The sequence below is a fragment of the Amblyomma maculatum genome, chromosome 11 (genome assembly GCF_055883805.1).
Source record: "Amblyomma maculatum isolate TAMU_Amacu chromosome 11, ASM5588380v1, whole genome shotgun sequence".
In the NCBI taxonomy this organism is placed as follows: domain Eukaryota; kingdom Metazoa; phylum Arthropoda; class Arachnida; order Ixodida; family Ixodidae; genus Amblyomma; species Amblyomma maculatum.
Genome location: NC_139354.1, coordinates 2,817,619 through 2,889,707, shown reverse-complemented (window position 1 = coordinate 2,889,707; position 72,089 = coordinate 2,817,619). Strand labels below are relative to the sequence as shown.

General features: G+C 46.5%; 2 protein-coding genes across 4 annotated transcripts; one reads left to right on the top strand and one right to left on the bottom strand.

Annotated features, from left to right (window-relative positions):
* Window positions 1-29,271: 29,271 nt before the first annotated feature.
* On the top strand, window positions 29,272-29,595 carry LOC146172662 (speckle-type POZ protein homolog). The gene has a single exon (XM_084584334.1). The coding sequence runs from the start codon at window positions 29,272-29,274 to the stop codon at window positions 29,593-29,595; it is 324 nt and encodes a 107-aa protein (XP_084440460.1).
* Window positions 29,596-43,611: 14,016 nt separating this feature from the next.
* Window positions 43,612-64,680, bottom strand: LOC146172661 (BPTI/Kunitz domain-containing protein-like). Of its 3 annotated transcripts, none has more exons than XM_084583725.1 (5): window positions 64,589-64,680; window positions 50,137-50,301; window positions 45,747-45,920; window positions 44,858-45,025; window positions 43,612-43,729 (listed from the first exon to the last, which is right to left on the bottom strand). In XM_084583725.1, the coding sequence occupies exons 1-5, from the start codon at window positions 64,617-64,619 to the stop codon at window positions 43,701-43,703; spliced, it is 567 nt and encodes a 188-aa protein (XP_084439851.1). In that variant the 5' UTR covers window positions 64,620-64,680; the 3' UTR covers window positions 43,612-43,700. The 3 variants fall into 3 exon arrangements, with proteins under 3 accessions (XP_084439851.1, XP_084439850.1, XP_084439852.1); XM_084583724.1 differs by having other exon boundaries at window positions 64,520-64,646; XM_084583726.1 differs by lacking the exon at window positions 50,137-50,301 and having other exon boundaries at window positions 64,520-64,608.
* Between the last annotated feature and the right edge of the window lie 7,409 nt (window positions 64,681-72,089).

Below are 72,089 nucleotides of genomic sequence, written 5' to 3'. Positions count from 1 at the left end.
GCGTGTTGCTCGCAACACAACCTCTTCCCAAGTACGGGAAGAAACTCCACTTGTTTCGAACAATATCCCCAACACACGGACTGCGGCCACAAAGTTCACCGCCACAGGCAGTGGATCTCTGAAAGACCCAAAGCGCAGCGCCTGGCTTTTACTAGGGTTGAGCTGTGCACCTGACAGAAGAGCGTATTGGTCAAAAGTGGATAGGAAGACTCGGAAGCTCTCGCTGTCCCGAACAAAAACACAGATATCATCCGCATACGCGGAAACCACTAGCGTTTCCTGTCCTACCATTGGGAAGCCCCGAATTCGTTTGTCGGCGACTACTTTACGCAGAAAAGGATCCAGAGCAAGCACAAAAAGGGCCGGTGAGAGCGGGCACCCTTGTCTTACCCCTCGTGTTACCGCAAAACTGCCTGCGATGGTGCCATTGAGGACGAGTTGGCTGGTTAAACCATTATTATAGTGATCTTATGAGTCGTACATATTCAGTCGGTAAGCCAAAGCAACTAAGCACATTAAAGAGATAGCTGTGATCTACGTTATCAAAAGCCTTCGCCTGGTCTAAAGCAACGAATATACCACTGACATTTTTGGCATTTGCGTAAGCGAATACATCTCTCGTTAACGTAAGGGAGGCAAACACCGACCTACCAGGTACCGCGCAGGACTGGTAAGGGCTTACCAGGTCCTCTAAGTAGGCTCGCAGCCTTCTGACAAGTAGAGTGGCAATCAGTTTATAATCAGTGTTCAGGAGGGTAACTGGTCGCCAAGACGCTGGGCTTGATGGTGTCAAGCCGTCCTTTAGAAGCAAGATGATGCGCCCAGCGCTAAACGAGGGTGGTTTCGTGCCATTTGAAAGAAAACCGTTTACAAGCTTAAGAAGCAAACCTCCGATGATGTCGAAAAAGGTGGTGTAAAAACCTGCCACTATCCCATCTGGACCAGGCGCAGTTGACTGATTCATGGCCCCTAAAGCGTCGCGCACCTCCTCCATAGTAGCTGGAGATGTAAGTGCCACGCGTGCCTCTTCAGGAACCTGAGGGAGGGGCCCACAGAAGGAGCTGACAGCTTCTTCATAGCCTTCGCGTTGGTCGACGCCCTGGGAAGAAAACAGGGCAGCAAAATGGCCGCAAAAGATGCGCTGGATATCGGCTTCATCTGAAGAGGGAGTACCACCTTCCAAGATTACTTCATCCACTTGCGGTGGCCGAACTTTAGACTGACCTTGCGAGCGCGCGTAACCAATGTCAGCTGTGTCAACAAGGGGAATGCGTGAACCTGCTGCCATACGTGATGAGCGGGAGCTGTTCTCAAGGATGCGATGATACCGAGTTCGCAGTGTGTCAAGATACTCTCTCATTGCGAAAGTTAACTCGCCGCCATCGCGTACAATCCGCATACGTCTGAGGACGTCATTAAGCGCCGTAGTAACACGGACGCGCCGCGCTTTCCCCGTGAGCACGAGAACGTCTCGCCATCGTGACTTGAGGGTATCCCAGCCTGTGGGAGTCAAGTCAGTCACATCCGCTACCAATGCCCGCAGTTCCGCGCGAATCGTAGTAATGCACTCATCATCATGCAGTATGGATGCGTCCATTCGCCACATTAGCGGGCTGTTGGAGCGTCCAGGCGCCCCCTGTAGAGTGACCATTACTGGGAGATGGTCGCTAATATTTCCGACCGCTGCAGGAAAGGGCAGCACCTCACATTCAAGCAAATTGGCCAGCAGGGTAGAGGGGACGTAAACTCGGTCTAGCCGGCTAGCACTCCGACCCCTAGTGCGCGTTGCCACAAAATTGTCCCCATGTAGTGCGACCCATGTGTCCTGGAGGCACAGGGAGCGGACAAGCTTCCCCAGTTCTTTTGCATGACAATGTGACGCGCCCTGTCCGGGCCCCCTGATGCCGCGCCATGAGTCCAAAACACAGTTAAAGTCTCCAAGCAGGACGTGTGGAACATCATCCAAAAAATGTGGCGCAATGGATTTGAAGAACTCGTTCGTCAAACTACGCGTGACCGGCGCGTAGACGTTGACGAAACGAGTTCTCTGGCCGTCCAAAAAAACGTCCACCGCAATCAAGCGACCGTCGAGACCGAATGTGCAGTGAGCACTCGATCTGAATGCAGGGTTAAGAAAAACGACACCCACGCCGCAAAACCGCGAGTCCGTCAGAGAAAAAAAGGCATCAACATTAAAATAAGAACGAAAGGAAATGACATCTGCAGGTGTACGAAAATTGCATTCCTGCAAGAACAAAGCATCAACTTGATACAAACGTGCAAGGTGTAGCACTTGCCGCTGCTTATCGGGATTACGGAACCCTTGCACGTTAAAAGTTAAGCGAAACTTAGCCATCATAACAAATGAGTGAATGAAACCAAAACAGCAAAGAAACGCAGCTGGAGAACAAACAAAACGGCGAAGGACTCACGATATAGTTCTGCGGACCAAGTTTGCGAGTGCACACTGCGTCGGCGCCATGGAAAGGCATGACGGTGTCCCACAGGTCTCCGCTGAGGTTCCGGCTGTTAGCTCGACGACGACGCGGAAGCGGCGATACACGGACTATAGGCGGCGAAAACGTCCCGTCAGAGCGAGTGGCCATGGAAAAAAGCACACAGTCACACTCGAACCAACACACACTGCACCGCACGCACCGCCCATCGTTCACCACCGGCGCCGGCGAAACCGTAGCCTCGATAAGATAGCAGTGGCTGGGGTGGAGCGCCAAGGTAGCGGCGCTTCGGCCACCGCAAAGCGGGAAAGGATGAGGGTGGCCGTCACGGCCTGTCACCTTGAAGAGTGGCGCCATAGCACTCACGTCTCGGAAAACGAGACGTCCATCGATGCGTCGTTCTCAGTGGTCTTCGGCTTCTTTTTTGGAGCCGAGGGCATCGTCACGCTTGCTCAACCATCCGATGCCGAGTGCTGGCGCTTTGTTTCGTCAGCGCCATCCAAGAGTAATGTTTTCCGCACGCTTGTGCGTTGGGTCTTGGGAGCACTTGCGCCCAGCTCGCGCAACGACCCGGGCAGGAGACCAGGTGTTCTGGGAAGCTGAGATTCATGGCTGTAGTCTTCCGACTGGGCATGCACGGTAGCTCCAGGGGAGGGGAAAGCCGCCGACTCCGAATAGGCCTCGGGCAGAGCGCTCTCCTTCGTAATGGGTGCGTTCAGAGCCGCACCCTCGTATGTCGGTGTGGCGGGAAGGTACGACGCGTCCGAGTCAGTCACTGACGAGAAGGACACACGCGACGACTCGTCGTCGGACGTAACTTCCGAGCTTCTGACGTCGGATTCCGGCGACTGGGCGGTGGTGGACGCCCTGTCCAGTTCGCCCTCAGAATGTGTAGCGGGGGTTTTACTTGACACTACCGAGGGCTCATTGAGGACTGTCACGGCGGCGTTTCCACCTTGGTGCGACATGGTATCAGGCGTAGCAGCGGCCGCATACGAGCGCGGCATCACGCAGTCCTTGGTCACGTGGTTACCGCCGCACCGTTTACACGCTGCTTGGCACGCCTCTGTCTCGTGGCCGTACGTGGAGCAGCGGCCACAATGTGCCGCGGTGCAGGAAGCACCAAAATGGCCCTCTGCGCCGCACTTGGAGCACACTCGCTTCATCCCACGATACTCCAGCATCGCACGGTGCCCAGTGACAGTGATGAAGTTGGGTGGTGCCCGGAGCATGTCTAGCTTTACCAGCCTCGCTCCGTTACGCACATGGCTCTTTCCCTTGAAAACCGGCTCGGTCACAGCGCAGACATTGCCGTACGGACTTAGAGCGGCGGCGAGGGAGTCGTCGCTCACTGACGGGGGTAGACGGAACACCGTCACGTAAACCACTGGAGCAGCCATTTGCGCCAGTGGTACTTGCTTTCCAGCGACGAGGATTGTGCCCGCCGCTACCATCTTAGTTGCTTGAGCCATCGACGAGACGGCAGCTAGGAACTTTGTTCCGCCGAGGTGCTGCAGGTACTGCAGACCCCCGACACCGACGACCGCCTCAAGTGCATCAATTATGTCGTCCGCTGGAGCAGGCTCCGGTAGGGTGAACTGAAAGCATTGCGCTTTCGTAGGTCGCTGGACTGGAGGCGGCAGGTCCATGGCTGCCCTAGCCCCGGACACCAGAGCTGGAAGCGTGGCGCCTGGGCCCTGTACCTGGCAGCGGGGACTCCGAGGACGAGTTGGATCCGGGGGTCGCCGGAGTAGGCGTCACTGAAGGCAGTTCGACGACGGCGATAGCAACAAACGTGCTCGTCGATCGTCGAACAAAGAATGCCCGTCACACTCGGCAACGCTCAATTTAAAGGCTGCACAGAACAATCTAGATAACGTCGCAAACAGCTACCAGCACGGGCTGGAACATTGTGGAAAGACACCCGAGTGGCCGGAACCTTCGAGACAGATCTCGGTGCATCTTGCGCTACAATAAAACTGATAAAGGTGTGACTCGCGACATCGAGCATTAACAGACAAAGATTACGGAACTGATACGCGGTCCAGAATCAGAGTGATAAGCCTGTATGCCGGCGGCTGTTAAAAAAACAACAAATACTGTTTTGAAGGTTTCGCGGCAGTATCGTTCTTTTTTTCTGGCTGACAGCTGTTTTAAGAAACTCCCTCCTTCAATCTTTTGTTAATCTGTTCCTTAATACCTGCCCTTGCGAGGCCTCAGAAAAATGTCTGTGTAGAGAACGCAGGCATGGAGCGCTCCTACCCGTTTCAATACATCATTGATCACGGGCCTTGCTTGACTCAACGACCCTTCCACTGAATTTTTGTGCTGAATATGGATACGGACTTCCACAAACATCACTGAGGCTTATCGGTGTAAAGGGCACCAGCGGACACAGTTTTAAAGGGGTTTTGCAAAACTGTTTCAAAGCCGTAAAGCTTGCCAAATCTATAAACGTCAATTGTGTAGAAACAAAACGCGCTAGAGGCGGCAATGGTGGCGAATCCTTGGGAGCATTGTAAAGCCCCTTGATGCTTTGAAAGTTACGCCAACGATTGAACTTTGCCGCCGCCGCGCTACCTCCTCGCCCCTTGCGCGCCCCTTCGCTGAAGGCCGGCTCTCCGCCCGATTTCCTGAGCGACGATTGGTCTCCCTGCCGTTGCCATTGGAAACCGACGCGCGTCCGGCGTTTTCCTTGTGTTTTCTTTTTCCTTCGCGCCATTTTTCCCCCAGTCTCGGCGAGCGAATATTGAGCGCTGTGCTTTTATTGCAGCGTGCAAGCTCTATGCCGTGCTGTTGCGCGTACAACTGCAGCAAGCGACCTGAAGATGGTTATGCGGTATTCATGATATCTCAAGGCAAGCGTGACGGCTCGCGCACGAGTCAATGGATTCACAAGGTTAGTCGAAAGACGTTTATTCCTAGAAACAAGAGTTGTTTGCGACGTCGAGTGCCTTTCTCACTCCCCGTAATAACGCGTCACCTGACGCTGCGTTTTTTATTCCTGCTTGCTGCTCAATATTTTTGCGGCGGCAGCATGTTCATTGTATAAAAATAAGGTTGTCCTCTGCAGCATGCTGAATATTCTGCGAGGCTCCAAGGCTCCATCATTTAACACGCTTCGACTTCTGTACAGTGAGAAACAGGGCGCTATAATCTGCTTTTTGCTGTCAGAAATAACTGGAAAATTACAGTCTCTCGATTGCATTTGTCGCGATTATGCTAGGATCCCTGGCCTCCTTCACTAAAAATCAAAATTCGGGCTTGTAGAGGAGCTAGCCTTTCCAGCTTTTACTTGTAGTGTGCGTCGGTTACTCGGGAGCATTGAATGCTGGCCCTGAAAAACTGTTTGGCAAGTAAACCCGAGGTATTGCGGGTAATCTGCACTAGTTAGGTCGTATGGCATTTTTTTTTTCTTCAATTCTTGAATGTGTCTTGCCATGCTTTGTGGGCGATTCCTCTGCCCGAGGGATGCGCACGACAAACACACAGTGGGCCGTATAACAAACATATTTAATCTCACAGGGATCTTGTCGTCCGGGTGGCTGCGGGTCGTTTCCGTGGAGAGCCGGGAGGGAAGCGGGAGCGACGAGCCAGGAACCAAGAAGCCAGAAACCAAGAGAGGGCGAGGCGGCGGCGCGTGCCTTCTTTTATAGCCCCCTCGCGCGGGACCGGTTATCCCCGCGCGAGCGGGGAGAGGGAAACAGGCACGCGCGCAGGGAGCATTGGGAAGTGGCGCGGCCTTCGAATGCGCGGCGCGCCACGAGCCCTACATCTTCCCCCCCCCCCCCCCCTCAGCGTCCGACCCGGGCTCCGCCAACAGCCGGGCCATGTCCATGTCCGAGCCCGGGTCAGCGTAAAATATGAAAGCTTGTCGCCTGGCTCTGGCGGGATGCCATCTCAGCTGGTCCGTGGGACGGGAGAAGCAGCAGGCATGGCGGGGCTGTTCCGGCTGGTCCCTCTCCAGCAGCGGCCACATCCTCGGGGTCACAGCGCAGCTGGGCTTGGCCCTGGATACGCCTGGCAGCGGCCCTGAGCTGCTGCTCTACATCGTTGACCCCTTTCCACGTGGCGCCGTGCTGGATGTACATTGCAGCAGGCGTTTTCGCCCCGGGCACACCTGGCTTCCTGAGGCCCGTACTCCAGGCCTGGGCAGCGGGCTCCACTCCAGACGCGTTGAAGACGGCCAGCATGGCCGCGCTGGTCACAATAATGGGCCACAAACTAGGGGGGTACCCCCTGTTTAAGTGGCCCCTCCTTGAACCAAGCGCTGGGTGCGGTTTCCCGCCCCAGCGACGGTGGTTCATCTGGCTGCTGCAAAATCTTATCAGAATGCATTCTGAAAGAAGCAAAGACGTTAGACAAAGTAGTGCACTACCTTGGCCTTAGGTTATAGCGTCGGTTGCGAACCGGGTTGCTACCTGCATCGTTTTGAGCTTCCCCCGCTTCGCAGTTATCGTCCTTGCGAAGGTGGTAAGCTTTCAAGTCTGCGACGTGCACCGGACCAGCGGTTTCACCGCTCGCCAACAACCGCAGCTGGTAGGTGAGTGGCGTAGTCCGTGCCGTAACTTCGAACGGTCCAACCCACTTGTGCGCTAGCGACGCGGCGAAACCACGCGCTGCGTTACTAAGCGGGTGCGTTCTTTTCAGTACCAAGTCGCCCGTGTTGAAAACGACGTGACGACGACCTTTGTTGTACTGATCCGCTTGCTCCATGCGCGCGACATCGAGGTTTTCACGAGCCGCGCGCTGCGCTGCCTCAAGGCGCTCGCGGAGCTTTGCCGCGTACTGTGTAAGCGGAGGGGGCGCGGGCCCCGCCGCGTCAAGTAGGGCGTTCTCTAGCGGAAAAGCGATCTCTTTCCCAAAATTCAAGTAAGCAGGTGTCATACCTACCGACCTGTTCACGGTTGTTCTAGTGGCGAAAGCCAGTTCGGACAGCCGTGCGTCCCAATCTCTGTGCTGCTCGGTCGTCGCGACCAGCATACTCTTAACATTCCGATTCACTCTCTCGGTTATGTTGCTCTGAGCGTGGTAGGGACTCGTTTTCCTGTGGCGGATTTGAAGCGCCCGACAGGAATCAGCAAAGACTTTGCTTGTGAAATACGAAGCATTGTCTGTAATGAGGTCGGAAGGGAAACCGAAACGAGTGAATGTCTCCAACAGTTTCTCCCAAATCCGTTCTGACACAAGCTTCCTAAGGGGGAAAACCTCAACCCACTTGGAATAGTGGTCCGTTATTACCAGGATATATTGGTGTCCGCGCGCGGAGCGAGGGAGGGGTCCCATGATATCGCACGCGACCACTTGCCACGGATAGTTGCTAACTACCGGCTTCATCATGCCAGCGGGTTTCCCCGCCCGAGGCTTGGCTACCTGGCAAACCGGACATGTACGGGCGTAACCCAGCACATCCTTTCTCATACCTGGCCAGGTCGCGACACGGCATAACTTATCGTAAGTCTTACTGCCGCTGCCATGGCCTGCCAGCGCTGAGTCATGGAAGTACTGGAGGAATCGTTTCCGCAACTTCCTCGGGACCACGACTCGGAAGGGGGATGCAATCGCCTCTTCCTCGTCAAGTTGGGGGATGTAGCGGAGCAGTAAGCCATCCTCGCCCAGCAGATACGCGTCGTACTTGCCCTCAGCGTTCCCGGTGCAAGCTGCACTACTCGCAAGCTCTGTCAGCACCCGCTGGCATAGACCATCTGCTTTCTGGGCCCCAATTAGCTCTTCCCTACTGACCGCTACTCCCCATGACAGATTTCTCTCTGCCTCGCTTCTTGGCAGGCGAGTAGTCGCCGCCACCAGCTGCTGCGCCTTCTCTCTCTCGCAGCACAGCGCGGCAACTCTGTCCACCTCCTTTCTCTCTTTAACTACGCAGGGCGCGACACTCGCGTCCGCCCTCTCCTCCTCTCCACTAGCGGCGACGCCGCTTCCAGTAATGCTGGTCTGCGCCTCTTCTGCGCTTCTGCCAGCCTTCAACGGTGCGCGCGATAACGCATCGGCCACCTTATTCATGCTGCCCCGGCGGTACTCAATGGCGTACGCGTAACGTTGCAACGTCAGCGCCCATCTCGCGAGTCTGCCTGCGGGGTTTTTCAGCCTCTTTAACCACGAAAGTGCCTGGTGATCTGTCTGCACGGTGAAAACCGCTCCGTCTAGGTACATGTCGAACTTTGACAATGCGAACATTATCGCCAGGCATTCCTTTTCGGTCACGGAGTAATTCCGCTCCGCCGATGTGAGCGTGCGGCTAGCGAACGCGACAGGGCGCAGTTTGCCCTCGTGTTCCTGCAACAAAACAGCTCCTACACCGGCATCACTAGCATCTGTCTGCAAGACAAACGGCTTGTTCAGGTCGGGGAGGCGCAAGCAGACACAGGACGGAGGCTAGAGACAACACAGGGCGGTCCTGTGTCTGCTGCGGTTTTATTTTCCTTATGTCTCACCAACTGGCCTATACACTTCTACCCTGCTAAAGAAATCAGAGTTCTTGGGCTCTTTATACACAACCAGAGACGATGCGACACAATACTCGCAAAGCTCCGGCAGGTGGCGGACCAGGTGGGCCGCATGGTCAGCCGGGTTTCCAACAAGCGCGGTGGGTTACGATGCAAGGACGCCTTGCGGCTGGCGAACGCATTCGTGACCAGTCGAATCTTGTATTCGACTCCCTACCTCCACCTGCGGAAACAGGAGGAAGATACTCTCGAAGTTATCCTCCGTAAAATCATGAAACGAGCACTGGACCTCCCGGTCTCCACCTCTACCAGCCGTCTCATGGCGCTGGGTGTGGTGAATACTTTCAAGGAGCTTCGGGAGGCCCACCTCACCAATCAGTACACGCGTCTAACAAAGACAGAGTCGGGTCGCCGTCTTCTTGCCCGACTTCACATCCAACACACCCAACTCACAGAGGAGAGATGTCGCATTCCCGAAAAATGGAGACGCGCCCTCCATGTGCGTCCTCTCCCCGCCAACATGTCCAAAGAGGACCATAATGGTCGGCGCCTGGCGCGGGCGGAAGCCTTGGACCGCCATTATGGAAGCAAACCAGGAGTTTTCTATGTGGATGTCTCCGGCCCCAACCCTAGGGGTTGGTACACAGCCGCGGTCATCCACAAGGGCAAAACTATAGATGGCCTTACGTTCAAGGCCCAGTCACCAACACACGCAGAAGAGGTTGCCATCGCCCTCGCAGCCTCTGACTCCTCCTCCAAATACATCATAACAGACTCGCGAGGGGCTTGTCGGAACGTCCAGCAAGGGTGGACTGCTCCTCTAGCTTACCGCATATACAAAAATTGCAGTCGAGATTCGGATCCCGCGTACCGATCTCTCGTATGGGCTCCAGGTCACCAAGGTCTCCAAGGGAATGAGGCAGCCGACGCCGCCGCCCGCGCGCTTTCTCTCCGGGCATTTCCCACGGGACCCGACGCGGACCGGGATTTTGATTTCAGCCCAGTGTACAAATTTAAAGAAATATGTGAATATTACAGATCTACGCACCAAACTCTTCCCACCCCGTGCAAAGGGCTGGGGAAGGCTAACGAGCGGGTGCTCCTGCGCCTGCTCACCAATACAATGTTGTGCCCGGCTATTCTAAAACATTTTGATCCGCAATTCGACGGGCTGTGCTCGCACTGTGGGGAGGTGTCTGACATCTACCACATGGTGTGGGCCTGCCAGAAAACCCCATCTTTGCCCCCTATCCCCAACCCCACCCGAGAGAACTGGGAGGCGACCCTGTCCGGCTGCTGCACCCTAGAGGACCAAAAGGTCTTAACGCAGCGCGCCCGGGCTGCGGCAAACGCCAATGGAGTGCCTGTCTAGGCATCCCACCTAGTGTACATACCTATATGTATTATAATAATAAATGTTTTCACCACCACCACCACCGCAAGCCCCCAATTTCTCTTTCGATTGTGCCGATTTGCAGGTGACCATCTATACATGAGACATTTGAAATTGGCCAATTGAACTAATTTCCTTAAGGTCCACAACATTCCGAAGGAAGTCTCTGAAGTCTTGTGCCTGGTACGGGCGTCCGGCAAGGTCCGCATGCAAGAAAACGAAATCAGCGACCAGCTTACTAGTTGGGAGATGGGGCAAAACAATCCGGTATTCATTACGGCTGGCATTAGCCTGAGCAGTACCTTGGCCAGAGGCCGATTGAAGCCTTTGAGTGGAGAACATCGAGAAACGCAACCGCTTGAAACAGCGTCTTCGGCGCCACTTGGTAAAGCACACGGCTAGGGATCCAAGGGATCGAGGTTCGATTCCCGGTGTCGACGTTTTTTTTTTTTTTTTTCATGAGACCGGCGCAGCGGCGCCAGCAGTTGCTAGGTAACAGCTCAAAGTCAGTGCGACCGCGTCAAGGTGCTACGCGACGAAAGTGCGAATACCGCGAAGAGGCGAAGTGGCTGGCGTAGAGGTAGCTCTCGCTACAAAACTGATCCCCGCAATGCCGTATGACATCGCAAGTACCGAGAACGCTAACAGTATTTTAGTTCATAAGAAAGGAAACGCTAAGGACTTGAAAAATTACATACCAATCAACTTACTATACGTTACTTGTAAGGTATTTAATAAGCTAAACTCTAATAGGATCAGGACAACTTTAGGCTTTAGTCAACCAAAGGATCAACCAGGATTTGGAGGGGGTACTCTACCATTGATCATATCCACACTATAAAGCAGGTTATAAAAAAAGTGTTCGCAATATAACCATCCCCTATGCATATTGTTCATTGACTACGAGAGAGCATTTGTCTCAATCGAAACCTCAGCAGTCATGCAGGTGTTGCGGGATAATTAAGGGTGTAGGTTCGCCATATATAAAAGTACTGGAAGACATGTATAGTGGCAGCAGCGCAACCATAGTTCTGCAAGAGGAAAGTGATAAAATTACAATTAACAAAGATGTTAGGTAAAGAGACACAATCTCCCCTTTGCTTTTACAGCTTGCTTAAAGAGTCTATTCAAAGACATCGAATGGGAGCAGTTAGGCACCAAGCTAGGGGGATGGAGAATATCGCAGTAATCTGCGATTAGCTGATGACATTGCCCTGTTAAGTAACTGAGGGTCCAACTGCAACTAATGATTAATGACCTAGACAGAAAGACAGGGCTAAAGCGTAATATGCAGACGACTAAGATTATGTTTAACAGCCTGGGAAATAAACAGGAGTTCAAACAGGTAGTGAAGCGCAGGAATTGGTAGACGAATGTCTACTTACGACAGGTGTTAACCGCAGATCGGGACCACGAAAGGGAAATAACTAGGAAAACAAAATTGAGATGGAGTGCATTTGGAAGGTGCTCACACATTATGACTAGCAGCGCACCGGTTTAACTGATGAGCAAAGTGTATATGAGTTGTATCCTACCGGTGCTTACCTATGGGGCTGAAACATGGAGGTTAAAGAAAAGGGTTCTACTTAATCTGAGGACAATGCATAGGGCTATTGAACGCAAAATGGTAGGTGTAACGTTAATAGATAGGAAGCGTGCAAAGTGGGTCAATGAATTAACTCGTTACTCACATTCTAATCAAAAGTAAGAAGAAGAAATGTGCATGTGCAAGACATGTAATACGAAGAAAGGATAACAGAGTATAAACACTCCTGCCATTCGAGTTAAAGCAAGAGAGCAAACTTCACAAACGTTATTGCCCTATCGCCAATATACATTACCATAGTGCACATCATAACACATACCTCCACAGCACTAAGTTAAGTGGGTTGAAGGCATTGTAGGGCTGACACCTTCTTGCCGCTACCTCAGAGATTCGTCAGGAACACAGCAAAACAAAAATTGCGAAAGTGTTCCATAATCAAACACCTTCCAAAGCATCTAAATCTGTTACATTATTTTACGTATCCCTACCTGTCACCTCAAGAGACAGGTCTGCCCTGATTAATACAGCGAATGTATACCTCGTACTTTTCCTGCTTTTTGTCGTTCGCACATGAACAGGCAAGTACTCTTCGTGAACGGGATATGCCGAGATGCAAGACGGATGGCAGCACGTGAATCAGACCTAAATGCATTCGAGCTGGCATATTAACAATCCTTTTTCGCCTCGGTGATAAGAGTAATTGAATAGTATTTTGGACTCAGCTCGTGCAAATAATAAATGCGTTCTTCTGCATCATCGTTTTAATGACATTACAGCCTTCCAATGTCAATACTCTGTATGCTTCGATCAATTTTAGGCAAAGAAACGACTTCTAAATATGATCAGACTTGCAGAACGAAGCTGCAGGGGAAAGTGGGCCGCCAGAGCGGCGCTCAAGGTAAAATGAAAATAGTACGACCATCAGACGTTTTCTCAGGTTTAACATCCTAGGTTTCAAACTCTGAAACATCAACAAGAACCACACTTCACTCAATATTCTATGGCAGTGTGAATAACAAGTGGAAGTGCTTTGCTATCCGCACAGGTTTTCACCTTGAAAGCGCAGTAACGAAAACGAACCCGCACACGCGATTCTATCGCGAACGCTTCAGAAAAGCAAACTTGAGAATACAAAACTATTAGCCTTCAGGAAAGCAATCAAGGAGTTATGAATCGTGACATCATACACACATTTTCACAGGCTCAGGGCAATTGTTTTTCGTTTCATTCAGCTAAAAGACGCCACATAAAAATGTCTCCTCCAGTATTAACTCCCACCCCTTCCAGTACGACTAATAAATATTTACGATGCGCTGATACAGTGCATAGTACATGAGAATTATGAAACCTGCGTGCTGCTTCTTAAGATAAAAGGGAGCTGTAGCTGACTTTAAATGGACATATTATTAATGCAATGGCACACGAAGGCACGCAAGCTATTATGTAAAGGTATGGTTCTAGGAGTGTCGGACAGGTGATACGCTGCTGGCATTGCGGCCATGGTACTAGCGGTAAGGAAAGACTCAGTGTCCAGTGGAGCTCCGACGGCAAATTAGCTCTCGTTTTCTGTGTGTTGAAGGTCGCTAAATTTACTTCAGGTGGTTGAACACGGGAACACATTGTCAACGGCTATTCGTATTCACATGGGCATATATAAGGGGTCCAATAATGTTATAAGTCCTACATTAGGTTAAATGCTCTGCGCCTAAGTAAAAAACGTGACTGCATTGAAGGCTTCATTTTCTCCGTTTCGGGCAGTTTTCGGTCACTGCTTGTTTACTCATCGTGTTGCCTGTTTCGAGGTTGGCTCGAAGTAAACAGCATGAGTTTCTTGGAGCAGGAGTTCGCTATAACTACGAGAGCCAGTAGAATAACAGGTCTTTCTTTAGTTTCTAGAAACCAGGACGGCGAAGGCTCGCGTTTTATTGTTGGTTTGTGGACATGGCGTTTTTTGTTCGGCCTGATCGTCAACGGCGTTGCTGTCTCTTTCGAAGCAATCGTGTTGCTTTACAAGTTTTACATTGACCTCTCTGCGGAGGCATTTTCTGATATCGTCTTCAACATTTTGCTCATGGCGATGTTCATTAAAGGTACGGCAGGTATTGCGACGCACGTGCTTTTCGGCTGGAAGTTCGTGTCCGTTCTCAACGACATGGTCGCGTATGAACAACATATCCATTACATCCATAACAACGGTTCCCCCTCTTCCTTTCCTACGCGTACGCTATGGGCCGTTTCTCGATCGCTGGCGATCACTGCGTACGTTACGAGCCGCTACTTGATATATCAGGAGTTCTCGCCTGACCAGCCGACGACATTGGCCTTAGCGGTATCTTCTGTCTGGTCTCTAGCCTCGGTGCTGGTGGTGTATGTGGTATCTAATGAGGCTCACACATTGGCAAAGATGATGTACCGCGTCTTGACCGAGTATCTTCGACATCTTTCGGGTATCATGCACTCAAAGAGCAAGTCTGAAGTCTTTCTGTGTTTTGCCAACGATGGACTTGTCCTCCAGAAACTCCGACTTAAGTATCTGAAGCTCAGGATGATCGTTGGAAGACTCAACGAGATAGTACAGTACTCTGCACTCGTATCGGTCACATGCACCCTTGTTTTATTGTGTACGAGTGCGTATGTTGTTACGCACCTTGACAGTTCGTGGAGGAAGCTCATGTTTTCGGCCTGTTACGGCATTTACTTGATCCTGGAACTCGTCCAACTGGTGCAAGCGTCCAACAACCTTAAGAAAGAGGTAAGGCTCAGTCTCACTTAATAATTTGTAATTTAGGGACTTGTGGTCAATGGTTTAACTATGTGATCCGGCCTTAGTAATACAAAATATAGGCTGTCGTACCTAAAGTGGCTAATAATGAGGCACAGTGTTTTTAAAAACTAAAGCTGCAACATGCAGCATTGTGTAGCAGGCAGCTATCTACTAATGTCGGCACACAGATACAATGACATCAATTAAAAGCAACTGACATTATGAAGCTTAAACACCTGTTCCATTTTATTAATTCCCGCCTGAAGAAAAATTATAGCCTCGGTTTTTCTTTATTTTCATCGAACGTCTGAGGGCAGTATCATATACCTATATGAGTTAAAATATTTCATTCAGGTTCAAGAATGATAACTAAATGTACGAATGCGGAGCGGAGAGCCCTTAGTTGCAATATTGTTTTAATTTTTCAGGCACTTAAGATGCAAAGAATGCTGGACTTGATCCCAACATGTCACCTCTCGTCAAACGTAATTGCCCAGGTGAGCTTCAACCTAGCGAAAGTTGCCGTCTACTATAAAATCAAAATAATGTCTTATTTTCCACACTCTTCTTCCGTCTTGAAGATTCATCTCTTCAGAGTTTCCCTTGACTGGAGCCAGCTTTGCCCAAACACATTCGGCTTCTTCGGCCTGGACAAGAGGCTGCTTGTGTCCGCAAGTATTCCTTCGTACTGGGAAACGATGCCTTGCTTTGGTTGCTTATTCCTACCAATGATAAGGGTGGCACCCAGCCGATGCCAGAAGCGTATGAATAAAATTCTAACGTTAAGCTCTCCATGCGTTTGGATTCTAAAATCCACATTGTTACGTCACGCAACCTATCAATTATTCAGATTTGCTTCTGCTTGCCGTGTACTTTAATTTAATACCTCAATCGGCACTATCGGTTACAATTGAGCTCTTCCTCTTAGAAAAGCCACACACAAAAATCTTTAATTCAGTGATGTTTCCAAGGTTAATGCACTCTACGAGCACTAAAGAGTGACGAGGACCTGTGATCAGGAGGGCACGTATATAAAAAACGTGGCCTAAGACGTCACGAGTCCGAAGATTTGCATGCATCCAGTTTTACTTGTGTGACGTAAAATTAAGACGTTAAAGAGTTTAGATCGGACAAAACTGTGCACCCAGACTAAGTATAATGAGGAAAGAAACATTTCTGTTTTTTTTTTTTTTGCATTTTTGATGTTCGCTACAGCTTAGCTACTAGGTACTAGTGAGGGCACATAATGAAATCAAGCCACTCTCCTACAGTTCTTCATACTCCTGCTCTGATTGTCGGGATGTAATGTGTGGATTGAAAGTAAAAAATCTCTAAATTACGCTATTTATTTACTTGAATCAAAGTGCCAAGATATTATTGTGCAGGACTTATTCTTTGCAACGACTGACGCTGTAATCATGGTGCCCTTCGTTGAATGATTGTAATATAAGATAGAGCCTGGTAAGCAAGGCACCATTTACGAATTAAAGCTTTTTTTTTTTTTTTTACTGCAATTCCAGAACAAGTTCTGGTAAGCAGGGCACCATTTACGAATTAAAGCTATTTTCTTTTTTTTTGCTATTCCAGAACAAGTTTTCTATTAGCCTTTTTTATAGAGTCTTAGCGAAGCTGAGAGTAAACGTGATACGCTTGGAATCATTTTAGCTATGTATACTCATCAGTGGCAAAAAAAAATCCGCCTTTTCTCCTTTCGGCTCCTTCCCCGTTCACAACAAGAAATGCTGCCAAAAAAGGCGCTGATATCTTGCACTTGTAGCCATGTAAGTGCATTGCAGCGGTCCTTATACGCACTCCTCGTGAACCCACCCTTTGTGAGCATTGTGCTTGCACACTATGCACGCTCAGTCACATTTCCCGTTTGTTTTGAAGAACGTCCTCATGGTTCAACAATACACTGCCAATGAAGAGCATCTCTGGCCACAAATAGAATTCCCTTTCCAGTTCTTCCAACGTCGGTAATTGCACAGCACGCATTGCTTCAGCTATCTTTGTCCTGCAAGTCCACAAATGGTCTTTACGTAGTCTATAAAAAAAAAAACGCTCAACAACTTGTTCTTCTGTCCAAAAACAGCTCACCTTTTTGATCAAAACTTTTTTATAAAGCACGTCTATCACATTCCTTGTCATTGAAGGGAATACTGGTAGGTGGAGAAGGAATTTTATACCCAAGGAAATAAAATGCTCTCGTTAGCACACGCTTCCAAGCAGTGCGATATTTTTTTTTATTTAGCACGGTCTACACAATCTATAATACGACACGATAAGACAAAACTCAGGAAACAAGCATAAGCAAGCGAAATATATGACTGCTCGTTTTGAAAGAATAGTTGCCGCGTGTTTTGTTTACCTGCTCAATCATCCCTATGGTTGTGCGTATAGCCAATGTCCCGACGCGGTGGCGCACACCTTACAGTGCTCGACTGCTGTGGCCAAGGATACGGAGTCTAATCCTGGCCGTGGCGGCCACATTTCTATGGAAGTGAAAAGCAAAGCGCACATGGGCTGTGCGATCTCAGTGCCCGTTAAAGAGCCCCCAGGTTGTCGAAATTTCCAGAGCTAGTAATATTGCGGCGCCTTTTATGGCCTGGTCTGCTTTTGAACGTTAAACACCAGTAACCAACGCAATTGCGGACTCGGGCACTGACATTTGGTCGACAGTTAGCTAACAACCATTTACGAAATAAGTGTAAAAAACTGCTGCTTCCCTTCACTACTAAATGCCTCGAAAACTGCAGAGTTTTGTTCCTTTTTAATGGAAAAACCGCTCAACAAATGTCAGAGTTTAATTTTGTTTTTGTTTTTTTGTGCGTAAGGCTGGCACGAATCAGCCAGCTCTCTCTAGAGCATAAATCAGTACACAGAGCGACAAATCACAGTTGCTTAAAATCGTGATAACCTTATCATATGAAGATAATAAGCGACGCATGTCTGATTTATCTATATCTCTAATTGACCCCGCGAACTTTAAAGATGCCCCCCCCCCCCCCCCCCCGAATGTAGCCTACTATCCTTTTTTAAATACGGCGTCCCCTATAGGCAAGCAAGAGCAACGTGGTCTAATTCTTATCTCTCAACAGTCTAAATTCGTGATCTATCTCCACTATTGTTTCTGGTTTTGAGATATTATATTTCGTTTCATTTCAAGAAAACGATATGCTTTTAATAATATCTGTCGACAAATGTGATTGCTCCAGTAGTGGATCTTCCTTAAAAAAGTTGCCAAAAATGCAACAAAACCGCGTATAAATTTGAATTAAACAAAAAACTTTTTGGAAGGTACGTTGACGCAGACTCTGCAGTGTTTTACAGCAAAATGGTCCCCATGCACATGGTGAAGCTTCGGAATTCAACAAAAACCTAATTGAAATTTGATACAAATCTTTATTTTCTCTTCAAGCCCGAATACTATATTGTGAATTTAAGGATCGTCAGCGTCAAGTTCTAATCCTGATTTTTAAATATTCTTAATCGGCAGTAGTGTCATTGAAAATATGTGATGCAATATATTTGCACATTGAACCATTTTGAGATGAATTTTTTGCGCGGCGTATTTCTAAAATGGCTGTATCTATGCGTTTCTATATCACGGAAATCGCATGAACTATAACTGCATATTCAATGTCACAAAACCACGTGTCTATTTGATGAATAATGCATGCAATGTGCGCCATTCTCTTAATGTGCGGTGCCGGAAAGCCAACTCAGCTGGCTCTGTAGAGTGCATTTGCAACATTCGGTACAGGGAAGCATGCTCCCTATAGAAAAGATTTCAAAACTGGGCTCTTCTTCCACGTCGATGACCTCTAATTATGCCCTTATTATTGATGCTTAAAATTAAACAAGATCTTAATCTGTAATTGTACTTAATTTCTCGTTTGATCATCAAGCTATATCGCGAACATGACGTCCGCATTGCTCTAAACTCCATTTGTAGAGACAGCACGCACATGTCTCCTCTAGCTTTTTAATTCAAAATTTGCATATTTACGGTTACTTTGGCCTCTGGGGTTTAACGTCCTATACGACTTAGCCTATAAGAGACGCCGTAGTAAAGAGCATCGGAAATTTCGACTACCCGGAGGGCTTAAATGAGCACCGATATCGCACTTGGGCGCTTTGCTTTCCTTCTCCATTGAAAAACGGCCGTCGAGACCGCGATTAGATCCCGCATTCTTGGGCACAGAAATGAAGCGCCTCTACCGCTGCACCATCTGGCAGGGAAAGCCTGTAAAGGGTAGAAATTGCGTGTGCGTGTGTGTGTGTGTGTGTGTGTGTGTGTGTGTGTGTGTGTGCGTGCGTGCGTGCGTGCGTGCGTGCGTGCGTGCGTGTGCGTGCGTGCGTGCGTGCGTGCGTGTGTGTGTGTGTGTGTGTGTGTGTGTGTGTGTGTGTGTGTGTGTGTGTGTGTGTGTGTGTGTGTGTGTGTGTGTGTGTGTGTGTGTGTGTGTGTGTGTGTGTGTGTGTGTGTGTGTGTGTGTGTGTGTGTGTGTGTGCGTGCGTGCGTGTGTGTGTGCGTGCGTGCGTGCGTGCGTGTGTGTGTGTGTGTGTGTGTGTGTGTGTGTGTGTGTGTGTGTGTGTGTGTGTGTGTGTGTGTGTGTGTGTGTGTGTGTGTGTGTGTGTGTGTGTGTGTGTGTGTGTGTGTGTGTGTGTGTGTGTGTGTGTGTGTGTGTGTGTGTGTGTGTGTGTGTGTGTGTGTGTGTGTGTGTGTGTGTGTGTGTGTGTGTGTGTGTGTGTGTGTGTGTGTGTGTGTGTGTGTGTCGCTCGCGAGTGTCTGTACTTCGAAACATTTTGATAGCTATTTCAGAAGCTTCGCGGGAGTCTAGCCGATCTGTCTTGAAAAATTGCGTACACTCTAACTACTGTCTACGGAGAACCACGGAAACTACTTTTGTAATAAATGTTTTTTATGTCTATATTTTCAGATGGCTGCAAGTGTTTTCACCTTCACTATTCTTTTGGTTCAAACTGGTCAAGAGTATACAACGGATTGACTGCAGCAAGTTCAGTTCCTACTCCAACTTTTCTCTGTATACGTAAATATCTCAAGAACTGTAATCTTACATCCGAAAAACTAGTCTGAAAGAAAGGAATCAGAATACAGGCAGGCGGGACACAAGCCTTTTTAAAACTTAACCCTCCAATCCAGTGCTTGCGACGACATCTAACGTTTTGTCCCATCTTTCTGAAATCTCAGCAAGACCTCCTGTTTATCATGCATCCCATCAGCTTTCAGATTCATGCATCAGAACTTATATCGCTACAACGCCTTGTGTTCTGGCATATTTTACCTTTCTCATTCATGAAAATATGTCTAAATAATAAACGCAACCTACAAAGAAACAAATATTTGCGTACAAAAAGAATGCAGACGATTACTAAATTACTGCGCTATATAGGCCTATGCGTATGCTGTTTTACTAGAGCATACTGCATGATTATTTTATTGACTGTGAAATGGGATGAGAGAAAGATTAAAGTTGGTTTCTGAATCATTTGTTGTGATTTGGCGCAATCACTACGCCGCTGCATCAAGAGAGCCAAAGCACCCTGGATCATACTCACCCGATATTGAGGGACCCATCGAACCCAGCTGTAGGAACGTTAGCACGTCCTTTAGAACGACGTGCCTTCTACGGTTCCAACGATACCGGTGGTTTAGATTCTATCCCATTTTTAATATGATGGGTGCTGTCGGAGTCGGAAGCTCTTTCATGTCGACAAAGCTATGTGGTTGACGTTAGAGAATCCACCGACCAATCAGTGCATCAAGAGCGAACTATCACCTTTTCGAGTCAAGCTGGTGGTTTTTCGCGACTGTAACGTCTTCAGTAGTTCACGCCGCCGACACGGGCAATTTTTTTTTTTTTTTTCAGAATTGGGCATAGTAAAGCTCAGGCAATAAAACTGACCAGCAAATATTTTCAGAAAATGCATATAGCCCGAACCTGAGGCTTCGTTAAGAATTGCGATCTTGGAGATTGCTTTATTGTATGTGGTGTTTCATTGGGGCCTCGTACAGCACAGTTATCTGAACGTCTAAATTAAACCTTATTGACAGGCTGTAGCGGAACGTCCTATAGCTTAAATCTAGTTCCTCCAAATCGTTTAGTCCGCACCACCGTTGTCCGCACCCACTATTTCATTCGCCTTAACTGTTTCAGTTTCTTATAGCGAAACCTAAAGCAATAATCACCCACATAGGAAAGCCATGCTAGAAAACCCAATTTTTCCAGCCATAAGTTCTAACTTCGAGTTTTTATTAATCGTGCAAACATTAAAGACAAGCCTAATGCAAGAACCGATTCCGATTTTATCAGTCTGTACATGCGCTTTTGCATGAAGTTTGAGATACAGAAATTTTATGTATATGATGCCTGGCTGCCAAATGTACAGAATTTAGCCAATGAAATTAATAGACAAGCACGTCACTTCAAATATTTCTTCAAACAATGATGAATTCATCCGACGTTCGGACGAAATGCGGGTCTTCAGCATGCTGTTTTAAATCTTGGAACTGTGCGCTCTTTGCAGTAGGCCGTTGTCATACGATTTTGTCCTCGGATACTGGCTTTAAAAAGTACTGTGTGCCGAATCGAGCCGATCAGAGGAAATGAAGAGCGATTAATACATGCCATTTATATAACTGAATAAGGCTCTGCCCTCCGTGATTGTTTTCGTTGAGCGCACAGTGCTTTTTGAAGGGTAAGCACTGAAGAGCTGGTCAGAATATTTTACTTCAGTGACCGACTGACAAGGGTTACTCACTTTGTGCTTTTTCCCGAATAAAGGGACCTCATGGTAAGTGGAGTGGCTTCTTTGTATGCCTTTGGAAGCCTTCTAATCCCAAGCGGGTCATATCTTCTTGCTTAATATTCGCGCGCCACTTGTTTCACAATGTTTTTCTTGGGATAAAGAAATGATAGAGGATAAATATGTCGCAGCACTTACCGCAGAACCTCAAATGCTTCTCACTACGGGCACAAAGGTAAGAGAAAATAAATAGATGAAAGGAAGCTTGAATTGTTCATCACCCGAAAGCGAAGTGTGCATACTATTATACAAGCGATGCTTAAAAATTCTTCTCAACTGGCTCTATTAACACAACAAGGCACCCGACACTAACACAGGCAGACGTTACGCTCGCGTTTCCAACCATGTTCACCCAACAGATTCCACGATCGTCTACACAGATGCATCACGAACTAACGTCGGAGCGGCTGCTTACTCAATTCAGAGCTGTAGCGATGTAGTGACGCATACCCTCGGTCCTTACATAGATCCTCCTCCTACAGCCCCCTACCAATAGTTACCAGTATTCAAGACCTCGCACAAGCACCCCCTAACCCTTCAGGACATACCACATACACTGATTCAATACAAGCTATACGCGCCATTCACACGGGTCGCATTCCTGAAGAACTACACGATGATCTACACAGAGCTCTTACCAAACTACGTCCCCACACTGTAACACTGAGGTGGATTCCTGGTCACGCTGGAATCCCAGGCAATGAGGTAGTGCATCGCCTCGCCCGCGAACTTCAACACCGGGTGCCTGGGATTCCCTGGCCTTATCCATCAACGTGGGACACTACTCTTCACTACAAAAAAGAAATCAACGTTCACTACGACAACATTAGAGAAACTCTCCGTACACTTCCTCTTCCTGATAAATCTCTCACTACGACGCAAATCCGCATTCTTAGACGCATACAACTAAATACACTGCTTACTCCTGCCCGATCTTTTCTATACAGAATCATACATTCCCCTGCATGCCCAAATTGCCCAGAACACTATGCAAACTTGGAGCATTGCATCTTTTCGTGCCCTGTCGCCCTCCAATCTCCTCACTTTCCACACCCTCCTCCCCCAACGTGGCGGGCTTGGTTAGCCTCTGACCAGCTGCGAGATCAGTTGGCCTTGGTGACCCTGGCCCAGGACATTCTAAACGCTTAATGTAATGCGTTAAATAAAGTTGCTTCCTCCTCCTCCCCAACACAAAAGAATTTATTCTACAAAGCTTTGAAAACAAAGGGTTAGTCGCTTGCATTTACATTGACTACTCCAAAGCATTCGATCGCATTAATCATAGGACTTTGCTGAAGGAATTAGGAGCATATGGAGTCCAAGGTGTGCCCCTAGACTTAATGCGTTCGTACCTGGAGCATTGTGCACAAAGGGTTGAAATAGGCAACAATCGTTCTTCCTCAAAACGCGTTACTACGGGCGTGCCTCAAGGGAGCATCCTGGGGCCCCGATTATTTAATATTTATGTCAATGATTTTGTAAATATTAGTGCAAGGCCAGAATATATAATATACGCGGATGACACAACACTCTTATTTTGAAGCAATGGCCATAGCCAGCTTGTAAATTACATAAATCCATCGTTGAATCATTTTAGCACATGGAGCAGATTTAATTCTTTAGAAATAAATACTATAACCAAAGCAGAAACAATGCTTTTTTCCGCAAGAGAATCATCGTTGTCAATCATGTCCTTAAATATTAGTATAACTTTTGCCATGCTCATATTGCTTATATTAAAATCGTTGATGAAGTAAAAGCATTACATGTTTACTTTCACAAAAACATGTCCTGGGATAGGCATATAAATGAAACAAATTCAAGCTTGTCAAAAACAGTACGTATATTAGCAAAATTTCAATTCTTTCTACCGGCCAATATTAAGCTTCGTATATACAATTCGTTGTTCTTGTCTCTACCAAGCTATTGTTTCCATGCATGTGGTAAAACAACACAAAGTTAAATCGATTACATGCACTTCAGAACAAGGCTGCTCGCCGTAGAGCAGGAGCAGACTACTACGCTCATACCATGCCGCTTTTAAATAATTTTAGAAATATGCCAGGCCCTATCTCCATTCGTACCACCTAGCAGTTCGCTATAAACAGCAGATAGCTACCTCTGAGTCCACAATACTTCCGATCGCCAATTTAAGAGCACTTACACGAACATACCCTTCACGTTCTACGGATATGTTAATTATGCCTTTCGTGAGAACGACATTTGACCAGCAAATGCTTGCGTATGTTCTGCCCTCTCTATTAAACTATCTTCGCCGAAATAAAGTTTATATCGAAAAGGTTCAAAAAGAAAACAATATATTTATGTTTATGCCACAAATATCAAGATGCTGAGCTCTTTTATTTTATTCTTTTATATTTTATTGATTTCATGCTGCACTCATTTTGATGAATTTCACTGATCCTGTTGCGTTTCCATATTGGGCAGTTATATTGAGCTATTCCGCAGGCTGAATTGTGTAGGTTAAGAGATGCGATGTTTGCAACATGTGTAAAATCACTGTCTGAATTTTAGATGCACCTAGATTGTTATCCCTAACACCTCGCTGTTCCTTTTACAATGTAATGGGGTCCGGGCGCCGTCCAGTGAATAAGCGTTCATTTTTTGTCTCGGGTCCCTCATTTTTCCTTGAAATGAAAGTAAAACTCGAACGCTTAGAAAACCAGAGGTGGTAAGAAGAGCAATTTCAGGTAGACATACTTTAAACGATTATCGGCTGGAAGTGCTAGTTTGTGATGCAGAATTAACAGACAGAGCTGTGATATTTTTACCATAGTCAGAAACCGTAACAAAATTTGCCGACACTTAAGACTGCTTAAGTGTGGCAATAAGAAAGAATTAGATCGGTAGAAAAGCCCCAGGAGCCTCTTCACATCGCATTCTACAAAGGAGGCATTTCCGTCACTCCCATGGTTATGCAATCACGCATGCGCTGGAATATCTCAGAACGCATATTTCTTCGATACACTGCATGGTCAACACGGCGTTGCGACTGTGGGCGACGAGCCGCAGCGCGCGGAAGAACATGCGCGGCCCAAAACATATCGAAGAGGCGATGAATCGGCATCTGTCTGTCAACGGCTGGGAGACTCGAGTTATTCGAATCTTCTGATCTCAATGCCGCTCGCTCTCGGTCCAAGCATGTAAATGAAGCTCGGGTTTCATTGATGTAGGTGTGCGCCCGTTGGCTTCGTACTGCTGCTGACGAAAACATAGCCTTTGTTACCATAAAATGGCAACATCGACGATGGCTTTATCGATCAGTGGGACTTTTAAAGTATTTGCATCAAAAGTCCGCAACTCAACTGAGCAGATTTAACAATTTTTTTCTGTAATAAAGGCTATTTCAACAAGCTTTAAGCTGAAGCTAAAAACCTCTGGATTAACATTTGCGCGGCACATCAGCCTAATGGCGACTTTCACGAACTATAGGTTGCTGCTTAGTACAGCCAAAATGACGACTGTAAGAAGAGCGCCATCAATGATCATCCGGATACAATGACAAGCTTGCAGAATATTGTGATGAAATTGCACTTTTTTCCAAGTAGGCGAGCGCCTTGTCTTATTTATAGACTTCTTAGGCTCAGAAAAATCAAAGCGCTGATTACAAATTGAATACCATCGTCTTGGGTTTGCACAACCGCGCTGTGCAAAAGATACCGCAGATCATCGTCGCGAGCCTATATACTTGCGCTTCAGACTATACTCAAATGCTGAGTGTTCGTTCACGTTGGAAATATTACGAAAATTCTAGCATGCTTAAGGGTAGATACTACTTATACAGATTAAGAAGACTCCTGCACAGCTCGAAAAAATTGTTAGTGTGCACTTAAGTCTGCTAATTAGTAATGCAAAAGCATCGCAAGTTCTGTAACGTCACCGGGCGGATTCGCCCGAAACTATACGCTAGCGGACCTCGGCCGCACTCGACCAGAAGGCGCATTTATCTAGGTTACATTAAGGACTATGCAGATAGTACATCATGAAGAAGACAATGTTTGCTACACTGCGTGATAGCGATCTGCTGTTTTACACGAGGCGTGATCGGCTGCGTCGACAGTATATTGCCCTCATGTCTAGGCCAGGAAACCCATCAGGTCATTCGGTCATTCTGGCGCGGCAATATTATTGTTGATGTCAACAGTTCCTTCGTATACGCTCTTTTCACACTTCCGTTCCACATTAAAGCATTACTCTGCCAGCACACTTAAGAGCTCCTTGCAAACACACCTGATTTTTAGACGCTTAGCACGCCAGCGATGACTACTTGAGGTGACAACTTCCTTTCGATTGCACCAAGGCGAGCATCCGAATCCATTAGGAGTCCTGGAATACTGCAGCGCTAGACATTTTCAGATGTCACAATCGTGACACTGCGATGCCTAAAAAGCCGCTTCAAGCCCAAACTACGTAAGAAAGTGCACATTCCTGCAAAATGTGATTGTTAGATCCCAGTAGCATGAACTTATGACACTGATCTGACCGTGCAGGGGCCCATCGTTGCAAACTGTTTGATATAGACAATCTGTATCCCTTCCATGTGCTGCAAGAAAGCCACATATTGCCCGGAAAGAAGATGCCTTTAGTGAGCATTATAAAGCAGACACAGCCCTCTGTCTGAGTTCGGGGAGTCTCAGGCACCGCCATTAGTATGTAACTATAATTTCACATCCTCTATTAAGCCCACTAAATTAGATGTTCCCGAGAGGAGTATATTAGGTCGATATCTGTTTAACATCTATATAAATGATATAGTGACTATTGACCCTTCTGCCAAGTTCATTATTTTTCCAGACTACTCATTATTTGTGAGCGACGAATAATTGATAAACCAATTAATCGAGCCAATGAGATTTTGATGAAGATTCAAGACTGGTGCACTTGCAAATGACTGCTCCTTAACCATGACAAGACCAAAACTGTTATTTTCCGAGCAGAAGGCCGACATCTCACACAGAATATCTCTCTCTACCTAAATTGCAATTCCATTGAAGTAGTTCATAAATTCAAACCTTTAAGCATAATATTTATTGAACATATGCTCTGGTATGCTCACATAGATCTAGTACTATTTATATTAGCACGAAAAATTGGTATGCTGTACCGACATAGGGATGTTCTTCTTATCCGTTCAATGCTTTTAATTTATCATTAAATCTTTTTATCGCATATTTCATACGGTTTTCTGATATGGTACACCACCACTTCTACAAATATTGAAAAGCTAGCGCGACACCAAAATAAAATGATAAGAGTAATAGCTAATGTTGAAAAAGGTCACCCTGCAGCTCCTTTACTACAAATGTTTGGTTTAAGTAAAATGAGCAATTTTTAAGGGATCGCCTTGGCAAGTCACAGAAAAATGAAACAAAAAAGAATATAAACTTTTTATCATGACCAGCGGACATTGACCTCAATTCACATCTGACATCCAAAATATTCTCTGAGCTAACAGAGACTCAGGCTATCAGAGATGCCGTACTGGAGGGCTCCGGAAATTTTGGCCACAAGGTGCACTGACATCGCACAGCACACGGACGCCGTGTTTTTCGCCTCCATCGGAGAGTGGCCGCCGCGGCCGGGATTTGATCCTGCATCCTTCAGCACCATAGTCGATCACCCTAACCGTGTGCCATGGAAAAAGCCACCGAAGAGTCAGTGCCTGCCAAGATAACCTGCCAATGTCATTGCTCGCGGTTTTCGCACAACGCCGACGACACCGACAAAACAGGAATGTCTTTAGAACGCGGTCTTAAACATTATAGACTGTGTCCGGTATAAACAAAATATATTGACATCTACCAAGTAACAGCGCAGCAGCGCACTGCCTGCGTTCAGTTCTGCAGCCGCAGCATCCTCTGTCCCGCGCTCGTCCAGGACATGCTGGAGCGTGTGGTCGTCTCAAGAGCGGCTACCACAACGCGTAGAGGTGCGTTACAAAGTTAAAAAAGGGCACAGGCTTTATGGAGACTGCTAACAGCAGATGAGGATGTTGGCATCGGTCCGAATTCGTGGCCAGCGTGGGAAGGGGAAGGTGCATTATGGGTTCACTGCTAGACGGAATGTGAGTGGAGAGTGTGAGTTTTGTTGTCGGCCTACTTGTTTTTAAAGCGAAAGATTTACTACATTCTTTCGTAGCTTACTCGGCGTGTGTTTCACAAGCACGCGACGCGCACCTTCTTCGCACAAGGTGAGCGCGACGGTGGCGGCGCTACCTGCTTCCTCGTTTCTTCGTCTGCTTCGCATACCTGCTCCTTGTTCTCCTTGATACACTTGACAAACTGTATTCGTGCTGGTATATACCTTTCCAAGTGCACAGCTCTACCTAACACAATTCCACAGACCCATCCACAAGAACTGGAAAGTCTCTTAGTCAAGTATAACTGCACATACCCTTTTTTTTTAGGTTTTGTGTACATAACTGCACAAAACACCAGAAGGCAGGGCTTTGGCTTTGTCTACTTAGGTATTTTCAGGGCTTTATTTTTATAAGCTTTAATTTTGAACGTTGTTCAGGCTGTGAATAAGGTCGAAATGGAGAGCTCTGGAGAGTTGCAACCATTTCATGTTCTTTTAAAGTGCACTGGCACTGCACAGAACACGGCGCTTGTGCTAGCCTCCATTGAAGCACTACCGCCGAGACCGGTATCGCACCTCTGTTATACATATCAGCAGTTGAGTGCCCTAAGTGCTGAGCCACGACTATGAGGCGATCATTTTTGAGCTGCAACATTTCAAGGGAGCCAACAGCGATAAAAATGCTGTATTTTTTTACCTTTTACGCCCTGGTTCCTGAGATTTTATTATCCTATTCAGCTACAAAGCGGTATGATTTTGAGTGTAACTTGAGGTGAAAAATCTAATGAGAAAAAGAAAACGTGCAACCCAACGTGCAATACGCAATGGAACGGTAGACGTCAAGCGAAAACACTCGGGGACGTGTCTCACTTGTTTGCAAGACGTTTCAGCGACGAAGCGGAGGTCTTCACCGCTCGGTTGAGAAACCTGCCCAGGTTTAACAGTTTATTCTCATGCAGCTCGAGTGAACCACGATGTCTGCTCAGCACTGCTTTCAAAGAATTCATCATGGAAGCCTCGAAGAACGGTGTTCAGACCAAGAAGAAAATCGCGAAAGCTTCCTTCATGTGGATGATTGAAACTTTTTCACACTGCTGCCAACGGCCCGGTGGGGACATTGTGAGCTCTGAATTATACTCGTACGGACAGTGGCACCTCATCCTTCGGACGAAAGGTGAATCTCAGTTGTTCTCTTTTTACCTGCGTTATGAGGACACTAAGAGTTATTGTGAAGGCAACTTTCTGCGTTGTTGATGTGACAAACAGTGATGCATTCAAGTTGAGCACAGCAGTTTTAAAATTTTCCATGGTACCAGGAAGCGAGACATTTTTAGGCAGCTTGAATACAAGCGCTAAACTTAGTGAATCCGCGAAGCTGTTGCCTGAAGATACGCTCACAATAGGCTGTGGCCTAACGTACATTGATTACGCCAGCTCAGGCACAGCACGACCCAAAACAAGTGTCAGCCTCGATGACTCCTGCCTTTCGAAAGATTTGGGTCGGCTACTGGACAGCGGCAGCTATACCGACGTCACCGTGAAGTTACGCCAAGGGGAATATCGTGCGCACAAGTTAATATTGGCATTCTGCAGTATTTCTAGCAATGCTTAAGAACATGCTATAAAAAGAGCAGAGCGAAGTATTTGTGCCAGACGTTGAGCCGGGCGTGTTTAGGGAAATGCTCCGCTTCATGTACACTGGGCGTTCATCACAACTTGACAATATGGCAGCCGCCCTCTTGGTAGTAGCAGGCAAGTACTACTTGCAGCAGTTACGAGAGAAGTGCGAAGACGTCCTAATTAGAGGCCTCAACTACGATAGTGCGGCGCCAACTCCAATCATTGCCGACCAGATCAATGCCTCTATTCTGCGCCAGACTGCCCTGTATTTCACTTTTGCCAACCTGCATGAAGTCAAGAAGACAACTGGATGGTCAGAACTTCTAACGGAACATCTAGACCTGGCTTTGGACGTCTTCATCGCTATGGTTCACGAATCTTGTACCGACACCGTCGAGCCACCCGCTAAGAGAATCTGTGTCTGGTAAGTGGGCGGAGTTGAAACTCCTTCTGGTTCATACCACTCCAAATAGGCTCAGAAGTGGAACTGCCACAGAGATGTGAACTGGACTTTCTGGACTTTTGGTTTTGTGGTAATTGCAATTGGACCGGTCTCAGGACAAACACAATTAACTAAATATGATGCGGCTTTTTCTCTTAGCACCGATCCAAAGCTGTAAGATGCATACATGAGGTGCTACATACCTTTCTCAACAATGCCAATCTAAGAAGCTTGTTTTATGATGAACAATGTTCAGATCGAACCGCAGGAAATATGTACACATGACATGAATGAACATTAACAAAAGAAGTTTAAGCCGTTCGACGTTGCTGAACACGAACCATGAGCGTGAGCTCCTAAAACAATTGGTGGAACACCTCGACGGTAAAATTGCTGTGAATGTTTATTTTTGTTTCTTGTAATATTTATTTATTTTTTGTTTATTTCATTTTATTTTTTTCCTGTTTTTATTATTTTCAGGTCACGTGGTATACCTGGCGTGGTAGGCACACTGTCTCAACGTTGAGGCAAACACCTATAGTAAGGATACCAAGGGTCAATTACGACATTGCTTCAAACTCGCTGAATGTGCACAGAGAGCTAACGTTCTAAAGCTGTACGCATCAATTACTGTTGATATTTCGGGCATCTAAATGGTCACAGCCCTAAATGGAACTAGTTATAGAAATTTAGTCTGTCTCATTATGGCCGGTGCCATGTCTCAAATCAAAACGTGATAGTCGCTAATATTGTCTGCGTTCTGCTCTTATTCTTCTTGAAAAACGTTTGTAAGGTTTAGGAATGCACTGAAGATCTAGAATCATTTTTTTCACGATTCCTTGTGAAAGCAGCAACATAGCGTGTCTTGGCGAGTACATATATGAACAGCACGTCAACTACGTAAACCGTTGTGCAGGTGAATCAAACTAAACAGTAATAACTGAGGTCTGTGCCCAGGTCTGCTCAACTAATTGAAATATTAATTCGAAAGCTTTTGAGCGGCGCAGACAGAGCATGTGAACAAAGCCTGTTGTCAAAAAAGTGAGCAGGAGACAAAAATCGTTTCACCGCCACGAATTGAACAACCATCCTTCCCTTCTACAGCAGAGCACGCATCCTAGTACACAACTCTTTCCTTCTAGTGCCAGGGGAATACGTCGCACTGACTGCCTGAGAACGCATTTGTAAACCCACTCGCACCACGCCGCAGTTTTGTAGTGGTTATAGCACGGGACTTTTGTGCCCGGATGCTGGATAAACACAGCCTCGGCGGCCGTTTTTCGACGAAGGCGACAAGCCAGGCGCCCGTGTGATGTGAGATGTCAGTGCACGTAAAGAACCCGAGGTGGTCGAAATTTCTGGAGTCCTCCACTACGGAGTCTCTTATAGCGAGAGTCGCTTTGGGACGTTAAACCCCATAAATCAAAGCTAAGTGCGTTCGCAGACAACGCACATTGAACACCACACACTGAACACCGCACATAGAGAGGGATTAAATACTCACTTCAGAAATGGCCTCGCAGCCTGAATATATCTTCACTGCAGCGCACAGACGTTATAAAAAAAAAAGTTTTTCCTCTATTTCCCCCAGCCTGCTTGGCACTCCCGTGTTCATATTTCTAGAGACGAGAAAATGTGACTTTTGCTACACGTATCTTTTCTAAACATACATTGATATCCTGTCTCGCCGTAGTAGTAACCCCTCGTGAATCTTGAGCATTCTTTCAAATCAGACCAACATTCGCCAGTTATCTTGGCTGTCGCTGATATAAAAATTGTATAGTGATATTCCCTTTTTTTACCCAAAAATTTTACTCTGGTGAAGTATTAACATAGCCAAAACTTATGATATCAATACGTTATGCCTGCAGAAAGGAACACAATGCTTACCAAAAGTGCTCCTTCCATACTGTGTCGGATTTAATATACTGTCATGCATTGAAGCGGCTTGTTTACCGAACTACAATAAGAAAAGCCACGTTGAAATTAACGCAGTTCCATTATAAAATATTGTCACGCGCTTTGGGACGTTAAGATAAGGAGGAAGGTGGAGTGTGAAGAAAGGAAGCAGAAGCTGGCTTGCCTTGGAGACTCTCAGGGCCTAGACTAAACTAACACCCCCAAACGCCTCCAGGGCTTGTTGAACGCACCAACCGCTCTCTGACCATTGTGTTTGTGATGCATGTCGATTTTGATCTCAAGAATTCGGATGACATCCTCCCTTTCATTACATAAGCATATAACACTGCCAGCATGAGACGACTGCTACAGTACGTTTTAACTTCTTTATGCTGGGTTCTCCGCACCTGTCTCGATACCATCCTTCCTTTCTCCCTCCACAACGAGCCTTCTGTCGCTGCCATGCTATGTAGAGCCAAAGAAGCTCGCCGCATTGCCCGCCTACGCATACTGGACTCACAGGAGCGTTCGAAGGAGCGTTATGACAACCGACGCCAACATGTTTATTACGTCCCCGGTGGTATTGCTACGAACCAATATCACCGAATCTATTTATTGTAAACAAACTCTTGCAGATAATTGGATTGCTATATCGCCATCGTCCCATCTTGCCTTCAAAAGCAATGCTCGCAGTTTATCATTCATTATTTAATTCTCGCCTCAGCTACTGCAATTTAGTTTGGGGTAAAACATCAGAAGAAAACTTAAGAAAGTTACATATCTTACAAAAAAGCTTTTTAAGAATGCTTTAAAATGTCTCTAGAACATACCACACACTAGAACTTTTTTATAAGCATAAAATACTTCCGATTACTAAACAGTATAACTTTCATTTATGCCGCGCTTTAAAATGCGAGATTACTAATAACACGTCTTTTTTTTTTCATAAAATGGCTAACACTGAACTCAGCTATAAAGTCTAAGAAGCGAGAAACATCGATAAACGGCATATTAAAACATACAGAACAACATACGGTTGTCAAACACTGGAAAATACGCTGCCACGTCTCCTGAATTCCCTTCATTTCAATAATATCCCTCTAGAATATACCTCATACAAAAAACTGATTGAGTATTTCCTACTGAACGACACTCCATTATGAAAGTAAAAATTCTACATGGTGATTTTATTTTGCATGCGAATAATTATGTATGTGGTTTTATTTTTGTTTTTGTGACGAATACTTGTCATGTGCTTATGTAGTTTTCTGTGATTGTGGTTTTTCTAAATATGATGTACTACTTTTGCTGCCAAAGTAAACGGCTGGGTGCCTGTGGCCTTGTCAAGCTCCCCAAGAGGCAGCTTTTACTGTAGGAATCCTGTCACCATGTACTATCGGCGTCAAATGAAACGCGAACAGCAGAACGCGTGGCGATAGGCCCAACTGAGGCCGGCTGCCTGTCGTTATCAAAGAGAGGCGCGAATTTCCGTATCGCGATAGTTTGCTTCTAATTTCTTTGGCGTTCGTTGTTTTGCCACTGGACAGCCACATTCATACCTACCACCGATCGCAACTGCCGCAGCGCGGTTTCTCTGACTAAAGAGGCTTATCGGAAAAAAAGTGCGATTAAGAACGTCACGTAGCGCACCGATCGTTCCCGATAGGCCGCCTGCGCTGTTCGCATCGCAACCAGATGCTGATAACGTGGCATCGGTGGAAGCATAATCAAAGCGCCGTGCAAGGTGTAATCAGTGCTAAGTATGAATGTGGCGCTCCAGTGGCAAAGCAGAACGCCAAAGAAAATAGAAGTAAACTATCGCGAACCGGAAATTCGCGCCTCTCTCTGATAACGACAGGCAAGCGGCCTCAGTTGGGCCTATTGCCACGCGTTCCGCTGGTTCGCGTTTCAATTGACGCCGATAGTATTTTGTGGCGGTGAAATAAAGTTATTATTAAGATGACGAAGCGGGCAGTGGCTGGGGGCGGAGCGCTCGCGCCAGGCCGGCTGGCCATTAAAGCATTTTTCATCATGTCATCACGTCGTTCTGTTTCAGTTGTGTCGCCGTGTTCCATCGCTTGTAATGCCACCACGTAACAATTTAGTGTTGCTGTGGGCGCCTCTGCGCAAGCAGGGTTTATCGCAGAAGCTGCTGTTTAACTATAGCGGCCCTTTTGTCGTTCTGGAGGGCCTGAGCGACGTGAATTTTCTCATATCACGCCGCGCTGAAAGTGACCGACGCTCACGCAGAACCCCAGGAGGTGCATATCGCTCGGCTAAAAAGGTTCCATCCTCGGCGCGTTACTTTAACTGCTTGACCCTGGGGCTTCGTCTGCGAAGGAGCAAGTGTCACGCGTTTTGGGGCATTAAGAAGAGTGTGAAGAGAGGAAGCAGAAGATGGCTTGCTTTGGGGATCTTCAAGGCCTAGACTAAACTAACAGCCCCGTTAGGTATTCAGTACGTAACAATGTATACTCGAGCTTTTTCTTAAGCCGGTCACTCAATAGCTTCTTATATAGTATTGCTGCTTTCTTTCTCAGGGAAGCGTCATCGTGCGATGTATAAAATAGTGCAGAGGCGATGCCGATTGTCAAACTTAACTTTATCGAGGTAATTTATAACACTTTTTTACAGCAGTGATACGATGAAGCTTTAGCAAACATCGACCTGGTACATAGTTATCACAGGTCGTACGCTGAAATGTTAGCTTCAGCTTAAGAACTTTGTTACATCTTTCCGCAACAAGTTTTGCACGAAATAAATTTGTGCGCCAAGAACCTTTGAGTTAGTTCCTTTTCATACGGATCACCCTAGAAATCCTAGTCTAAAGAAGTGCACCATAAATGCCGACATTTAATGGCATTGCATTAGTATCCGTATTCCGAAAGAACGCCGTCATCACGTGCCAGGAATTTAAGAGTTGTTTTAGAGTGGCCACCTGTTGTCTTGACGTTAAACACAAAGGACACGATAAGACGTCCGCAAGCCTTCATACTAGCAGTCACATTTCTAGCGGTTGGTAGGGTTCTAGACAATAAAGCAGTTGGTAGGTGATATCGCAGGCTTCTGCATGATTGTGAAGTCATCAATAGGGCTTCAATATTTTTCTGATTATATTACGAACCACTTCTTCGAAAAAAAGGGCCTTATGGTAAAACAAGAATTAGAATAGAAATATTAAAGAAAAGAATAAAAATTTGCGGGGAAATTCAGATTGGACACGATTTCAGGACATTAGCAGCAAAATTAGAGAAATCTTTTTTTAGCCGATTTTACCTACCAATCCTCATTAAGGGACACCAAGACAAACGTGAGTTTAACCTAATGTGCGGAGCAGAACTCGCAGACCTTTTAAAGATAAGCACTAAGCAAATCGTAACTGACTCAAAGAATGGTTAGTTGGGCGGTATAAATCAATTTTTGTGAAAAAAGCATCCCACAAAGTCGCTTTAGAGAAAAAGGGTGATAGATAGGGCTTACTCACGAGCGACATTTATAGAAGGAGGGCAAAAATAAACATTTGTCCAAAGATAGACAAGTAATTAACGCTAAACAGTGCACTAAATTAGCCCATTGCTTTTAGCCACCACATGATTTGACATGTACAGTCGCTGCGGGTGTTTCCCCCACTCGCGATCCTCAAATAAAGGTCAGACATGTGTAGCGACCTGGTTTTAAGCAAACCCCGTTTTGTTTTTCTCAGCATATCGTAGGCAAACCAATTTTACATTTGCTCACGAGTTAGGTGTCGTTAATACGATAAATACTTGTTTTTAATTCCTGTATATGTCTATTTCGGACGTTAGTGCGTATAAATACCTATCTCCGAGGAGCGCCAAAAATGCACTAGGTTGTCTAAACTAGCACCGAAATATCATGCCAACTACATCAGCAAAACATTTTCTTAATACTTTCTACTTATATTTTCTTATTTCTGATATTTCATAGTTGCTGCTTTAGAATTCGGCTGGTAACACGTAAATGACGTGAGATCCCGAATTTCCGAAAGTATTTAAAGTGAGTTATATGTAGATAAGAGAGATTTTCATCTTTTATTTTCCTCACCATTCTTTTTCAATCTTTCCCTCCCTAATTCCCCTTCCTACGCAGAGTAGCATGCCAGTGAAATCTAAACGCCAGCAAAATTCTCTGTTTTTCAATAAAGGGTCTCTTTCTCTCTCTCTTTCATTTATTTTCACCTGTAGCCAACTAGGAATGGTTACATAAACCACTTAGAGCCAGCTGAGCTGGTTAAGATTTCCACCTGTCGGTCCGTCATAACATTTCTTGTGCTCTTCGCTTGCACGTTGTCCTTATCAAAGGATATTTGGCGTCAACCTCGTAGAAGCACGCCAGGCTGTAAAGCTGCCAGTCGTGCATATGCATGCAAATAAATGCAAATTCGTACCCCCACACAACGTTTTATAAGACTCTCCTGTAATGCACGTATGAAGCCCACTCTTCCGTCGCTATTTATGTGCTATATTTCCTCGATACCTCGAACTAACTGTTCCGTCACTTTTCGCCAGGCTTTGTAACGCCACAATGAAATCACTACGAACAAAAGTAGAAAAACCTCTATTGACGCATCATAGCTTGTTATTTCATATTTCACCACGGGATCTTCACCGGCCTTACAAGCCAAGCCAAAGCGAAAGACCCCCAAGTGCGTATTGATTCTGCAGTGAACTACTGGTGCATCATGCTACACTCCAGATGGCGATACTGCCTGCTACCCACCATGCGGAAAAAATATAAGCCCGCAATAAACCTGTTTTGTTTTTTTAAGAATTACTGTTATCAAAAAATTGTCAAGCTCTTCATTACAGCCCTGTGGCATCATTTATTTCATAACATCCGCTAATTCAAATAAGCTGCCAACGTTTGTTAAAATGTGCATATTGCACGATAGCCTAAGGACTCGTTCGATTCAAAAGCCATCCCCCTACTCTATTTTAAGAGGAAGGTTTCTTGAAGAACTACTCGAAAACGTGTCGGAGAAAATAGGCACTTTATTTCTTATCATAAATTGTTTTGAAACCGGCTTTGAGCTATGTTCAGTGCGATGTCACATTTCGATTGCGATTTAGCCTTCAGCTGCTAGTAAAGCTAACGGCTAGTTTACAAATAGGAATTAGAACCGATGACATTGTATGCACCTACAATTGTATGCCATTAATTGTAAGTATAGGTGTCCGCAGAGAAGTCAAACAGATGCTAGGCCTGCTTTGCCCCCTGAAACCAAAGGAAACACAAAAGTAACATCGCGGAATAAAACCGCGGTGCTAAAGACTCCATCGCGGCTATTCTGAAGGCGAAGCTTGATCGAGCACTTAAATAGTGCCCCAAAATACCCCAAATGCTCACATTTCACACTATGGACTATCGTAGGATGTTATTGTATTAAATTTTGTATCACATGAACAGATATCAGTGTCATTATCGCATATTTTTCGCAGAGACAAGTATTATCTCGATAAGCACATAAAGAAGCTGCAGGGCGCCAGGCAGACGTGTAATGTCAGGAGAAATTGTTCTTCACACTCAAGGATTAAAAATTTGACACGTAACACTTCCTGCAGAAATGTACCGATAGACCGTGCCATCCAAGCCTGCTGTAAAAAAAAAAATAAAAAAAAACACTTCCTGTTGCCTATGTGTGAGGAAATGCTAAGAAAACAAGATGTGCTCGGAGACTTGCTCTTCGGTCTCCTTAGAGGAAACAACCGATGAGGAGGGACGGTTTGTTTGGCACAATCCCTAACAGGACCGATAGAAGCCGATGAGAATACAAGGCCTGTCCAGGTAGGCTCAATAACTTGAAAGAGGACAAAGGGCGAAAGTTTAGTTAATATTTTTAACGAATTCTTGAAAAGTATCATTCCAAGTGGCGCGCAAGAAAGCAAACTTTCGCATTCTCTACATGAATGCACCAGACAATATCCAACAGTGAGCTCTGCTAAAGGCGCAATACTGCGAGATGCTTCATGTCACCTGTCCAGCTAACTGATTGTATTTAGGAAGAACACATAAAGCATACCAATGGAGTGAACAATTTTATTACTTCTGTCAAGGGTGTGTTCTGAAAGCCCATTCTCACGTGTGCTCGTTTAAAGAGCAGTGCCTGGAACTGCCTCTTCGTGACTATATGATTTCATCACACGTCAATGATCGCAGCTGGAAGCCGGTGAAAGCTACAGCTGGCACCTTTCTGACCTAAAAACCGTCACAGACAGTTTCTCTGATGAGTGCTTCAATCAGGACGACTCAAGCTGCCTTCTCTCACCACAACCTCGCAGGAGACCTGGTGTACTTGTGCAAGAACTTCACTTTTCTCTCGACCCTTTAAAAACCGGAATGTGGAGGGTGTAATTCACAATAAAGACATTGGACTAATTGGGAATGCGCAGCCAATATTCGCTGCTCTTTCTTGCAGACAAGTAGACAGGGTTCGCGCGAGATTGCGCTTTGCCTATAGACAAAAATGAGGGGTTTTTTAGTGCTCAGGAATTGTTCACTAACATTTTAAAATACTGAAGAGTAAAGGCATCGGAATTTTCGAATTGAAAACAAGCAAATTGAACATTTCTTGAAATCGGCGTTTATTTTTCAACGTAAAACTCTTTTATGGGCTTTGAGCGTATGTACTCAGGCCCATACAGAACAATTTATTGTGACTCGCATATTCAATGCCAAGCAACAATGGGCGGCAACACTTTCTTGCGTAAGGTATTGCAGGTGAACCTGCCCTTCTAGCGGCAAGTACAATTACAAGATGGCAAGGATTTAGATGCTTGAAGCCACTAACTAAAAAAAAGCTATCTTCATAAACAGTGACATATTTATATTCTTGAATCATCGTATGTGCCCAAACTCAATAACATTAAGCCGTGTGCGAGTGAGTATTCTGAGCTCATATATCATGCAATTTAAACAAGCTATATTTTCGCTCTTATAAATGTATGCGGCATTTACTAAGGCCTTCATATTGAGGCATTCATTGCTTGTTCTTACATTTATAAAACGAGAGGCCAATTATTGCGCTAAAAATAGAGCACACCTTGTCTTTTAGTAAGTATAGATAAAGTGTTTTTTTTTTTTCATCAGTGGTATTTGCAATTCATTGTTTGCTTCCAGGCGCGTCAGATGCGTTTTAAAAGGATTTTTAACACTGTTTCCAAAGATTTCTCGCGACATTTAGCGACCGCTCTCTTTACATTGCTGACGCAAGTGCATTGCGTGGCTTATTGGGGAACAGCATTTAAAACAAAGCTGAAATGTTTTTCGCAAGAAAATGAGTTCTGTGTGGCATTTTATAGCTTCCTTTCTGCTGAACAAGGCTAGCATGCTTAAAACATGCAGATATAAACGCAAATGGCAGTTTTTACAAGAAAACGAGCACCAGTTGGTCAGCCCTCCTAACGCCGCTGTTGTCGATCATTGGCAAGTGCCCTTTACACACTAAAGCTCAGTTCAGTAGCAACAAAATAAATAAGCATTGTATATGACACCATTCTGGTCCACAGCGCGTTTATACAACTTTCGAGTATCGCCTAACGGCGAAACGCGCGCAATACGCACGCGCAATGGAGCTGCAGCCGGTCCTGTCTTTGGAGCTTAGTTGGCGCTGTTCAACGCAATGCCGAAAATGCCCGACTTCAGCTGCAATATGAAATCCTACAGGTTCGCAGCATCTGCAGCGCCAAATAAAGCGAGCTTACCGGAACGTTGCCAGCAGCGAGCGGGACGGACGGGCGCTATGACCGAGCGCTCTCCCTGGTCATCGCTATAGGCCTATATTATTTCGCATCGGCGCAACAACAAAGGACGCTAAGGGGTTGAGCAGCGCTGTAGTAAACGGGTTACTCATAAAAATTCCTACTGTATATCACTTTGTCTCACTGTAAAATGAAGGTAGCATTAATTACTGCCCCGCCTTAGCAGAGGAGCTAATGTATACCAGAATATCGGATGAGCCGCGGCGCACCGTGGCGACTGTCGCTACACAGCTGTGAAGAGAAACTTGCTTGAATCACAGTTACCACTATTACCAGCATCTCGGTACGGGTCGGCGGTCCTCAATAGTGTTTAATTTTTTGCGTTATTCGGGGGCTCATTATTTAGGATAACAATAAATTTGAGCACGCTTTCTTGACGCTATACACAAGGGATCCACGAACAGCTTGCGGAAGGCGCGGCCGACGCCGCATATGGAGACAGTGCTGCCTTCGGACGATGCTTGAGCGCGCTGTTGCTGTGCAAACAGCATTGCATTCAAAACAAAATTGCAAATGCAGCTTTGTTATACCAATCATGCATTTCGCTTGCTGTACCTGATTGGTAATTGTTGACGTAGTCGAGAATGGTGGTAAGCAGTGTGACAAGTGAGCCGCGATTCGCATTTTAAGTTCGGCATCCTCGGTTTAGCGTAACAACGAGGAAGCCAGCTTGCAACGACGGTAATAACCTAATTAGGTGCGGGAACAATGAGAAAATGGCACCGGGCTTCAGTTATGTTGATTTAATTGGGATCCAAAGCGGCCACAATCACTGCAAGATTTGATGATCGTCATCGGCACGAGAATCATCACGGAAAAACACAGCTGATTCCAAAGGCAACAATTTTTTTTTTCATGACAGAGACTCAATGCGCTGAAAGTTTCTTATCCTTTGGGAAAATATAACGCAACATGTCGCCTGGACCACTAATGTTCGCACAAATAACATCCGTACTGATCGCCACTGGTCGCTTTATGCACTCACAAGAATGTTTGTTTTTAATGACACGAGTAAAGTATTTTTTGAACGTCGAACGACGTTTATTTTGCAACTGAGCAAAAAATGCTCACAGTCGGAGGGCGTCGAAGGGCGCAGCAGCTGCGTATCTGCTGGTTGACCTCGTGTAATCTTCTTACACGCGGAACCTTCAGTACAGAAAGACCGAACTGAAGAAAACTAACAGCATTACATTGCGCTGATCCGTCGATCATTATAAAGCGCGGCATGGAGCGAAGCAAGCGTACAAAACGCGCGGACAGTCTAGCCGACCGGTCTACGTTCCGCAATTGACGTCACATCCACCTGTTCCCCAGTTTCGGCGCCCCGCCCCCGCAGATCACGGCAGCGAAGAATGCATGCCCTTCGCGCATTTTTAACAAGCGATTTCGTATTTTCTTATCGGCAGAATGCAGAAAAAATTGACATACATGAATAATAAATCCCCTTCTTTTCAACCAGTGAATTTTATGGAATTTGAAATCGTTTCAACTATCTTTTAAGAAACTTCAGCTTCTAAGGTTCGCAAGTTTCCAAATTATTCAATTTTGTTTTAGTTGTTTTTTTTGTTTTTTTTTTTTCATTGTACGTGGCAGCTATTGTTCAGCTCCTCTCATAAATCTTTTAAGCATCATTTGATGTTTTCACGAAAGTTGTTTTGATTAACTTGGATCTTTTGATAAAGTTTTGATAAAGTTTTAGGGCCCATTCTTATCCTTTCAAGAGCCTAAAATGTAATTTCACCGCTTATTTTGGGCTTAAAAATGCGTTTTAGTACCTACAAATCTGTCCTCTAGCCATGAATTAGATCTGTTATTGCAGTTGAGCACCGGAAATGTGGCTCGACGTTTTCAAATGTTGTTTACAGTACAAGAAATGATTAGCCATTGGCGCGGTGCGACCAGAGTGTGCATCTTAATTCCCCACGCAGCCATAAGAAGCAGCACCGGTACAGGGGGCTTGTCGGTACGCTCCATTTACGGAGTCATTTATGTGTGTGCCTGAAACAAACGCGAAACTGAGTCGCCGACTCGAAATAACTCTTCGCAGTTATAAAGGCGTCTGCTCATATATGCGCTCTGACAGCGAGGTATCATTTTATTTTAGGCAAAAAAGTGAGTAGCTTAATTAGTGGGTCAAGGATCAGTACCTTAGTATACCGTTACCTTAGGCCAGAGTTTCTCAAATGAGGGTCCGCGAAGCTCACACGCAAAAAAAGAAAAAAGAAATAGAAGGTCGCGTGATAGCTGTGACCTGGCTAGGCACAGCTTTGCAGGATTGAGATGAAGTAAAGGGCAGTCAAGAATGGAAGAGATGTAACTTCGGATGTCGGAAAGGGCGGGAAATTAGAGGGCAGTGAAATAGGGAGACAAGAAATTAGTCGGTATCAATAAGATGAGGGGAAGAACAGCTACTCGACAAGGAATAATACTCAACAGCGGTTCTTCAAAGTTAAAACCAACCAGCAAAATTGCAGGACGCACTTCGATGCAGAAAGAAGCGCGATTCGACCCCTTTTCAGCTGAGAACCGCTCCGCTTCAGAGCATGGCCAAGTTACCGATTTCAAAAACTGCGAATAGGACAATATCTTCTAAGCGTTTCGAATTTAAAAGAAAGGCGAGAAAGCTGGTGGAAGGGGTTTGTAGATATCACACCTCTACCAGCAGTTGATAAAGGATGGTCGCAAGCACCAAGAGTAGATTTGGCCTTGCGGCCCGGAATCTAGGGGAAAGCATCAACAGGTCTCGGCAAAAAACAAGGCGTCGTCTAACAAAAACAACGTTTTTAAACTTGCATCTCGCAAGAACGGCCACAGAAGCGGGGAAAATAAAGAAATTAGAGACGTTCCCACAGTCGGTGCATCTCTTCGGCAGCAGCGACCTCTGCTTTTCTACACTCGGAAGTCCATAAAGAGAGGGGAAGGAGTTCAAAAACGTAACTATGGACCCGAGCTTTATATCCAGGCAAGCATGCCGATCCAGACATGACGGCGCTGAGACCTCGCACTAGCTTAGAGGGGGAGGGGATGAGGGGGGGTGGGGGGGGGTGATGACTTTATCTTTTGAAGGCTATGCTTTCAGGGGCAATTGCCCATACACAACGACGATACATGACAAGGGGACGCGCCTGACCACGCTCGCAGGAGAGGACTTAGGACCTTTGGTCGAGAATGTCACAAAACGTCCGTCTTCCAGACTGACGACCTTGCGTGCGCTGCAGGCACGTTGGCAATCCCACTCGATGGTGGCAAAATGCACCAACGTACACTGTCATCGCATAGTACACGGCTATTCACCTTTCGCCTACATCGGAAGCGTCCACGGCGGTCAAGATTCGTCGAGCGTCCTTGCACTGAATAGTCCATCTAGCTAACCGATAAACCACCACGGCAAACCCTCTTTTATAAAGATTACTCAAAGAGCAAGTTATTGATATCGATTTCGAAGCCTCACTAAGTTTCTCACAGGCTTTCACAATGAGGATAGTAGAGACGTTTAGCTAAACGGATTTACGTTCCGCTCAGGTAAAGTGGAACATAGCACGAGTGAAAAGCTTCAGCTCATCGTTTTCAGTGCAAGATTAAGCATAACAAATGGGTGATGGGTTACCTACTGTGTGAAACGCTGAGAGCCAAGAAGAGCGTTTGGCGGCGATGATCAAGCAGTTTGGCCCCCATGTGTTAGCCCTATCTAGCTCGACCATTCGTTTGCTGCGCAGATAAAATTGCAACCTGTCGGTAAGCTTGAAACCAGCGAGTGTGTGAGAAGTTGAAAATTGGTATCAGAGGAACCTATCGTTTTGAAGCGTAACTATAACCAGACGTTTACTCTCGGTTAGGCATGCAGTGAGTGCCATGACGCTATAGGGTCCACCGCTGCTTCGCTGCCGCTTACATGACCGTATGAGGCAGATTAGTGCAGGAAATGCGTAAATTTCAGTTGCAGCCTTCAAATGTGTGAAAAGCAGCTGAGTGACTTTATCACACTACCACAGCGAAGTAGGAAAACCTAGGGCAAATTCGATTTAATGGTTATTAACCAGACACACAAAAAAAAGAGTCCTGTGGAGGCAATGTGTATGGTAGTCCTGCTTAACGTTGGTCCGCCGTCTTTCTCGATACTTCATGTAGCCTAGACATATCTCAACAACGAGCAAAACTTAACAAAGTAGACAGTTTCCTTATTGTTAGTGAAATATTCATCAGCACCTCTGAGCCAAAGCTGACGCAGGTTATAAGTACGATATCAGTGACGTTTCTTCAACCTGCTTATTTATATTTAAAAGCAATATCACAACTGAGCAAGAATAAGTGCACAAACGTAGCTGTCTTGTTCATTGTTCATTTATATTGCTAACACTGCGTTTCAAGTGCTTTTCATGATAGAAACGAACCATTGTGGCGTCAGGATGCATTCCTATGCATTAGGTGCTTGAGGCCGTTTCACTGAAAAAGACAACATAATTGAACATTTAGAAATACATGAACGTTTCACAACTTTTTCTTTACGGATATACGTAGTCGAAAATTTTGCACAGCTCTGATTTTATACGTCATGTACTTACGAAACATCCTTTTGTGATACCAAGGTTGTACAACCTGCGGTGCATAGGTTGTTCACTTCTGTAGATTTGACAGACTTCTAAAATTCTGCACGGCAGTATTCTAAGGTATTCTCCGTCAGCATTTATCCCTAATAGCTCCCTTTACAAGTCTCTCAATACTTAGTTTAGCCAAGCTGCGAATAGTACTGGGGAAATCGTATCTCGTTGCCTAACACATCTCTTTATGGAAACGAATTACTTTGTTTATGCACAACTTAGGTTGCTGCGCAGATACTACAGATATCTTTCAGTACTTTCAAACGCTGCTCATGTATACACCCTGATTTCGCAATGCCTCCATGACTGTCGAGCTTTCAATTGAGAAAAATGCGTTTTCGTAATCAATAGATGGTATGTACAGTACAAGGATTCGTTACATTGCCAGCCTTTTCCTATTACCTGGTTGATGGCATGGATGTGATCGATAGTAGAGTACGCTTCGGAAAACCTGCTTGACTCTTTTGTTGATTGAAGTGTGTGGTCTTCCTGACCCTATTATCACTACCTTAGTAGATACCTTGTACTAATGAGTAGTAAGATGATTGGTCTGTAATTTTCAAATCTTAAGTGTAGTATTTTTTAGTTTCGGTTTTCGGAGGGGTGTTTGCAAGTTTTGATTTCAACAAAGCGAGAGCCCACCGCCATAGCTCCGAGCCCCGGCATATGCGCCGACAGCACAGCTTCCTTTCTTGTAAAAATATACTCGTGTATCGCTTCATGTGTATCCAATACACGAATGTTCCAGACGCGTGTAACACTTATCGTCCCCTTTCTCGTGAATTAAAATAACGTTAGCGTTCTTCCATGATTCTAGTACCGTCGACGTCACCAGACATTACGTATGCAAGGTGGCCGGTTATTCGTGCAAACGTATTGCTCCCGAATCATCTCTATGCGAAAAAGCAAGTGTGTTTCGGAGTCTTCCTCCTGCTTTTGTAGTTTTGTAGATCATAAATTATAATGAGCTTACGAAGACATGACCGCTGACATTCTCCAATGGTCTTAAACCTGGAACCTTCCCTGTTGCATGGAAAGCGACGCTGAACGCAGGTTCCTGTATGCTGGTCATAGTGATAAGCCGTATAATTTCCACTGCAGAGGTCTTCGTCATCCCGAGGAGGATTGATACAGTGCCATCCTGCAGAAAAGAGAACGTGGTTTTCAGTGTAAATGTTTCAGAGGGCTTTAAAGGTATTTTTCAAATGAAACAACTTCTTTGAAGCTGTCCATCAATCGCTCTATGTGCTCTGAGCATTGAAGGTCCTCAATTTAAAGTAAAATGAAAAAAAAAATAACTTTATGTTCACTGTAACGCATTTTTCATCCTTTCGAGTGCAATCTGTGTTGAAACAGACTTCCGTATTTTAGACCATCTGCCACAAATTCTTCCTTTAAGGTGTAGCTATTTATACGGAACAGGCCACTGTGGAGTGCGACTTTTGATCCATAGAGAACGTCAGCTTAGAGATTAGTGAGGTCCAGGAGACGTGTTCTATTCAGTACGTCATTTTCGAAACAACGCTGCCCGTAATCTGGTGAAAGTTAAATTCGGCACTTCCCCAAATTTATCTCAATTTCAATCTATATAGTTCAAATGATATCACAGCATGTAGCCTGCGGGAATCGAGGGCTCAGAATTTCTCTACAATATGTCAAGGTGTACCAAATCTCGATGAATACCCCATTTAGTGAATAACATTTCAAGGTTGAAAAAATTACGTTCACGCAGTAAGGCGTCTAACTGATATTGCTTCGTTCGAATGTTTGACCAGCCCTAAAAAACGTACGCAGAACCATACACTAAAGTGTACCCGCTAAATGTATAAAATAATACACTTAGGAAATTTCCCTCCACATACCTAGGCAGGTGACGACACATTCTCGTAGAGTTGGAAAACTGTTCCCATTATCTTTACAGGGCTTGTGTACAAACAGTACACACTGACAAGTGTCCTTGTCAAAATAGTACATCAGATCAGGTTTCCCGCACGCGTTTCCCGCAGATCGGTCCACCGGTTTCAAGCAGTCCGTACCTGCAGGAACAGAATAGACGAAGAGAGCGCTTAATCATACTCATGCACTCGACTACACTCATGCGGAGAAAATTTTCAGTTATTTAAATATGCGTGGTTATGCACGAGCTACCACCTGATTGCGGCAAAAATTCGTAATCCTTTCGCACACCTCAGTGTAGTCTGGCTGGTCTGCCTGTTGTTGGAATGCACACGTTTGACCTCAGGAATAATGGGTGCTTTTTATATTGTGAACAACTTATATCGTTTCAACTATATTATTACCTTTATTCTTATACACAGATAGATATTAGGGCAGCCATTTTATCAGAAAAAATTAAGTCGAAGGGAGCTCCTTACGAATAACAATCAAAAACCGAGAAAAAAGACTGAATTATGCTTTCCTGCTTATTATTCTAACCAATTAAACAAAATTTGTCAGCGCTTTTAATGAAACCAGCAGATCTTGCTTTTAGTGAAAGAATTGAACAGTCTGTTTGCGATGATATAAGTTCTTGGCATATGCGGGAAGATGCGCGGCCAGTATGTTCAACCCGTGTACATGCACAGCGGGATATATTTATTACGTCTGCAGCGTATATCAAAATAAAATATTGTCGCCTTTCTTTCTTAATTCTGCAACACATTTTAACTTAGCATGAAGCGGACTCTAATCTAATCAAAGCCTTCCTCAGCCTTCCTCCGAAAAACTGATAATTTTCTTTCTTTTGTTTAGCATTTACAAATAAGTGAACAAGCGCCGTCCGATTTCCCATTTCAGAAGCTTCGTGAAAGTTTCCATCGGCTGCAGTGGGAATCGCTTGAAAGTCATCAGAGGAAAACGTGCTGCAGCAAATAGTTTTATCTTCAATATTGTTAATTTATTCATTATCATCGTAATGTTCAGTCTCTTACACTCACTTCGAAACAAAGACTTCCTGCGTATCTCTACAAATAAGCCTGCGTGCACCTGTATTCCCCTTATTCCCGTACCTTTCGTAATCTCATCCGCCCGTGGAGCTTTCCACAGCTTCTGCTACGCTTGCCTTCGCACAAAATCTAGCTCGTTACCATTAACGATCATCGGTTACTTTCCCTTCTCATTCCACGCCTTCCTACGTCAATCTCCTGTTCAATGGACGTACAATATATGGCTATATATGGCGACTATATCATTTTGCTTCAATTTGTTTCGCAATTTAAAGAGGAGATCGGTGGTTGTAAATGAATGTTAAACGGTAGAACTTGCCATAAGATAGTCGAGGTCTTGGCCTGTGACATTTCGCACAGCACACTGCGAAGGGACTAGCGAAAGGCTGCATCGCTAGCAATAGGCTGTGGCCCCCATCTTCCCCGACACCACCGCGCAGTGTGGGCGTCTTTGCGCTTGACACGCTTCCGGTCCGGTTTCGCAGCAAAGCAACGCCATCGCGAACAAACCACGTGATCAGCATCGGCGGGGGCGCCGGTCGGCAGCAGGGTTGGCGGAAGGTCGATAGGTTTATGCTGACATTTGACAAGCCCTCCTCATGTGAGAGTCCCCGTCATATCTGACAACGGTAATTCCACCTTCACAGGGAGTAAGAAGCGGATCATTCGCATGCTATGCAAAGCGCCCATACTTTCTTATGTAATGTGGTTTATTGCGCAGTTATCGCAAAAGAAGGAACAGTGCCAATGTATCTGCGGGAAGTTAGTAGGTGAGTCTAATATAGGACTCCTCACTTCACATAAGTATATGACGCAAGAATATCTGGGACCGTGGGGGCAGAAGGAGCCGGCAAACGGGATCCTTAAACGGTATCGGGTTATACCCTTAAAGGCGGCGCTTAGGTATCCCCGAAGGATTGATAGCCAGTGAGTTGGATGGCTTTGCCAGCTGTCGAACCAAGCTAGCGAATGACATTGAGAACGCAAATAACGGGCGCTCATCTCCACCGCCTCTGATGATTAGCGCGAACCCTTGGAAGCGCAGCTGACACGTATTGACGCAATAACGCTGAAGGCCGTGTTGTACAGAAAATTCGTTGTCGCCGGCTGCATCGTTGTCAATGACGTAACCGAAAAATCTGTGGCAGGGCTCTGGCCGGTGTCATGAGCGGGCACTAGAGACTTTTAGTTTAGCGCTGCCGCTTACCGCGGCCGTCTACCGCTACCGCGCACCGTCAGTACAGCACGCGCTGATTGGTCCCAGCGTGCGGCGCCCACCGAAATTTGAGAGGAATGTGGCGCCATCTGTCGACATCGGGGTGATATGCGCATGCGTACTGACGCTCGCGCGGTAGCGGTAGGCGGTAGTGGTAAGTGGTAGCGCTAAACTAAAGGTCTCTACTGACTGGTCGACAGGATAGGTTACGTCACGAGACCACATGACATGCTCGAAATGGCAGAATCTGCCTACTAAGGTTTCGTCTCCGGTGTGGAGATTCTTCAACTTTTTTCAGGGACTGTTGAATCAGGACTTATCCACGCTACTTTATGGCCGCGCGGGCCCGTCCTAACTGCAGTAAGGTGGAAACATATGAGTGAATCGAATCTCGTTCACGATGAATTAGCGCCTAAAACGAGGACCAATATGGGAGAAAGATTTCGAAAATGGGCTCGTATGCGTCTTTTTCCTACCTTGGTCCTCGTTTTTGGCATTAACGACATCATGGACCGTTCCAACGGCATAGTTAAAGAGGGTCTTGATATCTACGCGGAGTGGCCGCTCAAGTTTTGAGGTCGCTTACGACTATATGCTAATCCTTATGAGCAAGATAACAAAATATCATGTTACGGATAAATCTTTAGGCGAGAAGCAAAACACTCATGCAAAAACAGGGACACGCTACAGACACTGTAGAAGGGAGCCTCTAACGCCGTCACGTCAAACTCTTAAAGCCGGATATTAAGTGTGCCCGCAATGTTTTTATGCAAAAGCATTTATTAGCTCATTTGTAGACAGGATGCGTGAACACGCGATTAGTACATAACAATCATCAATAGAAAATAAGAAAACAAGTGAATCATGTCCACACCAGCGCTAGAACCGCCGTCCATCTGTTCGCTAACCGAACGCTCAAATTACTGCTCTACACTGACTTTTTTTTTTTTCTTTGGGTTTAACATCTCAAAGCGACTCAAGCAATGGAGATGCTGTAGTGGAGGACTCGAAAAATGTCGACCCCCTGGGGTTCTTTAACTGTACTAACATCGCACAGCACACGGGCGTATTGCTTTCCGCCTCTACCGAAAAGAGGCCGCAGTGGCCGGGATTCGATCCCGCATCCTTGGGAACAGTAGTCAAGCGCCGTAACCATGCACCACCTAGTCGGGGCACACCGACATTTTGTCTTTGCTTTCTTTATTCACAAAAAACTAGGAACTGGCCGAATTATCAAAAGTGAGTTAGCTTGCAATGAATATACCGAAATATAAAGAGTTAAAAATGGCCCCTTTTTCCGATACATTGATCCACTCAGATGCACTTGGATTTTTGAAAATATCAATTTCATATCAAACAAAGAACCTAGCCAAGAAGATAGCTGTGAGCAACGAGGTATGACAGCTCACAGTTCTTCCTGAAAGTACTGAGAGTAGCACGAACCGGCAAAACCAGCGACAGCTGCTCTGGCGGGCCTGCGGGATCGCGGCGGCCCTGAAATGGAGGCTTCACTACGGAAGCAGTAGATAATATGCATTAAAAGGCTTTCTCGTCTTCAACAACTGTGATTCCAGCTAACACATGGAAATGCGAGTTCGACTGGTCTAAGGGGGCTAATTAAGGATAAGGAAGTTGTCTGCCGGTTTTGGTTGCAAGCGCCTACCAAAAAGGAATGTACGAATACACAAGATTGCTGAGAAACTGTGCAAGAAGAAAGCCTGTTATTTCTGCATTACTATATGTTTTAAATAAAGGAAATGGTTAGTCGCGCGCGATCTGCAGTGCGTATTGGCGTGCAGGGCGCCTTTTCAATTTGATCTCGTGGGTCATTGGTTTGGGTACCAGACGTTACTTTTAAAGGTAATAGATGCGTTAACTGCTGAGTGCATGCTCTTTTACAGAAATACTTTGAATATCTAGTTAAAGAAGCATGCCTAAATAAAGTAATTTTCTTCGCTAATAGGATAACATATGTTTAAGAACTAGTGACTGCGCCCTCAACCATAGAGGGTGTCATAAAAGCGGTTAGTATGTACTAGCAAGAATATGACCTAATATGATTGAATTATTAGAGGAAAATAGAATACGAACGTGATCGACATTTCCAGTTGCATATTTCTTCAGTGGAGAAAACATTACCGTGCGAAGCGTTCGTATGGAGGCACCGATGTAAAGTCTTGTTGTAGTAATAGCCTTCAGTGGCTTTGTCACTGACTTTCCAGTCCGAATCGCACTCGTCGTTATTCGCTGCGTACGCTGAAAGAAATACGCCCATAAGATGAGCGCCAATTAAGTGACCCGTGTGCGCAAACTCATTCTAGACACTGCCCATGAGGAGTTACGGAAGTATGCTGCCCCAAACACCAAAATAGCGATGGCTGTCGTATTCATTGTGTGGGGCAAACTTTGCTAGCCACTGTCACATTCGCCAGCGTTGAGTTACCCCCTGCGCCATGCGTTGCCTGTTGCCCAAGCACAAGCCGTCAGGAGGCGAGCTTCTCTCAATTTTCTCAGTGAGAACCATTCGTGTGCTCCAAACTATACGCATAACATGACCACGTGTATCGATACTGCCCCGACCGCAAATGTATGAGCATGTCGTAAAGACACGTTCAGGCTTTCGTCCGTGTTTCTCGATTCTTGGCGGAATGACTACCCTAAATTTGTTTGTTCACATCAAAATGCATCAATTACTCCAAATATTACACTACACAAGGCTTTTTTCCTGCATACTATCAGAAGGCCAGCCATTTTTGTGAGGCTATCTCTTCTGATTCTCTTAGGCGTGACCTCTGCCTGCCTGTAAACTCTGACGACATTTAGTCCACCTGCATGTCCGATGGGTTTTATGTTTTAAGCCTCATTTCATACCCAACAGTACATGCAATTTTTAAATAAATTTAGCTCATTTTTATGGAAATCATTGCGCATTCTAATAATTTTGGTCATCCATGTTTATCATGAAATCGCTAAGTTGCATTCAGAAATTCGTTTCAGATTTCTTTTCTTCCCAGTAGATAGATAGGGATGAGGATGGAAGGCAGGGGTGTTAACCAGAAAGGCCTCCGGTTGGCTACCCTACATTGGGAAAAGGGAAAAGGGGATTCATTAGGGGAAGAGAAAAGGGACGTGGACCACCGTCAGAGCTTGTCACACAAGCCGGTGGCTGTTAGAAAACTAAACAGTGCCCTGTATGCCTTAAAGGCGGTCGACTGCCATGGCCACGGACCAAGGATCTTATCCGCCGTTAAAGGCGAGGATCGAGGCGGTCCAGGGTACAACGCAGCTTATGTCTTTCACTCACAAATGCAGGACATTCACATAAGAGATGCTCGATTGTCTCTTCACAGCCACAATTTTCACAGGCAGGGCTGTCGGCCGTTCCAATTCTGAAAGCATGCTTGTTTGTGAACGCAACATCGAGCCATAAACGGAACAGCAACGTTCCTTCTTGACGAGCAATCCGATGGGGAAGACGGAGACGCAGCTCAGGATCCAGTTCCCTGAGGTGGCGGTTGCTGAACTCCCTCTTGTTCCAGAGAAAGAACGCTATAGCAGACGACGGAACAGGAAGTGGACACACACACATGCGCTCACTAACAACTTGATTTTGGAAAACAGCCGAACCGCGCCTTATATACAGACACAAAGACTAAAAGTGTGCATGAGCACAGTTATCAGAGTTCAAGCATCTAAGGAACGGCATCTGTAATTGAGCAGATGCCGTTCCTTGGATGTTTGGATGCTTGGAGCAGATGCATCTGATTTTAGTCTTTGTGTGTGTATATAAGGCGCGGATCGGCTGTTTTCCAAAATCAAGTTATTAGTGAGCGCGTGTGTGTGTGTCCTCCTCTCCCTGGTCCGTCGTCTACTATAGCGTTCTTTCTCTGACAATGAATAACCAACTCGCCCAGCAACATGCTCTTGTTCCAGGCTGAAATTTTGATCTCCAGGGCTAAAAGACGTAGGGTACATGCGGCATCAACCCTCGATATGGGGATGTTAACTGGAACGCCACCGCTGTGGGCAGAACGGGCAGCCTTCTCAGTGTTTGTTTGTTTGTTGTTTTCAGTGTGGAAGAAGCTTTTGTATACTCAGTTTGCATCCTACGGATACCCATGTGTCCCTATGCGCATTTACCTTAGCTTAGGGATTACGCATTTCAATGCGCTCGAGAAATGCCTATGTCTCAGTATCGTATACGCTCTTTTATAAGCTTCACACACAGACGTTGTGCTTTAAGCATGCCTTGAAAACAAGGCCATTTTTGTCCGTTGTAAACTGGTGCTTTTGCAACGCTCCACAAGCGGCTGTCTCATGAATTACAAAGATAGTGTTCTTGAATACTATGCAAGGAATATTGAAACGGACTTAACATCGAATTCAGTATGTCAGTTCACTTCACTGCCAATAGGCAGACCATGGTGTAAGAGTACATTTAGGCCCTGACAATGTGACGGCGATGCGACCAAATCATGTTCCCCGCTCCAAGTGCTTCTGTCAAGCGTGGATAGATGACGCACGCCATGGGGTCTAACCAGTCGCTGAGATGCAGCGGCCGTAATATAGGTGTAGCAGGATCAAGACAATTCAAGGGAACTTCATTGCCGAGGAAATGCACCTCGATTTTCACCAGCCAAGACGACAAGCACGAGCGGAAGCTATAAAAAGGCACTACAGCGAGTGCGAGGGCGTGTTCTATTTCGATGCTGCAGGTCCTGAACGGGGAATGGCGGCCGTTTCGGTAGTGCACCAAATTCAAACAGTGGACGAACTAATACCGCCCAGCCAAGACACACTGGCTGCGGAAGAAGTGGCGATTGCCCTAGCTGCAACACACTCTACCTCAGAATACAGTCTTACAGATTCATAGACAGCATATCGCAATTACCTCAGGGGCAGGATTGCATCAATAGCAACTAAAATCCTGCAAGATAGTTACACCCGTGACTACCAAACCCCGCATAAACACTTAGTATGGGTACCAGGTCCCCAGGGCATCCCAGGGAATGAGAGCGCAGAAGCATCAGCCCGAGCATTTCTCCCCCGGGCACCCAATACGGATCAAGTGGAATCTCCTACCCCATTGCTAACTTATCACGTAAGATTATTTCGCCAGGTCTGCCCCCCACCGGCAAAGACACTAGACAAATGGGAGGAGGTACACCTCCGCAAGCACAGACTAACACTTTTAACGACCCACGAAGACTACGTGCAGTAGATCCAGGGTAATTTGACTCACAGTGCAAATTCTGCGGGGAAAGGCGGACGTGTACCATATGGTGTGGGCATACCAACGAAATCAGACTATAACTACTGCCCCGCCTGGGTGGCGCAGCTGGAACATACAACACAATACGTTCCAACTGCGCCACCCAGGCGGGGCAATAGTGATAGTTTTTCGCCTACAGGCTGATTACTCTGTAAATAATGTGTATAACTCCACGCTGAATTTAAAAGCATGTAATAAATACCATGCTGAAAAAAAAAAGCCTGGGTGGCGCAGTGGTTAAGGCGCTCGTCTACTGTTCCCAAGGACGCGGGAACGAATCGCGGCCGCTTTTCGAAGGAGGTGAAAAGCAAGGCGCCCGTGTGCTGTGCGATGTCAGTGCACGTTAAAGAACCCCAGATGGTCGAAATTTCCAGAGTCCTGAACTACGGCGTCTCTCATAGCCTGAGTTGCTTTGGGACGTTAAACCTCACAAACCAAAAACCAAAACCAAACCAGACTATCACTAATAATAGCCAGCCAACACAGAAGGAGTGCGAAGCAGCTCTGAACAGCTCGGATATAAGAAGCCAAAACCAACTCGTAAAAAGAGCACGGACAGCAACCTGCGCCAAAGGGGTGCCGGACTGAGGACTCCAACCGCCACTACAACCTCCTAAACGTTTATTTTTACCACCACCACCATTCTTTGCCACGGCGTGTACGCGGGCTTTGTTAAGTGCGACAAGGGCTCAAAAGGATTGAAACTACAGTGGATATGTAATTTAAAGCTTTACTAGCCCCACTACGTGATAATCCGGTCACCAGCGTGGGGACTCGATGGTAACCCAAAAAACTTTCAGGTGTGCGCAGATTTTGTGAAAGGGCGCTTTCCCTTCCTGTGAGCCAATTATTAATATTAATATAATTGGCGCACTGGACGGAAATTCAGAACCAGAAATAGATGAACCGCGAGATATACCCACACCAATCAGAAAGCGGCTCACCATTGTCTTTTCCCAAAAACATGCATCCTATACACCACGAGGGTAGGAGGATGGCCAGGGCCCTGGCTCTTCATAAGACTTAAAAGCACCAACCGGGTGTTATCTACGTTGATGCGGCTGGGTATGCAGTTCCAAAAAGAGCATTTGCAGTGGCAGGGTGCCCCGCCGGGGTGGTGCAGTGGTAAGACGCCCGACTACTGTGCCGGAGTTCCCGGGTTCGAACCCGACCGCGGCGGCTGCGTTTCGATGGAGGCGAAACGAAGTGGCGTCCGTGTGCTGTGCGATGTCAGCGCACGTTAAAGATCCCCAGGTGGTCGAAATTACTCCGTAGCCCTCCCCTACGGCTCCCCTTTCTCTCTATCCACTTTCACTCCCACCTTCATCCCTTCCCTTACGGCGCGGTTCAGGTGTCCACATAGCAAGTGTGACAGATACTGCGTCTTTCCCTTCCTATGAACCAACCAACCAACCAGTGGCAGGGAGTCGATGGAGGCGAAACGAAGTGGCGTCCGTGTGCTGTGCGATGTCAGCGCACGTTAAAGATCCCCAGGTGGTCGAAATTACTCCGTAGCCCTCCACTACGGCTCCCCTTTCTCTCTTTACAGTTTCACTCCCACCTTCTTCCCTTCCCTTACGGCGCGGTTCAGGTGTCCACAGAGCAAGTGTGACAGATACTGCGCCTTTCCCTTCCTGTGAACCAACCAACCAGTGGCAGGGGTTACGGGAACACACACCACAGCCTTCTCGGCCTCCCTCCGAGTACGCACATCCGCAATGGCTGAGGAGGCAGCCATCGCTTTAGCAATTACAAATTCAGAGGCCGATATTATCATCAGCGACTCAAAGACTGCCATACCCAATTTCGCGCGAGGTAGAATTGCAAAATCTACTCTAAATATTCTTGTTAAGAATCCCTTCACAGATAGAGACATTGAATTGATTTGGGTACCGGCACATTCGAGCAACCCTGGAAGCGAGGCGGCTCACCAGACAGCTCGAGGTTTAGTCGGCCGGGCGGTGATCACCTCCGCTCAGGGGACAGCCAAGAATAACCTTATATTATTTCACGATTTAACCCACCACTTCCGCCTTGAACGAAAGAAGTTTCCGCCCCCGCACAAGCGTCTTAGCAAAGAGCATGAAATTACCTGGAGGAGACTCCAAACTCCTTTCCAAACCCGGGAATTCTCTCGCATATTTTCCCCAGCCAATTTTCTCCTGACTGCACATTGTGCGATGAGAGAGCTACCCTCAACCATATACCCTGGGAGCGCAAAAAGGACCCCCCCCCCCCCCCCCCCATTTCCAAAATTAGGAGAAATCCTTCATCCCGATGACTGGGAGACCCTGCTGCGCAGCTCGGACCCGTGCATAAAAGACCGGATCCTCAAGCGCGCCTACGAGGTCGCTAACAGGCTTGACCTGCTGGCCATCTAGTAGGGCAATGTAACTCGGCCCTATATAACTATCCGGCTTAATAAAGGTTTTCTCTCTCTCTCTCTCTCTCTCTCTCTGCTTCACAGGAAAGGAAAAGCGCATATCTCTCACACTTGTTCTGTGGACACCTCAACACGCCGTAAGGAAAAGCAGGAAGGTGGCAGCGGAAGTGGAGACAAAGAAAGAGATTCCGTAGTGTAGGTCAACGGAGTAATTTCGACCACTTGGGGAGTGCAGTGGCATGGCACAGGGGGAGGGGGTCGCTCCTGGCGCTACGGGTTGTTGTTGTGGCTGTAGGAAGAAGGAAAATAAAATTCACGGACCTGCTACTGGTTCTGTAGCTGAGCCACCTCCGCTGCCTCGTGCGGACAGAAGGGGGAAAGTAGAGAAGAATGAAAAAAGAAGAGGAAGAGAAAGACGCGCGCAGCAACAGCCGCAACAGCAAGAGCTAACATAAAACGACCTTCCGCGGCGTCGGCCCGCGCCAACATGTGAGCTTGCACAACGTCACTGCGGCTTCAAACCGCAACATAAAATGGCAGTTTTAGCAAACTTCGTTCGTGCACGGTGCCCGCCACAAAGCGCGTACTCAGAAGTTAACGTACACACCTTGTCATGCACTTTGGCAGGGCAGAACAACAAGAAACACAGCTTAACACGGCACTGAAAGCTGACCACGCCACTTAGCCGCTCCGCAAGCAAATTGACACAGCTACGCAGCGCCCAAGCGCCACTGTGTTCACCGCACGCACTAGAGGGCGAGATAATCTGTGCGCGCGTTCTGGCACAGCGAGCAGTCAGTGTCAAGACCACAAAATACTTGCCCTAGCCCTAAACATAATATATTTATTTGAATTGCAAGGATATGGAAAATGCGGATGACAGGCCCACATTTTAACTTCTTGTTTGTGTAAGAGACAACTTCAGTAGTATGATATTTAAGATAATAGTACTCCCAGACTGAGTTCGAACGGGAGTGCAGTCGCTCTGAGCAACGTGCACAGTATTTTCTCTTGTGTAGTGCTTTTTGGCATAAATGTGTTGCACTCTGCGTCATGTTGATTTCGCACTGTTTTGCTAATTATCTGTACACACTTCATACCGACAGAACATTGTTTCACTACAATAAAAAGCAGGGACAGCATAGTGCTCTCGTGCAGTGCCAACAAAAGATGATCTGTTACGTCATCGCAGAATGGAAAACCAGGAACGGCGTAGGTAGCGCCATTTTGATTGTATTTCTTTCAAGTTTAGAACCCTTTCCTTCCGCACTAGCGGTCCTCCTCTCTCCGAGCGCCGCAGCTAGTGGTGACCGCAGACACCACTCAGGCCAGGCATTCACTATAATATCTAATCCTAGTGCATCAGAAGACGTGCACTGTCCTTCTTATTGGTGATCTCTTGATTGTACGTAATCACGGTACTGCCCATCAAAGGACTTAAAAAGCGGGTACCGATCAATAGAAATAGAGCGAAGGGATCTCGATAAAATATCGTTCATTAATCCAGATGATATCTTTGTGCGGAAGGTTCGTGCCAAATGTCCTGACGTACAGCGACAACACGACCTTGACTTCAAGCTACTTCGAGGAGAACGTCGCTGTTCTCTGTCTGCGTTTCACGCCATACAATGCGTAAGTCAAACACCAAATTTCGAGAGTGTTACTTTGATTACGAGAAGCTAAAATATTTAGGCCACGTTCTAAGCCAGTAAGCTATCAGATATCAGTCGTCTGAGGACCTCTCCACACTCGCCAGTTTCCCCCACCTACGAACTTGAAGACTTTAAGGAGCTTCCTTGGCTATATGCGGCCATTGACGCCCATGTATTACTCATTTCTCCTCCCTTAACTGCCTATCAACTTTTCTTAGACGCATATCGCCGTCGTTCAACAAAGTTTTCAAGTTCAACAAATCAGCAACAAAGTTTTAATGAACTCCAGGACGCTTGCAAAAACCGCACTTTGATACCGACGGCCGTGCGCCGTTTGATGCGAGTAATGTGAATTTAAGTGCCCTTAATGAGCAGGGTCAAGATGGCAGAAAAAGCGGATCTGTTGCACTCGCTATTTCTGAAAAAGAAGCAAACAACTCAGGCAGAGACAGAGCAGCCTTTGCCGTGAAATAGGTGATGACAGAATTTCGCCTTTACATCCACGGTCGCCTATTTTACGTCATCAGTTACCACGACTCCCTCTGCTTGCAGACTAACGTGAAAAACCATCACCATCACCATCATCAGCCTGATTATACCCACTGCAGGGCGAAGGCCTCTCCCATATTTCTCCACTTAACCCGGTTCTGTGCTAGCTGCATCCACTTGACCCCTGCGAACTTCTTAATCTCATCCGCCCACCTAACTTTCTGCCGCCCCCTGTTACGCTTTCCTTCCCTTGGAGTCCAGTTTGTTACCCTCAGCGACCATCGGTTATCCTCTCTTCGCACTACATGTCGGGTGGCAAACCAGTCGGGCAGATTTGCGGGTCGGAGCCATCGGCTGCAAGTTTTACGATTCTTTACAAATCTGGAAGAAAGAATTAGGAAGCCAATTGTATTGAGCAACCTCTGGTAGAGCCCTACGCTCGGAAAAATGGCACACATTCTTTTTGTTAGCTGCAGATGCCATAACTCTTCGCCGCCAGCAAAACGAGCACCAGGAGCTGCGCCCTATTACTGATGTATTGGAAAGTCAAACAACTCTCAATTTGCTCAGCAGCGACATCGTTCCCAAGTAATATTCCTTTCTGTAGCGACTTTATATTCTCTTCCAACGACCCTCACCACAGAAGTCTTTGAAGCATGCCATGACAAGTCCACCACCAGCAACCTAGGCTACACACCACGTGAATTGGTTAGAATACAGCGGGGATAATACTTGTCGAAACAGAAGCAGCGACGAAGCGCTGCGTGTGGACCTGCGTATATTGCCAAGGCCGTAAATGACCAATCACCAATAAACTTTCTCGGGCCATTTAAAAGTTAAAATTATTATCATCGATTACCTGACCCACAACGAGAAGTCAGAACCTCTACACAAAACCAATTCCCATAGCAGCCGGGTTCTCCGCTCAAGACGTCCCAGGCACGGCAGTCTATAAGTTATCCTAGCCGACAGAGGAACTACGTTCACGGTCAAACTTTCAGATACTGGTCTGATTCAGCTGCACCAGTCGCTGTAAAACAACGGCCTATAATCCTGAAACCAACGTACTGACAGAACGCGTCAGTAACCCTAACATATATACCCTGCATTTACTTTAACGAAGGAAACAAGAATGAGGACGCAATTCTACCTTAACTATCATTCTATTACAACATCAATACCGGAAACCTTCATACAGACACAATATTTCTGATGCAGATTAGAACATCGATGAGTTCCTCTAACGCGCACGGGAATCTCGACGACAAGCCCTTGTTCGGATCACAATCCAACAGGAATACAGTGGACGTCGGTGTATGTGATATTCGTCGCAGGCATGTCATTTACTAAATCGTCAACAAAGTGTGTCTTTGGACGAGTATTTGTCGGCGGGCAGTCTTCGAGGTATTCCTTCACCGATTATTCGTACGTATCCTACGAATCGGAATAACCCTTGAGTGACGTGACGTCACCGGTGGGCCCAAATGGCTCTACAATGCTGAAGCGAGGCCGCCACCAAACCGACATCGTTTATGTTCTGCTCACGAAGTCGTACTCCTTAGACTGAATCGGCCTCTCAATTTGTATGATGTCATTGGAACGATGCTCCTTGTGGACAGCAGGGAATGCTTTCACGGCTACGCCTCAATGAACACGACACCAGAGAACATGAGTTTCTGTCGTCTGAAAACCAGCTCAACATGCGGCCACTTAGTATAAAGGGCGCAAGCGGAATAGCTGGAGGCTGAGAGCCCTACTTCTGTCACTTTTTTTGTTCCACGGGAGGCGATAAGTACGAGAGTTAAGTACGAGAGCAAGGATTGCGTGCATACGGGCCAAATGATATAGCTACCTCGTGTTGACTCCTCCCTTTTTCCCACTGATGTTTTATCTGCGCTTTTTCTTGCAAAGGTATAGGACTAGGAATTAAAGGGTTACTGCTGGCAGTGTCCGTGAAAGTATTGGCTCATCAGTTTTGTCTCTGGACGCACATTATTGCACTTGACATTAGAAGGTAGCTCTTCCTTCTAATTCTTCGGCTTTAAATATGCCTTCAAACGGTGACAAACATTGCTTGCATATACACGCTTGTCTTTTGTGAGTTTGTCTTTGGAACGCACGCTCTTCGTGCGAATATTCAGTAGAAAGGAAAAACCAACTATCTACACGATGGTGGCCCTAAATCAGTCACTTGCTCGTTCCACGGGAAGTAAAATATCTGGAAACCTTTTTTTTTTTTTCTGACAGTAGGAGCATGAAAGCTTGGGACAGAAACACGTTGGTAGTCGATACCAATCCCACCGTCAGTGCTACAGAGGACGCCATCGCTTCGAGGACACCATCAATATCAGTTCGGGCCGCTGCCTTTTCTCGATGTTCTATTCTTCGTGGCCGCGCATGTGGTCCGAGAAGAGGTTTGTCTCGGCAATCAACGGCCACATTGGTTACGTTTTGCTGCCATACTTGGAATATAAGCGGCTTGTGCAGATATGACTCCTTTCATATCCTTCAAATTCCACGTTTTGCCTTACTGCTATTCTCGTTCAGGAAGCAGTGACACTGCTTCTATCTTGTTATCGCGGATGTATGATGTTCATTTAACAAACCATTAAATTTCATGATCGAATTTATGTTTGAAGTGACTCACTAAATGGAATAAAGATATCAAGCTGCTCCAAACACACCCAAGTTTCTTAAAAGGCAACATAAAGGCATGAACCGGCTTCAACAAACCACTACAAAAAACAAAATCGACGTACACAATTCAGTGAAAACAGTATCACTAAAAGTCAAATTAAATGCAACGCCATTCAGAACTTTTTCTAAACTTGCTGAAAGTCAACAGCGTAGACTTATTTTTGCTAAACTACATCTCTCAGCTTCAGGAGACCTAGCTCACAACGGCAAGTGGCGAGATGACACTGTGACAGTGTGTGATGCACCCAGGTGGCGTGTTCTGTTTTTAAATAGTTAAAACTATGGATGAAATAATCCTGTATAATATGAGCAGCAGTGCGGTTAAATCAAGCTTTCCGGGATGCACTCGGCTGCCAACCTGTTGCCTTCTCTTATGCAAATGATACTACTTCAGCAAAGCATTTTATCCGGCTAAGCTGGCCGCACACTACCTGTCCCGTTCTATAACCTAGCAGTTCACGCAGGTTTCTCTTTCTATGTCGGCACTGCGATTATGTCAAAAGCAATTATCTCAATCGCTCGCACTTTATTGTACTTTGTAACCATGTTCTTCCTAATTCTCCTTTTTTTCATGATAATACTATTATGCTTATCGATTTTATTTGGTACTTATAATTATGGGGGTATTTTATTTTACTTACACTTTGTTGTATTCTTTCATATGGATGCAATTGTAGCAGTGATGTTGCGTTTATATCATTATTGTTCCTTTCAATCCTTGATCCTCTATGGCTGAACCTGAGAGTAATATTTGTATTTGGACCGGCCACTAGCCTACTGAGCTATCGGTCCAAACAGTGTTTGTACATATTATTTGGTTTTGTCAATAAAGTTCCTTGAAAAACAATAATAAAGCTTTATCCACTATTTAGAGCTTAAAGCGCTATTGTTGATTTAATATATGACGCTGGCTTCAATTCATCTAAGCAACTGCTGCATTGGTTACAAAATCATTTCATCTTAATAATAATGCTTATAGTCTTAAACCCGTGCTTATTTTTTAACGCGTCGTAGTGGTCCCGTTTAGTGCCCAAGTTTCAAAAGTTACAAATTTAATTTATGCTTCAACACATCAGAAATAAGTATTTCCTATTGCACGTCATTTCTAGTTTACTACAGCTTAAAGTGTTCTAAAAAAAAAGCTCTTGATCTCATCTTCTACCCACAAGGAAAAGAACACGCCCTTTGTCACCTGCCGTAAAAGCTCCCCTTCAGTAAAATATTTTTTTCGCACTTAAGGCATGATTTCTTTTCTAAATTATACGTTGACATTACGGACAAGTGAATGCAAAGTAATGTGGGAGACGTTCAGCGTTGTTTGATGAGTAATCACAAAGAAAAGGTACATTAGTAGTGAAGCATAATAATAGAATTCATAATAAAAAATTGCAGCTTCTAATAAGACGTCTGCAGAAACTGTTATATAAGAATCACGAGAATGAAAGCACATTTTCGTTTTTGTGGTATCTTTCCCTAGCGCTCAAGTTTTTTCTTTTATTCATCGTTCCATGTGCTCTGAGGTGCTGCGAAGCTGAGCATTCTCGCCGTGCTTCTCATCAAGGCGGGTGAGAGAAATTTTGCCAAATACTCTTGGTCTGATAAGAGACGTGTTCAACATAGCATATAATGCTTCCTTCTGATTATAATATTGAGTCACAGCACCTTAAGTGTAAATTTATACGGTGCCTGCTTTAACAAATGCTTCATGGTAGTGGCAGTGGTGCAGTTATTTGATTGTTTAATTGGTGTTTTGCGTCCTATCGTAGGAACACGTTTTTAAAAGGTGAAAAACGGCAAATCCGGAAACACTTTCTTTGTCACTTTATAACTGTCAACACATCAGCTAAGAGGGTGTTTTCGGGGGAATGACGATTTAGGGTCGCCTTACTAAGGCTACGCTGGCATCCACATCATGACGACGCTCCCATATGCACAGTGCTTGATTTGGCTTCTTGCCTATATCCTCGTTCACAGCGTGTCTGACGAAGAACTTTATCTTCCTTATTTACTTCGTAATTGTTATATCCAAGAATAGGCAAAGTAAGAAAGAGAAAAAGCTTTCAAAATGAACACCACGCGATGAAAACAGCCTGATTAACTTAGCAGCAAAACCTGGGATTTAATGCTGTACACAAATGACCCTGATAGAAAAAAGAATACATCCGCTTGAGTAAGCATGTCTACCCCATTTTCTAGAAGTGGAAAGCGATGAATATTACTGAAGCATAGCGGCTCTAGGCGAAGGAGAAAATCTTCTGGGTGCGGGGGTATTTGACCGCCTTGCTCCACGGAATAAAAAAGAAGAAAGACAAGTGGACTTGTCTTCGTCTGGGCATGCCCAGACGAAGACAAGTCCACTTGTCGAAACGTTGGCTCATCTGCGACCTGAGGCGTACCCTATTTACCCTTGTTCAGTTCTTCTTTTTTATACCGTGCAAACCATATTCTTCCTTTCGTTCTACCTGCTCCACGGAAGTGTGAATTCGCACATGGACTTAAAGAAGACAATATCAAATGAAGCGAGTCGGACACTTCGTACTTCTTGCAGCAAAGTTACCCCCTCCCCTCCTCTTTACTACTCCAACATTAGCTAACATTAAAAGAAAAGCAGGAAGTGGTTAAATGGCCAGATGGCCAAATGCCCTGGCGAGGCCTACCTAAATTAATGCAACGTGATCATGCGAGCGGGATCATGATTCGATGAATATACGCACAGTGCGCAGATTACTTTGTATGGTGCACACCCTCATGTCGCGCGCCTAGTAAGGGTCAGCGATAAAGCAAACTGTGAGATGTAGACGATTTGATAAAATGATAAGATAATTTAGTCATCCACATGTGCTAACTTGATGGGCATATATCGTTCCACTAACACACTAAGACTAAGAGAGTTTAGGGCGCTCTACTCCTGGAATCAAGGACGCTAGATCACATCCAGGTCCCGCAGATCGCATTTAGACAGAGGCGGATAGCTAGACGCCCGTGTATTGTACGATGTCAGATGACGTTAAAAGGGCTTCAGATGGTTGAAATTTCAGGAGCCGTAGCCTAAAGAATCCTCATAGCCTAGGTTCCTCTAGGGTAGGAAATCCGTTTAACCACACCAAACCAGAAGGCGTTAACTGAATGTAATTTCCATGCCTAGCATTGTGAAAAAGCTTTTGTAAACAAACAGTCGCGTATGCTATTTTCTATTGACGGAATTTCATGGCATTTTATATGGTTTGCAGCACTGCTCCATGCTCCCCGCTGCGCAGCTTTGGTCCTCAAGGTTTCTACTGCTTTTCGGTAATGGGACACTGCCGCCCACTCCTTTCAATCCTTTGTCCGTTCCAAACTAACTCTCAATATATGGGAATGCTGAAGTTTGTCGAGCCGAAATAAGTTTGTTCCTGACAAAAATATGTTTTGAAATAGGTCGTGCCACTCGACTGAGACTCCCAGAGCCAGAACAAAAAAAAAAAATACTCCGTAATCTCCATTTTCATGTTTATGGCTTAGTAGCCTAGCCTCTCGAATGCGTAGGAAGAAATCTTCTAATTTAACCGGCGGACTATGCTGTTGATGACTACGCCTTTAGTCCATATCTTTGTTCCATTCATAGCTTAAGGTATATTTTCAGTGGAAACTGCGACTTGTTCTCGTTTAATGTATGCATTTCTCCACATAGTTCGTTAGAAACATTTGATGACAAAGAGAAGTCCAACCCAGAGCCCTAAATTCGATTTTAATACGGAATGACCACCTAGGTTTTCCAAATCATGTCGTAATCATGCTACTGAAACTCATTATTGTCGTCCTTTAGGATGCTTGGCGTTTCACAAAAGTCGCTGGAACCATGACAAAAATCCGGTTTACATGTATTCGTCTCCTATCAATCCATTCCTACCCTATCCTATAAGAATGTATCAATGCATTCTTGTGAAAATCTGGGAATAATCAATAACAGCAAGCCAATCAATAACAGATGTAGGTGCTTACCGATATGTGCTGTCACTATATTGAAATACAGGAGCTGCCAGAAGAAGCTACGCATTGTACACGACTCACCTGGGCTTTGCTTCAGTTTCATAGCGTACATTGAAATTTATTGAGGTTGGCACAAAAACTGAATTGAAAGATATATCACACGTTCCTTCTGGCATGTCAACCTGTCTCCTTTGAAGAAAGACAAATGGCTTGCATTCCGGCATCTCTCAAGGTTCACGACCGCACTGTACGCATGACATTAGCATCTTTAATGTTCGCTGAATTTTCCTTCGCTCTTCATATTTTTGCACTACTTTTCACGTTAACAAACCTCTTGACAGCAATTCTAGTTCCATACATTAAAGGCTAATCAAAAAACGAGTTGTGTTTTCGCCGAGACTGACAGAAATGATTCCCGTTTATTAAAAGGCACAGAAAATTCTTTTTGGATTCAAGTAAATAGCGGTCTGAGACTGCATCAAAGTGGTCAGAGTGTGATAAGGCATTTCAAAAGCGTAAAAAATTCGTTTTTATTGAAATTAATACGAATACCTCAATGATTTAGAAAAGCACCCTATATTTGCTATATCGGTTTCTATAAGAAACCTATATAGCATATATAGGCTTTGTATATCTTCAGGCCAGCTCTTTGAGATTAGGCGAATTATTGAAAGTTAACAATAAGAAATAACAAGATCCGACAAATGTGCTTATAGAGTTCACAGCTTGCAAAATGCCCGAGGGAAACATGCGAGGTGAATTTAGAGTTTGTCAAGGAGTCCAATGTCTTTCAAATGTTATGTTGTATGGTATAGATGGTATGCTATGGTGTGGCATGGTAATTTATGGTATGTCATGGTATTGTTTGGTATGGTATGGTATGGTATGGTGTGGTATGGTATGGTGTGGTATGGTATGGTATGGAATGGTATGGTATGGTATGGCATGCTATGGTATAGTATGCTATGGTAAGGTAAGGTATGGTGCTTATTTTATGAGTGGGTACCAGAGTATAGTGTTAACGATTAACTTCAACCACCAAACGCTCTTCGACTTTCCTTTTCATCTCACAACGCATAGACGTTTTTATTTTTCCGCTTCGCCACCAGCAAAATGCGCACGCCGCAATCGAAATTCGATTCCACAGCCTAGTGCTTAGAGGTCTAAAGCCACAGGACCATCGCGGTTGATAAAATCGTCGCGCTAACAGAGGTAATAGTTTTCACAAGCAGGCACGATGCCGTCACGCTCGAATGCCACCTCGCACAGCCTACTGAGAATAAAATCTGTATCTGCCTTTTCTTTGGTGATTTTTATTTTAAGAATGCCGTTCATGAATCTATGCTAGACGTGCGCAATGAATTGCATCAAGATGTCTGCGTGCACTAAATCTCATTCATATTCATTAATAGTCACCATAAATCATAGAATGTTTTACAATTGTAAAACTGTTAATATTGTCCCGACTGAAGTCACAGGGAGCCGTGAAGGTACACGTAGCCGAGGACCAGAGAATAAGGTCGGCTTGTTGTTCCGATCACAGAGTCCAGCACCAGCACGCCGCTCGTGCCAACAACAACCGCTTCGTCGTCGTCGGCACCAAACACGGCTGTCGCGCGGCGCTAGGCACGTGGCATTCCCCCCCCTCTCCCCCCCCCCCCCCCCGTGAAAGAAAACATCGTCCCGATGACAAGGTGAGAGGAGAAAAAAAATTAGACGTGAGGTGAACTGTACAATAACGCAAGGTTTCACTTGCAGGAAGCGCTCATTCACGCGAAAAGTACGGCTTTAAGCGCACCGCATGCACAATTTCAGGCCGCTAACGTCGAACACTGACGGTCACAGTTACATCTGGAATGACTTCGTAATTAACGCTGTTTAAGCGGCGCAGGACTTTATAGGGTCCGAAATAGCGGTGGAGTAATTTCTCGATCAAGCCTTTGTGGCGCACGGAGGTCCACACCCACGCTTGGTCCCCTGGTTCGTAGTGTACTTCCCTGTGCCGGAGGATATAGTGTCGAGCGTCGGTGGCATGCTGCTCCTTGATGTGCAAGCGGGCCAGCTGACGGGCTTGCTCGGCCTGTTCTGCGAAATGGGCGGCGTCGGGTTCAACCGCTTCTTCCCCGCACGGGAGCATCGCGTCCAACATCATGCGGGCCTCTCTGCCATATACGAGACGGAACGGCGTGAACTTCGTGGTTTCCTGCGGCGCCGTATTGTAGGCGAAGGTGACATACGGCAGGATCTCGTCCCACATTTTATGTTCGACGTCGATGTACATTGAGATCATGTCCGCCAAAGTTTTGTTTAGTCGTTCCGTTAATCCATTTGTATGAGGGTAATACGCTGTTGTTGTGCGATGCTCGGTATGGCTGAGAGTTAAGGTGTCCCTTAGTAGCCGAGCTGTAAACGCCTTTCCTCGGTCAGTAATGATGGTCGACGGTGCACCGTGTCTGAGCACAATGTCGTTCATAAAGAATCGAGCAACTTCGCCGGCAGTAGCTCGGGCAAGGGCCTTCGTTTCAGCGTAGCGTGTTAAGTAGTCTGTGGCGACTACGATCCACTTGTGTCCTTTCGAGGATAAAGGAAATGGGCCTAAAAGGTCCATGCCCACTTGCTCGAAGGGTGTGAGGGGTGGTTCAATAGATTGTAACATACCGGATGGCTTGAGCGTGGGTTTTTTTCGCCGCTGGCATTGTCGACAAGTCTGTACGTAACGTCTAACGCTCGGAGAAAGATGTGGCCAGTAGTAGTGCTGCCGGACTCGGTTTAGGGTGCGTGTAAAGCCAAGATGCCCTGAAGTTGGTTCGTCGTGGCAGGCCAGGAGGATTTCGTACCTTAGCTCAGCCGGTATGACTAGCAGGTATGTTTTTGCACTCGACGTAGAATTCTTCTTATAAAGCACCCCATTGCGGAGGCAATACGACGACAACCCCCGAGCAAGATACCGGGGTATTGAGAATGCCCACCTTCAAGATAATCAATAATCAGTCGCAGCTCGTCGTCGGCACGCTGTTTGGAGGTGAGATCGGACGTAGTGACTGCTCGGAGGAAGCTATCGTCGTCGGTGGCATCTGACGAAGGAGGGCCGACGGGAGCGCGGGACAGCCTATCAGCATCGGCGTGCTTCCAGCCAGACTTATAAATAACATCGAAATCGAACTCCTGCAGGCGCAATGCCCAACGTGCTAAGCGGCCACAAGGATCCTTTAAGTTTTCAGCCAACACAACGAGTGATGGTCAGTGATGACACGAAACGGTCGGCCATAAAGGTACAGGCGGAACTTGGCAGCGGCCCATACTACCGCCAAACATTCTTTTTCAGTGGTGGAATAGTTACACTCAGCACGGGAAAGTGCACGGCTGGCGTAGGCAATTACTTTCTCGACCCCGTCTTGGTGCTGAACTAGAACGGCACCAAGGCCGACGTTGCTCGCATCCGTGTGTAACTCTGTGTCGGCATCATCGTCGAAATGTGCCAGGATCGGGGGTGACTGGAGCCGGCGTCGTAACTCGTCGAAAGCCATCTGCTGCTCGGCGCCCCAGGAAAATGATGCGTCATCTCGAGTCAGGAGAGTCAGAAGGCTGGCCATCTGTGCAAAGTTTTTGATAAAGCGACGATGATAGGAGCACAGCCCCAAAAACCGTGGGACTGCTTTTTTGTGGGCGGGGACGGGAAAGGCAGCAACGGCAGCAAGTTTCTCAGGGTCAGCTCGGATGCCATCAGCACTCACGATGTGCCCAAGAAACTTCAATTCGGTGAACCCGAAGTGGCCCTTTTGAGGCTTGAGAGATAGGTTGGCAGATCGGACGGCTTCGAGAACAGTTCTCAGGCGGCGCAGGTGTTCCGTAAACGTCGGTGAAAAAATTATCACGTCGTCGAGATAAACAAGGCATGTCTGCCACTTAAGACCTGTGAGCACAGTGTCCATCATTCGCTGGAAGATGGCAGGAGCACAGCAGAGCCCGAATGGGAGGACGCGGAATTCATAGAGCCCATCTGGTGTTACGAAGGCAGTTTTTTCACGGTCCCGCTCATCAACTTCAATTTGCAAATAACCATCCTGAGGTCAATGGAGGAGAAGTACTTGGCTCGGCGAAGTCGGTCGAGAGAGTCGTCAATCCGTGGCAGCAGATAGACGTCCTTCTTTGTCATACTGTTAAGTTTCCGATAGTCAATGCAGAAACGAAGTGTTCCGTCATTCTTTTTAACGAGGACTACAGGCGACGACCATGGGCTGCTTGAAGGTTGAATGACGCCATCGTCGAGCATCTCCTTGACTTGCTGTTGGATAGCGTCTCTCTCCCGAGGGGACACACGATAGGGCTGCTGATGGATGGGTCGAGTGCCTTCATGCGTGATAATCCGGTGTTTAATTACCGACGTTTGCTCCCCTTTAGATGAAGACGTGAAGCACACACGAAACTCCAGCAATAGATCTTGGAGTTGCCTATTTTCAACGGAGGAAAGGCTAGAATTGATGTCGGCAGCGTGTGCGGCATCATCCGGTTCAGTGCTAGGCGTAGCTTCCAATGAAGCAAATCATTCGGCGACTTCGTGCAGATGGTCGACGTAAGCAATGACAGTGCAACGGAACAGATGCCGATGTTCATTGGAGAAATTGGTGACAAGCACCTCCGTCTCTCTTCCACGAAGGAAACAAAGACCTCTTGCCACAGAAACTCCCAAGGCGAGTGAGAGGGAGACATTAGGCTCAACAACCCGGAGGCCGTGATGTGGCTCGTCACAAGTAACTCTGGCGAGGATGCTGGCGCGTGGTGGCACTGTGAGGCTATCATCGGCGACTCGCAGCGTGGAGTGGGACACGCGGTACTCATGCTTTTCAGTGGCCAGTTTGGCGGAAAACGTCACCAAGCGGTTCGGTAGATCTATAGTGGCACCGTGCTCACGAAGGAAGTCGATGCCAAGAGTAACATCACGAGAGCATTCGCGTAGAACAAGAAAAGTCGCAACAAATGTGCAGCCTCGCACGTAATCCGGGCTGTACACATACCCAGTGGTGCAACCACATGTCCGCCTGCCGTCCGTATGTCTGGTCCGTTCCATGGCGTCATGACCTTTTTCAGTGTCCTTGTAAGCCGCCCGCTAAGGATAGAATAATCGGCTCCCGTATCAACTAAAGCGCAGACCTCCTTCTTGTCGACGATAACAGGGATGTCCAGAGAGACCCGGCCAAGACCAGGGCCTGTCGACATCGGTTCGGAGTGAAGTGAGCGGTGTGGCGGCGGAAGCTGGACGGCAGTTGGGTGGTCGGCGTCGGGACAATTCAATGTCGACGGCAGGTCGGCGTGAAGCAAGCGGTGCGGCGGCGGAAGCTGGGCGGCAGTTGTGTGGTCTGCATCGGGGCGATTTAAGCGACACGGCGGTGATAACTGGTCGGCGATGCGGACGACGTCGGGAGATCTGGTCTGTGCGGCGAAAACTCGATAGGAATTCGGCGTTCGACGTCGGGGCGAATCGAGCGGTGCGGCGATGGAAGCTTTACGGCGAATCGGTGTGCGGCGGCCTCGCCCCCAAAGGTCGCCGGAGCTAGTTCTCCCGATGAGGGCTCGAGGAACCATAGCGTCCAGCGGTATACCGTGGCCCAGAGGGCGAAGAGCGACGAGGAGAACGTGGCAGACTACGCTGGCGGGTGACGTACTCGGCGATGTCCTGAGGCCGCTGACCAGGCCGTGGACGAGGGCTGGCGGGGGAAAATCCTCTAAGGCCCATCTGACGACAAGGGCACTGCCGGTAGAGGTGACCTGCCTCACCACAGTGGTAGCAGAGAGGGCGGTTATCTGGAGCGCGCCAGAGATCAGTCTTCCGGGGCGCCTGGCGCCGATCTGCCCAAAGGGGCAGCGGTTCCGCAGCGTGCATAGCGACCTGTGGCGGCGTGTAAGGCGGAGGGGTAGGTAGCAGGGCTGGGCGGCGTGTGACATCAGCATAAGTCATCCGCTGGGTGAGGCCCGGGGGTGGTGGTGGAACGACTGTCGGTGTACTTGTCGGTGGCGTGAGTGCGTTCTGGACCTCCTCACGGATGATGCTGGCCAGGGAAGCCGCACCAGGAGTAAATGATTCATGAAGTTGCTGGAGCTCCTCGCGAACCACGGTGCGAATGAGGTCGCGAAGGGAGCTCATATCTGCCCCGGGATTGTAGTCGGTTCGGTCAGACGGCGGTAGTGTGGAGATGGAATTCAGCGGCCGAGCGTACTGGCTGCATCGCTGCTGTAGCAGTTTCTCCATGATCACAGCTTCAGCCAGAAACGCCGCGACGGTGGTGGGCGGGTTCCGCACGAGGCCGGAAAAAAGCTGTTCTTTAACGCCGTGCATCAGGTGCCGCACCTTCTTCTCCTCACTCATGGACGGGTCGGCGCGATGACAAAGGCGCATGACGTCTTCAACGTACATTGCGACCCCCTTCGTTCTGACGCTGAACTCGAGAGGTCAGGGCACGCTCGGCATTCTCTCGGCGGTCACTGTTGGCGTACGTACCGAGGAGCTGACTTCGGAAGGCCGGCCACGTAGAGAATGTGGCCTCGCGGTTCTCGAACTATGTCCGAGCAGCGTCTTCAAGGCTGAAGTAGACGTTCCGCATTTTCGCAGCGTCGTCCCAGCCGTTAAACGTCGCGGCCCTTTCGTAGTGAGCTAGCCAGTCCTCGGCGTCTTCAGACTGCTCACCGTGAAATGGTTTAGGGGTACGTGGGGTCTGAAGGATGAGACAGGTCGAAGGGGTGGAAGGGACAGTCATGGTACGGGCGGGCGGTGTCGTTGCCACAGCTAGGATCTCTTCGTCAAGAGCGAAGGCCTCGGGGTGCAAGCCTCGGAGCCGTCGGCTGGTACGATGAACAGGAGTGGTCACGAGAGGCGGCCGCGTAGGATCGTCCGCAGGAGAAGGGATCATCGATGGCACCTCCACCAGTGTCACGACTGAAGTCACAGGGAGCCGTGAAGGTACACGTAGCCGAGGACCAGAGAATAAGGTCGGCTTGTCGTTCCGATCACAGAGTCCAGCACCAGCGCGCCGCTCGTGCCAACAACAACCGCTTCGTCGTCGTCGGCACCAAACACGGCTGTCGCGCGGCGCTAGGCACGTGGCAATATATTCAGTGTGCTTGAAACTTCACATAAACTTGGGACTTAGTAGGGTATGATTTGAAGTTTAAAAGCTTTTTCATCTTTTATATTTTTTCCGTGTCTCATTCCTTGAGCAAATTGAGTGTTCAATATTTATAAGCGCCATTAACGCAGATTTGCATCCTTTATATCATGTGCCTACCAGTCACGTTTACTAAATGCAGAAGATTTAGTAATTTCCTTTCATAATATGTGTAGGCATTTGCAGCAAACACTCTGCGACGATATTTACATGGCTCTCCTGATTACAAATCTGAAAGCTAATGATGCAGTGAAGAAACCTTTACCATAATCGTCTGAACCATTTTAAAATACCAGCAATTTATTTCAACGACGGCTGCAAATGCCGGAATTCTTCGTATATCCTATTTCCGAATTTGGACCTGTTAATATACGGTTCTGTTCCATTAATGAAACTGAGCGTGAAATTCGAGTACACCCAGG

What these genes read in the sequence shown, in the direction of transcription:
- LOC146172662 (XM_084584334.1), top strand. Translation starts at nt 29,272, where the DNA reads ATGGCAGCCGCCCTCTTGGTAGTAGCAGGCAAGTACTACTTGCAGCAG.
- LOC146172661 (XM_084583724.1), bottom strand. Translation starts at nt 64,619, where the DNA reads ATGTACGCTATGAAACTGAAGCAAAGCCCAGGTGAGTCGTGTACAATG. An exon ending in TATAGTGACAGCACATATCG is followed by an intron (nt 50,302 to 64,519) that starts GTAAGCACCTAC and finishes TATTTCTTTCAG; the next exon opens with CGTACGCAGCGAATAACGAC. An exon ending in ATGTGTCGTCACCTGCCTAG is followed by an intron (nt 45,026 to 45,746) that starts GTATGTGGAGGG and finishes TCTTTTCTGCAG; the next exon opens with GATGGCACTGTATCAATCCT.